This window comes from Trichechus manatus, unplaced genomic scaffold (assembly GCF_000243295.1).
Source record: "Trichechus manatus latirostris isolate Lorelei unplaced genomic scaffold, TriManLat1.0 scaffold00016, whole genome shotgun sequence".
In the NCBI taxonomy this organism is placed as follows: domain Eukaryota; kingdom Metazoa; phylum Chordata; class Mammalia; order Sirenia; family Trichechidae; genus Trichechus; species Trichechus manatus.
Window position 1 is genome coordinate 8,885,715 of NW_004443952.1, and position 72,089 is coordinate 8,957,803.

The 72,089-nt window shown below is 38.1% G+C and overlaps 2 protein-coding genes across 3 annotated transcripts in view; one reads left to right on the top strand and one right to left on the bottom strand.

The window, feature by feature from the left end:
* The first annotated feature begins 3,563 nt into the window (after positions 1-3,563).
* On the top strand, positions 3,564-35,619 carry INIP (INTS3 and NABP interacting protein). The gene is made up of 5 exons (XM_004372349.2): positions 3,564-3,713; positions 5,035-5,117; positions 28,362-28,464; positions 30,565-30,655; positions 31,847-35,619. The coding sequence occupies exons 2-5, from the start codon at positions 5,093-5,095 to the stop codon at positions 31,940-31,942; spliced, it is 315 nt and encodes a 104-aa protein (XP_004372406.1). The 5' UTR covers positions 3,564-3,713; positions 5,035-5,092; the 3' UTR covers positions 31,943-35,619.
* A 14,199-nt stretch (positions 35,620-49,818) lies between these two features.
* The window catches only part of KIAA1958 (KIAA1958 ortholog), a 163,668-nt gene continuing 141,397 nt past the window's right edge, over positions 49,819-72,089 (bottom strand). The window contains exon 4 of one of the 2 annotated variants that reach the window (XM_004372157.2): positions 49,819-51,159. In XM_004372157.2, the coding sequence (XP_004372214.1) occupies positions 50,353-51,159 (807 nt within the window). In that variant the 3' untranslated portion in view covers positions 49,819-50,352. The remainder of the gene's footprint in view (positions 51,160-72,089) is intronic. The other variant, XM_023727379.1, reaches the window with a different exon arrangement.

Here is a 72,089-nt window from a genome sequence, read left to right on the forward strand (position 1 = left end):
GAAAGTAAGCTGCAATGTCATGAGCTACTCTATGGACATGCCTGCATAGGGAACTGAAACTTCCTACAATTGGCCACATGAGCAAGCTTGTAAACAGATCCTTCTACCAAGTCAAGCTTTCAGATGTTCATCCACCATTTTAACTGCAACCTTATGAAAGATCTAAGCCAGAACCACTCATCTGTGCTGCCTGATTCCTGCCCCTCAGAAACTGTAAGATAATAAATGTTTATTGTTTTAAGCTGCTTAATTTTGTGGTAATTGTTTACATAGCAATAGATAACTCATACAGTAGTTGTCTCAAACTTTTACACATTTGATTTTAAAGGCTGTCTAGCCTAATGCATTCCCCATCAATATTTCATTGCAGAATATCAAAGAAGTTGAAAGTGGCTTCAGTTGGAATTTTGGGACTATTCTCAATTCTGTATTTGAAACTGAAGGTCTAAAATCATGATGGCTTCTAAACGAATAATTTATTTTATAAGGATCAGCATAAAGGTAGTTCCTATGAGGCGGAGGTTAAAGATGACCCAAATGTCTAACTTTTTCAAGCTGCTGTACCACTCCATCATCTCTAACATCAAGTACTTCCTTTCCCCTCAGTACTCTCCCTCCTGTTCCCTAATTCGCTGCAACATCTCACAGAACTCATGAACCATATAAACGAAATAGCTCACGCAGTTATGGAGGCTGGCAAGTCCTAAATTAGTGGATCAGGTGTAGACTTCTCTCCCTGGCCCTCAGTCTCTGCCCAAAGGCCCTCAGCTTTCTCACTCAGTGGGCTGGGAATCCCACTGCGCTGTCTCTGCTTTAGGTCTCTCCTTTGGTGGTGGTGGGCTCTCCTCTCTGCTCTGGAATTGGCTCTCTTTTAAGGCAAAACTGACGAATCCCCTCGATGGGCCACAATTCTTATTTGCATAGCCCCACCCAATCACCTGGGTGGGAGTCACAAGACCATGGCTAGAAAGGCCACACACAAAAGTAATTAATCGCACTGCAGCTTCAGATTAAGCAATTCACAGCCTGTTACCCTGGATTTCCTTAGTAGTTACCAGAGCCACAGGATTAACATGCAGTCCTTTTGTCTAGGACTTTCCCCTAGTAGATATGTAGGATTATGGATTTCTCTGCTGACCTAGTGACTAGTACCGAGATGTCCAGTAACACACAGATTTTTCACTGCTTACAATAATACTAGGAGCCCCTGGGTGGCACAAATGGTTAAGTGCTCTACTACTAGCTGAAAAGTTGGGCATTCAAACTCACCTAGAGGTGCCTCAGAAAACAGGCCTAGTGATCAGCTTCTGAAAGGTGACAGCCTTGAAAACACTATGGAGCAGTTCTACTCTGCTCACATAGGGTCGCCATGAGTCAGAATCAACTCGACGATGACTAAATAACAACAACAACATAATACTAATGATAGCCAATGTTTACTGAGTATTTTTTTTGTGTCAAGGAGCCCTAGTGGAGCAAGGGTTAAGCACTCAGCTGCTAAGAGAAAGGTTGGCCGTTCAAACCCAACCAGCAGCTCCACAGGAGAAGGACCTGGCCGTTCAAACCCAACCAGCAGCTCCACAGGAGAAGGACCTGGCGATCTGCTTCCATAAAAATAAGAGCCAAGAAAACCCCACTGGGCAGTCCTACTCTGTCACATGTGGTTGCTATGAGTAGGAATTGACTCGACAGCACCCAGAAACAATAACTATGTGCCAAGTGCTGTTCTAAGTAGTTTACATATATTTACTAGTTTATTTTTATTCCCATTTTATAGATGACAGAACTGAGGCACAAAAAGTTTAAACAATTTGCTCAAGGTCTGACAATCATTAAGTGTCAGAAGCTGGGATCTGAACCTAAGTAATCTGGCCGACTTTTAACCACTGTTAAAATTCTTGTGAGGCCGAAGTTCCAAAAACTGTAGAGGTTAAAACAAGAGGTTTTAGCCTATCCTAGAAAGGCCAACTAATGTCCACCAAGTGGAGGGCAAAAGTCTCAGTGGCAAGTTAAATGTATCTTTCTCCTGATAAAGTTCTCCCAACCCTGGAGGCTGAATTTGCCAGGAAATTACAAAACGTTGTTGTGGGGTTAAAACTCCCCCTGCCCCCTATGAGCTTTGTTCAGAATGTCCATTTGTGACTTGTTTCTCTATTGCCTAGCCAGGCAACATAACACAAAAAAACTCTCCTAAAAGTTCTGTCAGCCTTTTTAGTTTTTGTCATCTTTTCAGTCACACCAGGACTCCAAAAGTCCTCTTAACTGAAAAGGGGTTCCGGCCTTCTGACAAGATGCTCATGTGTTACACTTTATATCTGGATTAAAGTAGTCAGCAAGAGCTGGCCTCAGAGGAATTGCTTCCTCCAGAGCAGAGACAGTGTGAGATTTAAAAATACAGGCGTTAGCATCTGGCAGACCTTCTTCCTTTGAGTCTCAGCTGCTACTTGACACAGAGGAAGTAACTCGACATTTCCGAGTCTTTCATAGGGAATGACAGGACCTGAGCTGATGCCCAGGAAGGGCCTAGAATGTAGAAGGTACTCAATAAACGCTCGGTGGTGTTATTTCAGTTATGGATCCATGCACAACAAAATTATGCACCACAAACACTTACTATTGAGCAAACATCAATTATTAAAAACCTGTGTTCACATTCTGGCAAAGATGCATAACACGGGTTAAGGACCACAGATAGGTGACACACACTAAAGTAAGCTTACCTTTTAAGGTAAATGTGTAGAGTGCTGGCATCAGCCATAAGGTGACCCCACTAGTAGCGTCTTGGTGTTCTGAGATGTGGTACACCCTTTTTTTAAATACAGATTATTGCACAGTAGTAACAAACTTCTACATATTTAGTGCTTTTTCTTAAATATAATTATGTAAACTACAGAACAAAAATATCCCTGGTGTGTGTGTGTACACGCGCAACCTAAGTCGAGAGGCATCCGCACCGTCGCAATATCGGACAGGTTTGGTGGCTTTCCCTAGCCAGCCTCCCTGACAAAAGAACAATTCGTGGTGGTAGGGACCCATCCTCTCCCCCATCCAGCCACCCCGCACCCCGCGCGCGCAGTGGTTGGAACCCACCAGCCGCTCTGCGGGATAAAGATGTGGCAGTCTGGTTCCGTAAAGATACTCAGCCTTGGAAACACTATGGGGCAATTCTACTCTGTTTTATAGGGTCTCTATGAGTCAGAAGCGAGGGCATTAGGCTTTTTTTTTTTTCTCTTTTAGGGACCTATCTAGTCTCCTGTAGCGTCGCTATGAGTCTTAAACCACTCGATAGCTACTAGTTTATCTAGTCTCCGCTCCGCCCCGGCCTAGTAGAGTCAGCACAGTACGCCTCTGCGCCCCGCCCCAGGTCCCGCTTTCAAGATGCCCCGCCTACCCCCGAGCCCCGCCCCAAACAGAGCGGCCTGCATTTCCCGTGAGCCTCTCCGTCTGCCATTCTTCGGAGGGGAAGTGTAATCTGTCCGCACTGAAGCGGCAGTTAAAATACAAATCGCCTTGGCCTGCGGCCGTTGAGTCCGGATCGGAGGCGGGATTTCCGCGCCCTCGGGCGTCACGTCAGTCGGGAGGCGGAAGCGCAGCGTGAGCGGGAGGGATGTAGTGCAGTCCTGTGGGTCTCGCTTGCGGGTCTCTAAGTAGTTGAGCTTCTCTGAAAGCAGCGATCCGACAGCAAGGCCGTCCCAGGCGCCTTAGCATCCCCGGTAAGTAGGACAGTCTGTCCGGCCGCGTCGCCAGGCGTTGGAGGTGTGTGGCCGGGTTGATACGTCCCTGCCGTCTCTTTCCGCAGAGCAGCGGTCTCTCAGCTGGCCTGGCCTCCAGACGCTTCTCACCCCGCCTCCCCTTCTTCGTATGGGCTGCAGTCCCGGCCGAGCCTTCGCCTTCTGCCCGCCCTCCACGCCCTCTGGCAGAGACCCTTTTGAAACGCCGCGCCAGTCCAGCCCTGTCACATACTCGCTTAACGTGCCCCATCATAAGGTGGCCCTGTTGTTCCTCTTGTTTAGCCGGGTCTCGCTAGCCTTGTGCTCTAGCCGCAGGAGACACAACGATTCATTTATTCAAAACAAGCACCTCTTTTCCAGCCCTTGTACCTTTGCCTGGGTTCCCCTGAAGGCAGCCTTAATCTCTCCAATAGAATCAGCTCCTTTCTGCTTTCAGAGCATGTTTTTTAAATTATATTTTTAGTATGGCTGCTTGAAAAAGACTTTATTTTCCCACTGGATTATATGTTCCTTGAAGGCAGGGATAGCGTCTTGGTCTTTTGATCTCACCAAGGCGTATTACAAAGGCACAGAAACCGACAGCCCGAAGTATACATTCTAGTTTTGTGACTTTGGGTACGGTGTCCCATCTATAAAATATAATAAGTGAAATAACTAATTTCAAGCATCTTACACAGTGTATGGTGCATAACCAAATCAAACCCCTTACTGTCGAGTCGATTCCGACTCATAGCGACCCTATAGAACAGAGTAGAACTGCCCCATAGGGTTTCCAAGGAGCGGTTGGTGGATTCTCTGTGACCTATGGTCAGCAGCCCATCTTTTGATTAGCATCTGAGCTCTTAACCACTACCCACCAGGGCTCCTTATGGTGCATAGTACATACATAATAGTATATGTTTTTAAATGAATGAAGAGGCACCATCCATGTGTGATTTTTCTTCATAGCACTGTGATCCTATTGATGCTATGAATTGGTTGATACATTTGGTAGTACTTCATAAATACAACCTAATGATGTATATTAATGATGGAGGAGTGCTGAATGTTGATATCAACATCTGCAAGAATAAACATGCTCTGTTTAATTACATTCTTAATGCTGTATTTAATTAAATGCTTGAAAAGTGCTTGCAGAGTTTAATTTTGTGATTTGTCTGTGTGCCTTTTCAAATGTACATCTTTCTGAAAAGATTAAGAAACTGCAAACGTTTCAATGTAGGGAGGCTAGCTGTTCCTAACAACTTTTAGTTTGCTAGTAAAGTATGGTGCATTTTATTTGTGTGTACACATATTTTTACAGCTGATTGTAAAGTGTTGACCAGTTGCTACTGAACATATCTGAAGCAGAAAATAGGAAGATGGCAGCAAATGCTTCAGGACAAGGTAATGCATGTGGGAATTTCTTTTATGTCTAGGATTTTTTTCCATCATACATTTAAACGTATTTGAATAAGAGAAAGTTTAGCACAGGGCAATTACTGTAGCCAGAATAAAAAATGTGTAGCAGAGTAACACCGCACTCTGAGTCAGGTCCAACATTATATCATGTCTTAGTCTCCTAGCACTACCATAACAAAATTCACATGTGAGTGGCTTTAAAGAACAGAAATTTGTTGTCTCACAGTTCGAGAGGCTAGACGTTCAAATCAGAATGTTGGCTGCATTGATTCCTTCTGAGGGCTTTTAGAGAGGAACTGGTCCATGTCTTTCTCCTGGTTTCTGATGGCTGCTGGCAGTCCTTGTTGTTCCTTTGTTGCTTGTAGCTGTATCTTCACATGGTGTCTTTCCCCTGTGTTTGACTCTTGTCTCCCTTTCTATTCAGAATTAATTCGGACTCACCCTCCTCAGGTATGACCTCATTAACTGATGACAAAAGAAAATTTCTATTTTCAAACAAGGTCACCTTCACAGGTACAGGGCTTAGGACTTCAACATATCTTTCTGGGAGAACAATTCAATCCATAAAATATCAGATATACAACATCCTCAATAGTTATTAATCTTATGTTTTAATCTGTGCTCAGATTATTCACTTTGTAAACCTTAGGTCCTCCTTTGACACCTGTGTTCTCTCGATATTTTACTTGATATCAAAAACACTTAGTTAAAAAGTTACACGGTTATCAGGCAATATATGTGGTTTTATCTTCATGTGATCTAAAAACTTTCATACATATTTCACCTGTGTTAAGAGCTCTAAAGCAAATCAGGTTAGACACATTCTCTCTTTATAAAAGTAAAATTTAATCTCTAGAAAGTATTAAATCCCACTTTGTATGTAATTTTCTCATTAAAGACTTGAAGCAAGCCTCTATTTCCATATCAAGTTTAACTCCTATTTTAACCATATGTATGCTTGATTCATCAACATATTTTTATTACTTATCTCTGCTCTAAAGAAGTTTGTTTCCTTACTAGTCTGTTATAATAATGCTCATTCCCACTTGCATGTATTTGATCATCACGTATATCTTCCTTTTATCTGAAATGCTTTACTTTCTATTTTTCAAGACCCTCTTCAAATACCAGTTCCTTCATGAAACGTTTTCTTACTCTTTGTGCTTATGATTCCCTTCTCCAAATGTTTATAGTAATTTAAATCTGTGCTATACAGTTTAACATTTACAAATTATTATCTTGAAATTTTTGTTATTTTTTTCATCCTTTTATCACCCAACTCAAATATCTCTACCTTTGTGAAATGAGGCTAACTTAATATTCCTTCATATTACATATATTTTTAAAATTTTTTTCAAAATTATCTTGACTATTCTTTTAGATTGACATGTTCAGATAAAGATTTAGATCTTTTATATTGAGTTATTTATTAGTAATTCTTCTATCCTTTCTATCTATCTTAAAGAAAATAAACTACTAGATTTGAAGGATGAAGGAGAAACAGATATAAAGTTAAATTTGTTCCTGGTACCTTTAATGTGATTTTTAAACTTTGTGTAAAAATGGTGCGGCATGGGGCGTCTGACCACCTCTAACTTCACAGGGGGAAGGAGAATCAAGATCAGCAGCCCAAGACTGATTCTTGAGGCAGAGAGGTTAGACAAATCTTCTCTCTCCGATCTTTATACCAATTCTGACACCAACCATCCCACCCCTTGACAATCAGAACTGTGCAGAAGAGACTCAGGCAGCTGGGAAGCTTAGTGGACCACCCCCTTTCTACCCTAGCACAAATGATAGATCCTAAAAAATACTCTAGTAAATATAGGATATTCCTGTTTTTTGTTGTTTTGTAAGTGAAGATAGCTTGTTGTAAAGGCATGTAACGAAGGATGCTGAGTTATGGAGACAAGGGCAAAGAACACAAAGATGGGGAGAACATCTCTATATGTCCATTCTGAGCCTCGAGCAAGAAGGTGGGGGATGAGTAGACATCATGCATAGTATTGTATTTCTGTAGTATTCTTCACTGGCTTGCTGTGTTCAGCCTCTGTAATTTCGCGACTCAAGACATTAAAGTGCGGGGAAAATTTGCAAATGAACCAATAAGCCTTCCTTATATGATAACATTCCCCTATTCTTGAATGGCATATGAGGTAAGTCACCTTATAGAAGGGTGTATTTTAGAAGAACAGATCATACTTTTCAAAAAGTGTATAGAGACAATTTAGGCAGATTGTTAATAAGCTAATTAAAATTTGTTAACATCTCTTGTAGCGTGCCAAGGGTTAACAATAAAACACTAATTGCTCTTTGCTTTGAAACAAATGTGGTATTTATTGACTGTAGTAATATCATACTGAAGCAGTGGTTGAGTACTGATGGGTTTGGAAATAAATGGTGCATGCTAAATGCCAACCCGAGGAGTAGCAAGCATGCTTTTAATATGCTTTTAGATTGTACAACTGCAGGAATTAGCTTTTCCTTGGCAGTCATTAAATAAATGAAAACACTGCTGATTCTGTTTTTTTTTCTCCTAACCTTTATTATGGAAACTTGAAAAAATATGAAAATAAACAGAATAGTGTACTGTATTTTTATACAAATAACGCATGCCTTCTATGTTTGTCTTCCAACCGCACCCTTCCCCATGAGGTATTTTCATAAACTCTATGCTAATTTTTTATAGCAACACTTTAAAAAAAAATTAGCTTAGCAGCACTTAAGAAAATACCTCACAGAGGGGAGAGAACAGTGGGAAAATAAACGTAGAAGACGTGTGTTATTTGCGTAAAAATGCAGTAATGAACTTTGATGTACCTTTCACTAAACTGCAATGGTTATTAACATTCTGCCATTTTTGTTTCTTCTATACTTTCACCTACTCCTCCCCACTCGATAATGATTTTTTTTTTTAGAACTTCGTATAAATGGAATCATTAAGTGTGTCACTTGTTTGTGTTCAGCTTCTTTCACTCACTATAATGCCTTTTAAGATTTATCATCCATGTTGTGACATGTATCAGTGGTGTATTCTTTTTTACTGTGGAGTTGTATTCCATTGTATGACTTTACCACAGTTTGTTTATTCATTCTCCTGTTTGTAGATTTTGAGACTGTCTCTAGTTTTGGTTGTTGCAAATAAAGCTGCTATGAACATTTGTTTAAAAGTCTTGTTGTAGACATATTTTTTATTTCTCTTTGTAGGTATGTAGCACCTGAGTGTGTGGTTAACTTTATGAGAAACTGCCACACCTTTTTCCATAGTAGATGTACTATTTTACATTCCCTCCAGCAATGTGTGAGAGTTCTAGTTGTTCCGCATTTAGTGTTATCAGTCTTTTTAATTTTAGCTGTTCTAGTGGGTGTGAAGTGACATCTCACTGTAGTATTAACTTGCATTTCTCTGATGACTAATGCTGAGCACTTTTTTATGTAAGTTAATGGCCATTGTAAATTTTCCTTTGTGAAGTGTTTGTCCAAGTCTTTTGCTAATGTAAAAAAAATTGGGTCATCTTTAATATTGAGCTGTGAGAGTTCTAAAAAGAGTCTGGATCCAAGTCCTTTGTCAGATAAATGTTTTGCAAATATTTTCTCCCAGTCGCCTTGTCTTTTCATTTTCTTAATGGTGTTGTTATCCTGTGTGTAATATGTAATTTTTCTCTGGCTCCTTTCAAGATTTTCTTTGTCTTTGTATTTTAGCAGTTTCACTGTGATATGCCTAGGCGTGGTTTTCTTGCTTGGGGTTTGTTTGATCTTTTTGGATCTGTAAGTTGATGCCTTTCACCAGATTTGGAAAGTTTTTGTCTTATTATTCCTCAAATATTTTTTGACCCCATCCTTCCTTTTCTTCTGGGACTGCAGTTACACATATATTAGGTCACTCGTTATTGGCCTTCATGTCTCTAAGGCTTTGTTCAGTTTTGTCAATATTTTTTAGCCTTGTTCTTCAGATTGGATAATTTCTAATGCTCTAACTTCAAGTTTATTGACTCTTCTGCTGTCTCTAATATACTGTTAATTCTATCCAGTGAGTGTTTTATTTCAGTTATTGTACTTTCTTTTTTTTAGCTCTAGGGTTTCCATATGGTTCTTTTCTGTAGTTCTATTTCTCTGCTGAAATGCCCCATTTATTTATTCATTATGTGTCTATTTTCCTTAAGTACTTGAACATATTTATAATAACTGATTTAAGTCCTTGTCAGCTAATTGCATCATCTAGGTCATCTTGGGATCTGTATCTGTTGACTGCCATTTTTGTTGAGTATGGTTCACATTTTCCTTTTTCTTAATATGCTTAGTAAATTGTTTTTAATTGGATGCTGGACATTGTGAGTAATACTTTGTAGAGACACTGGATTCTGTTGTATTTCTCTGAAGTTTGATTTTTGTTCTAGCAGACAGCTTGTTGTCATCAAGTGACATCGAGTTGATTCCAACTCACAGTGCCCAGCGTACAACAGAACGAAATACTGCCCAGTCCTGCACCATCCTCACAATCATGGCTATATTTGAGCCCATTGTTGCAGCCACTGTGTCAATCCATCTCATTGAGGGTCCTCCTCTTTGCTGACCCTCTACTTTACCAAGCGTGAAGTCCTTCTTCAGGGACTGTTCTCTCCTGATAACATGTCCAAAGTACATGAGACGAAGTCTCTCCATCCTCGCTTCCAAGGAGCAGTCTGGCTGTACTTCCAAGACAGATTTGTTTGTTTTTCTGGTAGTCCATGGTATATTCAGTATTCTTTGCCAACACCATAATTCAAAGGCATCAATTCTTCTTCGGTCGTCCTTCTTCATTGTCCAGCTTTCGCATGCATACAGGACGATTGAAAATACCATGGCTTGAGTGAGGCGCACCTTAGTCCTCAAAGTGACATATTTATTTATTTTTAACCCTTTAAAGAGGTCTACTGCAGTATATTTGCCCAATGCAATTCGTCGTTTGATTTCTTGACTGCTTTTTCAAGAGCATTGATTATGGATCCAAGTAAAAGGAAATCCTTGACAACTTCAACTTTTTGAGCAGACACCTTGGCTCAATTCAAATTCCAAACTCTTGTCTTCCTTGTGTTGGGCAGCTACTGAAATCTCTGCTTAGTTTTTCACCTTTCTAACTGCTGCTTTTTTTCTGGGGTTCCTCCCCCTCCCCCCACTCCCGTATGTGTGGTTTAGCAGTGAGTGAAAACGTTGGATGGATTTTATATGCATGCTTAGGGCTTTACTTCCTCTGCCTTTCCCTCTTAGGTTTCTGCCCTAATTTTCTGGCTGCTCTGATAGCCTTGAGCTCTGTCCTTTCAAGTCAGTAAAGTAAAGATATCCAAAATGTTTGTAGATTTGGGAGTGCTTCAGGCAAAAGGCACAAATTCCCAAATCTTACCAGTTACAATTTCTGCCTTATTTTGGTCAATCTCCAGTGTCTTCAAGTAATACATTTTTAATATTTTGTACAGATTTTATAATTATATTTGTAGCATGGTTAGTCCAAGCAAACTTTCCACTAGTACTTGAAATTAGATGCCTGCTGATTCTGTTTTAGTATGCTAGTTGTACTTAGGACTAGTTATATGAGTTTTATCGTAGTATAGTATTGTGAAAAACTACCTATGGTGACAGCTTTACCGGCTTTAACCAGCTAATAGTGTTCTGTTCTCCACTCAGTTATTCACGTGTGATTTGTGCGCTCTGTGGACCCATCTTAGGTCAGCATTCCTCTTATGGTCTTTGACCTCTTCTTTTCCTCACTGGGTTGTAAAGGCTCATAATTAAAATAATATAATTTGAGGCAAAATGAAAACTAAGAGAAGACTACCTTGGAAAGAAAATATGATGCTAAAATCATACAACGTAGACTAAGTAAAAAAAAATTTTAAATTATCCCTCTATTTTAGTAGCACAAATAGTTAACATTTACAATTTGCTGGTTATTTTTTTTGTAGTTGCAGCAAAAAACAGTCATTTTTAATGTTGCCTTTGATTGATTCATAATCAAATCTACTTTGAAACATCCCCTATGAAACATCCCCTAGTATAAACAGAAGTGAATTTAGATTAGTCCTTTGGCTTTTGTTGCTATTTTTCAGTGGTTTTGTTGGTGTCATGGAGCTGCTGCTATTATGCACCAGCAGAGGGAGTTCAAAGAGCCCTGGTGACGTAGTAGTTAAAGTGCTTGGCTGGTAACAAAAGGTCAGCTGTTCAAACCCACCAGCTGCTGCATGGGAGAAGGATGTGGCAGTCTGCTTCTGTAACAGATTTACAGCCGTGGAAACCTTATGGGGCAGTTTTATTCTGTCCAGTAGGGTTGGTGTGAGTCGGAATTGACTTGACAGCAGTGAGTTTTTTGGTTCAGAGGGAGTTCATATCATGTTCTGTAGGCTCCCAGAAAATCAGTGAAATTTTTAAATTCTTATTTATTTGGATCTGTTGCATTGTACTCTATATTAAATTATTTCTAGACTGTTTGTATATATAAACCAAAAAAAAAAAAAAAACAAACCCATTGCCATCGAGTCAATTCTGACTCATAGAGCTATTTAATATGGAGGTTGAATGCCAAGTGCTTTAATTACCTTAAATTAATAACTGAAAGAACCATGAGTTTAAAAAATCTTGATCTATATATTGTAATTCATCATTGTCTCTGGTGTAGGGGACAAAATCCAATTGTGTTAACTAAGCTGTCTTTCAGATCTAACAGTCTTTTATACTATGGTAGTAATCAAGACTGCTACATTTCATAAGCCCTTGGCAGACTGTCACTGAAATCTGATATTCTTCATAGCATCCAGTGTAGTATGGAGCATTTGGTAGGTTCTCAATAGCTATTTGATTGAAAAGAAATAACATTTTGAGAATTTCAGTATGTAGAGGCAAATTATCAAACTGGAATTTGGCCAAGGTACCGTTCTTGTGTGATGTAGCCCAGAATCTTTCATTACTGGTAAATATCAAGGTTCTGTGATCATGTGGCACAAGTTGGATTGGTCCAGCCTGACTTCACATACACAGAGACATGGTGAAATACTGCCTAAGGAGCACATGGTGAAATACTGCCTAAGGAGCATGAATTATTTTCTCTAATTCTTTTATTTTCTAGTTCTCTCAAAATGTTTGTAGTAATAGCAAAGAGGTGCAGATTAAGTTGTGGGAACTCTTGATTTTGGGCCACTCTGGATGCGCTCATCTGTGATTTTAGGGTGCTTTTCAGGAAGTGGATGGAATAGCACCTGGGAGGAGTCTTGCTTGACCTCAGACTCAAGTCTTGACCTAAACCAATTTACCCTTCAGGCTTGTACTAAGGTATGAAAAAAAAGAAACCAAACCCATTGCCATTGAGTCGATTGCAACTCATAGCGACCCTATAAGTCAGAGTAGAACTGCCCCATAGGGTTTCCAAGGCTATAAATCTTTACAGAAGCAGATTGCCACATCTCCTCCCGAGGAGCAGCTGGTGGGTCCGAACCACTGACTTTTGGTTAGCAGCCGAGCGCTTAACCACTGCATGACCAGGGCTCAAGTACTAAAGTATGCTTCCTCAATTAAGAGTTTCTATTTATAATAAAAATCATTGTAAAAATTCTTGTATTTGTATCTTTTTAAAGATGACAGTGTGCTGCAAAGACAAAATTTGGAGTATGTTTTAAAGCCTGGATTTCTTTTTGTTTGATGTTTAATTGCTAAGGCAAAGTGAGTAAATTAGATTTCTGATGCTAGATTGATCTGTAGGCCCCAGGTTGAAATAGGAATGAAACGGAGTCAAAGCAGAATATGACGTAGAGTAACTTGAGATAGTTTGTGTAGTTAAGAGAGAGCTTGGGATCCCTAGGTCCATTCATACTAGCCTGGGAGGGCTGTAATGTGAGTGTTAACCTAGAAAGCTGCATGCTAATCACTTGCACCCCATCTAATGAAAAAACTAGTTACTGAAACAGAATTGTCAGCACGTGGCTGACAAGAAACTAGTGAGCTTAACAATCTGCCTAATAGGGGGAGAGAGAGAGAATGCTAGATAATAGTAACAATAATGTTGTTGTTAGCTGCTATCAGGTCAGCCCCTGACTAGTGATGACCCCATGCACAGTAGAACAAAATACTGCTTAGTCCTGTACCATCCCCATGATTGGTCACAGATCGGACTGATGTGATCCATAGGGTTTTTATGGGCTGATTTTCAAAGTAGACTGCCAGGCCTTTCTTCCTAGTCCATCTTGGTCTGGGAGCTCCACTGACACCTGTTCAGCATGATAGCAACACTTAAGCCTCCAATGGCAGACAAGTGGTGCCTGTGCATGAGGTACATTGGCCAGGAATCCAATCCAGGTCTACCGCATGGAAGGCTGGAATTCTACCACTGAACCACCAATGTCCAATAACAGTAATAGTTATTTATTAAGCAACTGACACATGGCAGACAGTATGCTAGGTATTTTACTTGTATTTTCTGTATTTTATATAGCCACTCTTGGAAGTTGTTAATTATTATCCCCATTGGTCCTGAGCATGAAGTAATTTTCCCATTATTAAATGATTAGTGATAGTAATGGGATAAGAACATAGATTGATTCCATATCCAAGTCATGTTCATTCTGTTTTTAAATACTGCCCTTCAGCTGGAGGATAAAACATTCTTTTTTTTATTTTATTTTTTTTATTGTACTTCACGTGAAGGTTTACAGAACAAAGTTTCTCATGAAACAGTAGTATACCTATTGTTTTATGACATTGGTTAACAACTCCACGACATGTCAACCCTCTCCCTGCTTGACCTTTTTTATATTTTGGTGAAAATATACATAGCCAAAGATAAACCATTTCAAAAATTTCTACATGCACAGTTCAGTGACATCTATTACGTTCTTCCAGTTGTGCTGCTATTCTCACTTCAGATGAAGGTTTACAGAACAAAATAGTTTCTCATTAAACAGTACACATGTTGCCCTATGACAATGGTCAGCAACCTCACAGCACATCAACATTATCCTTGCTCAACCTTGGGTTCCCTATTACCAGCTTTCCTGCCCTTCTGCCTTCTAGTCCTTGTCTCTGGACTGCTGTGCCTCATTAGTCCCATTTGGTTTTATGGGGCTGTCCACTCCCCAGCTGAACATGAACCTCGGAAGTGACTTCACCACTGAGCTAAAAGGGTGCCTGGGGGCCATACTCCCGGGGTTTCTCCCGTCTCCTTTAGGCCAGTAAATCTGGTCTTTTTTTGTGAGTTAGAATTATGCTCTGCATCCTTCTCCAGCTCTGCTCATAACCCTCTGTTGTGATCCCTGTCAGAGCAGTCAGTGGTGGTAGCCGGGCACCATCTAGCTGTACTGGACTCAGTCTGGTGGAGGCCTTGGTAGCTGTGGTCCATTAGTCCTTCGGACTGATCTTTTCCTTGTGTCCTGTTCTCTTCACTCCCCCTTGCTCCCGAAGGGATGAGACCAGTGGAGTGTCTTAGATGGCTGCTCACAGGCTTTTAAGACCCCAGACACTACTCACCAAGGTAGAATGTAGAACACTGGACAACTTTATAGTATATTGAAAGGCCAGGGCCTGAGGAAAAAAAGAAAGGCATCTAAGAAAAAAACTGGGAACTATAGGGCAAAAGACTTCTTCTTACACATTGTACCTGTCTTATTATCTAGTGCTGCTATAACAGAAATACCACAAGTGGATAGCTTTAACAAACAGAAATGTATTGTCTCACAGCTTAGGAGGCTAGATGTCCAAATTCAGAGTGCCAGCTCTAGGGGAAAGCTTTCTCTGTCAGCTTTGGGGGAAGGTCTTTGTCTCCTTTCAACATCTGTGGGCCCAGCATCCCCTTGGAAATTTACATATGTCTTGGCATCAGTCTTCCCCTGGGTTTAGGAGGTTCTTAGTGCAGGAAACCCAGGTCCAAAGGATGTGCTGCGCTTCTGGCTCTTTCTTGATGGCAGTCAGATCCCTTTCCTCTCTGCTAGGTTCTCCTTTTACCTCCTGTAAGATAAAAGGTGACTGCATGCCACACCCCGGGAAACTCCCCTTAACATTGGATCAGGGCTGTGACCTGAATAAGGTTGCATCCCACCCTAATGCTACCTCATTAACATAACAAACATAACCTAATCCTCTTTAACAAAATGTAATCCTGCTTCATTAATCACAGGCAGAGATTAGGATTTACAACACATAGGACAAATACATCAGGTCACAAAATGGAGGACAACCACACAATACTGGGAATCATGGCCTAGCCAAGCTGATACAATTTTGGGGGGACACAATTCAATCCATGACAGTAACTTTCCTGCATCTGTTATTAAGTAGAAAACCCTTACATTGAAAAAGGCCTATGAATTTAGGAGGAAAATAAAAATGAGTGGGAAGGAAAGGTTGAGTCAAGAAGAAAGTATTTTATCATTTAGTCAGTCCTGGAGAAGAGAAACTTCAATGGATAGGAAAAGTTGTTACAGCGTAAAAGGGGTAAGTCCTTAGGGTCCAGGTGAGAGAGAACTTGAACACAGAGAGCCCACGTAATGAACAGACATCAGGCCTTATTCCTGTCCTTTGATATGTATATTCAGTAAACTCCAAAAGGTGGCTAAAAGTTTAATAATTTTTAATCTTGCAAGATATAGGAAGTGTTTGTCATTAAGTAGATACGGAGAAGACTAATTACTGGTACTAATCAATTCATGTTACCTTTATAATGTTGATACATATTTTTATTCTGCTAAGACTTGGACATCAGGCAGTCACCCCTGGATAAGGTTTAAACATTTGCTACTGAATACATTTCATATAAAGACTGTGATAGGCAGAAAAAATGGCCCCTCAAAGATTTCTATGTCGTAATCCCCAGAACATGTTACCTCACATGGCAGAAAGGACTTTGCACATGTGATAAGGTTAAGGACTTTGAGAGAAGACAAGCTTAGATTACCCAGGTGGGCACAGTCTAGTCACATGAGTCCTTAGCAGTGGCTATGGTCAGAGAGATGTGATGATGGAAAAAGGATGAGAAAGATGTAGTGTTGCTGAGTTTGAAGATGGAAAATGGGAGCCATGAGCCAAGGAATGTAGGCAGCCTCTAGAAGGTGGAAAAGGCAAGGAAGCAGATTATCCCCTGGAGTCTCCAGAAAGTAACGCAGTCCTGCCAACATCTTGATTTTAACCCAGTGAGAGCTGTGTCAGACTTCTAACCTACACAGCTTAAGATAATACATTTGTGTTGTTTTTAAACTGCTAAGTTTGTGGTAGCTTGTTAAACCATCTAACTGTGTGAGTCAGCAATCTAGGAGCCATCCGTGATACCTTCTTCCTCATCCTTGTCTCATATTCAGTCCATCACAAGATCCTGTTGATTTAACTTTCTAGACGGCTCTTGGATCTGTTGATGCCTCTCCATTTTCGCGGCCACTACCAAACTTACGTAATCTCTAGCCCGTTCTACTGTAATAGTCTCCAACTGTTTTCTCTTGTCTAGTCCGGTAATGCAGTGGTTAAGAGCTCAGCTGCTAAGCAAAAGGTTGGCAGCTCGAATCCACCAGCTGCTCCTTGGAAACCCTATGGGGCAGTTCTGCTCTGTCCTGTAGGGTCGCTATGAGTCAGAATCAACTCAGCAACACAGGTTTGGTTTGGTTTAGTCTATTCTCAAGGTGCCCTGGTGATGCAACGGTTAAGTATTTGGCTGCTAATCAGAAGGTTGGTGGTTTGAAACCACCAGTCACTCCACGGGAGAGAAGACTTGACAGTCTGTTCCCATAAAGATGACAGCCTAGGAAACCCTATGGGGCAGTTCTACTTTGTCCTGTAGGGTTGCTGTGAGTCTGGATTGACTCGATGGCAATGTTTTTTTTTTCCCTTTTAACAAGATCACTCTAGCTTCAATGCTCAGAATACTGTTTTTGTTGGGTGCCCCGTAGGGTTTCCAAGGAGCAGCTCGTGGATTTGAACTGCCGACCTTTTGGTTAGCAGCCGAGCTCTTAACCACTGCACCACCAGGGCTTCTTTAAAAGGGAATGGGTTATTTTATTATCCACCACCCCCTATTAACCCAGTTGACTTGCAGAACATGTACATAGACCAAGAGGCAGGTGTTCAGACAGAACAAGGGGACACTGCATGGTTTAAAATCAGGAAAGTTGTGTGTCAGGGTTGTATCCTTTCACCATACTTATTCAGTCTATATGCTGAGCAAATAATCCAAGAATCTGGGCTATATGAAGAAGAACGCGGCATCAGAATTGGAGGAAGGACTCGTTAACAACTTTCAAAATGCAGATGACACAACCTTGCTTGTTGAAAGTGAAGAGGATTTGAAGCACATACTGATGAAGATCGAAGACTACAGTCTTCAGTATGAATTACACCTCAGCATAAAGAAAACAGAAGTCCCCACAACTGGACCAGTAAGCAACATTATGATGAATGGAGAAAAGATCGAAGTTGTTGAGGATTTCATTTTATTTGTATCTACAATCAACGCCCATGGAAGCGGCAGTCAGGAAATCAAACGACATCGCTTTGGGCAAATCTGCTGCAAAAAACCTCTTTAAAGCATTGAAAAGCAAAGATGTCACCTTGAAGACTAAGGTGCACCTGACCCAAGCCATGTTGTTTTCAGTTGCCTCATAAATGCATGCGAAAGCTGGAGAATGAATAAGGAAGACTGAAGAAGAATTGATGCATTTGAGTTATGGTGTTGGCCAAGAATATTGAATATACTATGGACTGCCAGAAGAACAAACAAGTCTGTCTTGGAAGAAGTACAGACAGAATGCCCCTTAGAAGTGAGAATGGCGAGACTTTGTTTCACATACTTTGGACATGTTACCAGGGGAGACTAGTCCCTGACGAAGGATACCATGCTTGGTAAGGTAGAAGGTCAGCGAAAAAGAGGAAGACCCTTAACGAGATGGATTGACACAGTGGCTGCAACAATGAGCTCACACACAGCAACCATTGTGAGGATGGCACAGGACCGGGCAGTGTTTTGTTCTCTTGTACATGGGGTCGCTATGAGTCAGAACTGACTTGATGGCACCTAACAACAACAACATCTTTTAGATTTCAGGTGAAGCATCACTTCCTCTGGAAGCTTTCTCTGACAACCCTCCAGACTAGGTTAAGTTTATTCAACATTCCTGCAAGAGTGATTGTTATAAATGCTTATAGAATGGTATTTCTTTATTCCATATTATTCAACTGAGATTTTAATTATACGTTCATTTGTGATTATTTGATTGATCTCTGGCTTCACTGGACTGTTTGAGATCTAGAATCATATCACGTTTTGGCTCATCATTATGTCCTTAGAACCTAATTTAGTGCTTGTGTGGGATGAGTACATAATAAATATATATTGGTTCAATACATAACTTAAAACATGTTAAGCAAATAGTGCCACAGTGACTTTCCTCTAATACTAAACATAGGTGTAAATACTTTTTAAAAAATCATTGTTATGAAAGCAGTATAATAGCTGTAGAATATTTGGAAGGTAGATTATTCGTAATCCCACTAATCAAACATAGTAAGTAGCATTCTTTAGTTTCAATTTTTTTTTCCCAATAAAAAGAATTCCAGTTAGTCCTTGTTTTAAGTGTGATATAGCTGTTAGGACAAAGTGAATATCAGCTCTTAGGTTTTGAATGCAATTTGATGTAATGCTGGTTATTTGAGAGTGTTTTTATTGACAAAGAAATGTGTGGGAGTTAAATGTTTCTATGAATGAGTACTGAAATGTGAGTGTATATGATTGTGAATAGAGATAGGGTTATAGTTCTAAGTGGAAATTTTTTAGAGCATGCTGCTTTATTCTAAGATCATTTAATTAGGAAAAAAAAAGATTAGGTTATAAAAGGATATTAAGTGATTCCTACTCTACATGAGATCATATATTAAACATCTGTAACACTCTCATGCTTCTGAGAATGAAAAAGGTATGTTAAGTTATTGTAAGAGACCATATTTGTTTTGAAAAAAGCCTCATGTAGTGAGTATAAAATATAAAATAACAGTTAAATGTTATCTGTTAATGCCTTCACTTCTGACACCAGTTGCAAGTTCAGGAGTCACCAAGACCAGCCTCAGATTTGTTAATCTGGTAGAAAGACTCACAGAACTCACTGAAAGCTGTTAACTCATGGGTATGGTTTATTACAGTGGAAGAATAAAGATTAAAGTCAGCCAAGGGAAGAGACGCATGGAGTAGGGTCCACGGGCATTCCACATTGGAGCTTCCAGTTAGTTGTCTTCTCCCAGTGGAACTGTGGATAGCACTAACTTTCCCGGGAAAAACTACCACCTTAAATCACATTGTTAGACTATCTAGTGTGGCCCAAAACCCCCAGGTAAGCAGAGATACTCTTATCAGGCATGATATTCTAAGGGTTTAGGGATCATCTCCCAGGAGCTAAGGACAAGGGCCAGACCTCTCTTTGGGAAAGGTTAATTGTTTACTACACATCTTCCTTTATCTTTGATTACTGGTTCTGCCGTATAGGGGGATTTTAGTCAGAAGGTACTAAAAGCACAGTGCCAAGGACACTAGCTTTTCAAAGGCCTATAAAAATGTTTGAAACATAAATAGTATTTGTTTCAAACTATGAAAAGAAAATTGAAAGTTTGGAATAAATTACTGCCTCAAAAAATGAGACATTGTGATCTCCACAGAATGTTAAGTTTAATTGTCTTAAATTTTTCATTACATTTGAGAACTACATGAAGGTTATGTTTTCAGTTTGGAATAATTCCACAGTATGCTGTATGATTGCCAAGCAATTATAGCCAATTATAAATTAAGCAAGTTGTTTGTAGCCATAATTGGAGATATAAAGAATAAAAACCTTTTAAAAATTTTATAGGGGTAAGAATTTTAATATGGATGTGTTCTCATTTTAAAAGATTGGGTTGTGGTGTGGACACTTCACAAGTAAAAGCACCGAGGGCTTGTAAAAGCCTAGTGCAGTCAAACCTGTGAGAGCCAAAACTCAGCGGCACTGCCTTGTTTTTCCAGGTCTCACAAGTTTTCCGCGTTTGATAGGGTGCAGTCTATCACTTTTCTATCGCTCGTGTTAGTGGAAAATATTTGAGTTTTCCTTCTCTGACAGGTTTCCACTTACACAGGTTCTGGCTTTTGCAGGCTTTACTGTAGTAGCCCTGCGATTATCTACTTAGTGATTCAAGCTATAACCTTGAAGTCAGCCAATCTCTTTCATATCAAGTTTTATTTAATCTGAATTCTTTCTTGAATCAGTCTGTTTCTCCATCCCACTGCCCATCATCATCCCTGACTAACTGGTTTCTCTGCTGCAAGTCTCTTTTACCCTGTAATCCATTCTCTGGTTACTACCAGAAGATGTTCTAAATGATGCATAGAATTAACTGTGCCATGTCCCTTTCTAATACCATTAGTCCCTCCCCATTGCCTATTTGTTAAAACTTAAGTTTTAGCATGTAATACAAGGTCCCTAATTATCCGGCCCCTTCTTACCTTCTCAGCTTCTTTCAAAAATTTTTTACACATGACTTGTGCTGGAGTCATGGATTTATTTGCCAGTCCCCAATCACTCATTCTACTTAATACTGTATTCAGTTCTTTAATGTCTAAGGGGATTTGAGGCATGGAGAAAAATACTCATCACTACTCATAATTTACTTAATACTCAGTTTATTAAACCTACTTATTTAATAAACTAATGTTCTGAAATAAATGTTTGAAACATTTAAAAAGTTTATTTTACAGGCTTATTTAGTTAAATTCTCTTTCTTGTTGTTAGGTGCCATCGAGTCAGTTCCGACCCTAGTACAACATAATGAAATACTGCCCAGTCGTGCACCATCCTCACAGGCATTGCTATGTTTGAGCCCATTATTGCAGCCACTGTGTCAGTCCATCTCATTGAGTCTTCTTTTTCATTGACCCGCTGCTTTACCAAGTGTGATATCCTTCTCCAGGGATTGGTCCCTCCTGGTAACATGTCCAAAGTATGTACGATGAAGTCCTGCCATCCTCGCTTCTAAGGAGCATTCTGGCTCTACTTCTTTCAAGACAAGATTTGTTTGTTCTTCTGGCAGTCAATGGTACATTTGATATTCTTCGCCAACACCATAATTCAAATGCATCAATTCTTCTTCCATCTTCCTTATTCAGTCCAGCTTTCACATGCATATGTGAAATACCATGTCTTGGGGTCAGGCACACTTTAGTCCTCAAGGTGACATCTTTGCTTTTTAACATTTTAAAGAGGTCTTTTGCAGCAGATTTGCCCAATGCAATATGTCGTTTGATTCTTGGCTGCTGCTTCCATGGGAGTTGATTGTGGATCCAAGTAAAATGAAATCCTTGACAACCTCAGTATTGTCTCTGTTTATCATAATGTTGCTTATTGGTGGGGATTTTTGTTTTCTTTATGTTGAGGTGTAATCCGTACTGAAGGCCATATTCTTTGATCTTCATCAGTATGTGCTTTAAGTCCTCTTCACTTTCAGCATGCAAGGTTGTGTCATCTGCATATCTCAGGTTGTTAATGAGTCTTCCTCCAATTCTCATGCCACATTCTTCTCCATGTAGTCTAGCTTCTCGGATTATTTGCTCAGCATACAGATTGAATAAGTATGGTGAAAGGATATAACCCTGACGCACACCTTTCCTGATTTTAAACCACGCAGTATCCCCTTGTTCTGTTCGAACGACTGCTTCTTGGTCTATGAACAGGTTCTATATGAGCACAATTAACTCTTCAGGAATTCCCATTCTTTGCAATGTTATCCATAATTTGTTATGATCCACATGATTGAATGTCCTTGCATAGTCAGCAAAGCACAGGTAAACATCTTTCTCTTTAGTAACATTTAAATTACTTTTATGAATATGATTGTCTGGAATACTTCAAACACTTTACATAGTAATTACAAAACTTACTACACTTAAAATTAAGCCTGTTTTAAAATATTAACCCATGGCTTAATTAATTTATTCACTATCTTTTGTTTTTAATATCTTCTTGGGGTTAGAATAGTCTTCCCAAGGGTTATAGTAATTTTTTCTATACCTTCCCAGGGTTATGGTACTCTTATCACTACTAAAATAAAACAAAATTTCAGATTAATAAAGGTTCAAGGTTGATAGATTTGATTCTTGGTTAAAACACAGACTTGGTTGTGCCTTTAAAGATGACTTACAGCTGTGTTGGTGTGTGTTGGCATGGGTTCCTTCTATAATTAAATTTCACCTGCTAAGTTAATAGGTTTTTTTTTTTTTTTAAAGCTTTTGCCCTTCTCATAGATTTTTAGTATTTTTTTTTTTTTACTTTCCCTAAATTGAAATACTCTTTATTTTTCATGCAGCCAGTGTTCCATGAACCAGTGTTGTTATGATGAATTGACTTCTTCTGGTAGTATTACTGCCAGAATAATAGAACTTCCATCTCCCAGAGGATCAGGCATCAAGTCTGTACAGTTAGCTCTCTTTAGGATATTTGGTTAATTCATCAAGTTAGAGCTCCCGGTTTCTCGTTGGTCACTGTGTGTGATTATGGGTGCTTATCAACTCCTGGATCTCCTTTTAAATAGCTTTTAATGTGTGAAGACCTGTGCTGACCTGATTTTCTTGTTCTTGGTACTTGACCTGTATTTCCTGAGACTATTTGGCTTATCTGCAGCTCCCTGTATCTACCCCTCCCTACTTGTACTGAAACAAAAAAGTACATGGCTATACTTTATAAACAGACATATACTTACTAAGAGAAACAAAACACCTATATGTTAACACTAACCTAATTATTAGTATAATAAGACGTTAAATACCCTATTATTTTCACCCTTTTTTGTATTACAACTATATTTTTAAGTACTTTAACTTGCCCTATTGCATCTCATTATGAATTCATGGCTTAACACAGACTCAGTTTATTCCATTTAGCTATAATTATTATTTTCCTTCAAATGTTCAAATTATGCTTGGCTAACCTCAGATTGGCTCCTTTGTCTTTTTAGCACTTCCTGGACCTCAAAAAAAAAAAAAAAAAAGTCTTGCTTTCTAACAGGATAATCTAGACCCACCTTGATTTTTTTCCCTGCCTTAAGACTTAGAACGAATATTTATCATAGCACTTTGGTTCCTTTTAGTGGAGAATAGTATTGGAGACCAAACTGTTCCATACAGAGTTGATAATAAGGGGGAAGGCATTGTTTGTTGCTGGCCACTGCAGTGACAGAATAGGAAAAGATGTTTCTCTAGTGGTAGTCCAGTTTAACGTTAGCATTACTAAATTTTTTATATATCATCCTTTCTCTTCATTATGAGGTTTTATTCCACTAAATGTCTGTTACATTAACATCTTTGTACATGAAGTTTCTCTACCAGGAATGACTCCTCTCATCCCTTTTGACTACTTTGCAAACTTTTTATCAGTAAAATGATAGGAGGGGATAGAATAAAAATTTTTTAAAATAATATTGTGTTTTTAGTGAAAGTTTTCACAACAAATTAAGTTCCCATTTACAATTACTACACAAATTATTCAGAGACATTGGTTACATTTTTCACAGTGTGTTAACATTCTCATTAATTCCCTCTGGATATTTCACTTCCCAGTAATCTGGTTTCCCTGTCCCCTTACCCCTCCATCTTTGCTTTAGAGTAATTGTTGACCATTTGGTCTCATATAGATGATTTTTTTTAAAGGTGCATGGTACTCACTGGTAATATTCTTTATGAGGCAATCTGGTATTTAGCTAAAAGATGACCTCAGGGTAGTTTCAGTTCAAGGTTTATGGAGTATTTCAGGCGATAGTCTCAGAGAGTCCTCTAGTATCAACTGGTCCAGTAAATCTGGACTTTTTAAGAATTTGAGTTTTGGTCCACATTTTTCTCCCCTTCTATCAGGATCCATCTATTGTGGCCCTGATCAGAACTGTTAGTGTAACCGGGACACCATCTAGTTCTTCTGGTCTCAAGGTAGATGGACTGTGGTTCGTGTAGACAGTCCTGTAGACTAGTTTCTTTACTGAGTCTTTGGTTTCCCTCTTTCTCTTTTTCTTCAGATGAGAAGAGACCAATCATTGTATCTTAGGTGGCTGCTCACAAGGTTTTAAGATCTCAGATGCTACTCACCAAACTAGGATGTAGAACATAAACTTTGTGAACTGTATTATGCCAGTTGACTGAGTTGTCCCGCAAGACTATTGTCCTAAGGCTTCAAACCCAGAAATCCAATCCTGTGAGGTGTTTGGTTATATCTAAGAAGTATCTGTAACTGTGCCCCCTATGTGCTTTATTATATGTATGAACATACATGCATGCACACGCAGATGTGTATACATATACAGATAGCTACATGCATGTATACACACATACCTATACACATATATGCATACATACATATATATGTAACCACATATATGTTTTTTGGTTGTTGTTGCAAAATTATATATGTCCTAGCATTTACCAAAAATGTTCTTTTTGTGTCTGTATGTGTCCTTCTTAGTGACATCTTTTACCTTGGTCATTCTGTGTGCATTTCATCCACATTCAGTGTTAGCTTTCCCATCACGAAAAATAACCAGTGTCTACTATCTAAAGAGTGATTCCCCCTCTCCCCACCCACCCATCCCTGGTAACCACCAGTGAACATTGTTTTCTGCGTGTATATGTATTTTTGTCTTTTTATTAAAGTAGGAGCATACAGTATTTGTCCTTTTGTGATTGACTTATTTCACTTAGCATAATGTCTTCCAGATTCATCCAGATTATGTTTGAGGACTAATCATTATTCTTTATGGTTACATAGTATTCATTATATGTATGTACCAGATTTTGCTTATCCACACTTAGGTTGTTTCCTTTTTTTTGCAGTTGTGAATAGTGCTGCAGTGAACATAGGTGTGAATATGTCTGTCTGTGTCACTTCTATGAGGTCTCTAGGGTATATACCTAGGAGTGGGACTGCTGGATCATAAGGGTCATATTTCTAGTTTTGTGAGGCAGTGCCATACCATTTTCCATAGTGGTTGTACCATTTTACAGTCCCACCAGCAGAGAGTAAGGATTCCAATCTCCTCAACTGCATCTCTCTAATGGCTAAAGATCACAGACATCATCGTGTGTTTGTTCGCCACTTGAATGTCCTCTTTGGTGAAGTGTCTATTCATGTCTTTTGCCCATTTTTTAATTGGGTTGTTTGTCTTTTTGTTGTTGAGTTGTTGAAGTTTTCTATGTATTTTACAGATTAGACCCCAAAGATTCTTCCCAGTCTGTAGATTGTCTTTTTTACTCTTTTGTTAAAGTCTTTTGATGAGCATAAGTGTTCAATTTATGGAACAAAGTTGGAGTCACAGTTACCTATTTTGTCTTCTGCTTCTCTTGCATTTTTAGTTGTATTTGATAATCCATCGTTAAAACTAGGTCCCATAGTTTTGCCCCTATGTTTTCTTCCAAGAACTTTATGATTTTGGCTTTAACATTTATGTCCTTGACCCATTTTGAGTTAGTTTTTGTGTATGGTGTGAGGCATGGGTCTTGTTTCATTTTTCTGCATGTGTTTATCCAGTTTTGCCAGCACCATTTGCCAACAAAACTGTTCCTTCCCCTTGGAATAGACTTTGGTCCTTTGTGGAAAATCAGTTGTCCATAGATGGATGTAGAATAAATTTTATTTAAAGCTTAACCTGGTCCTGAAATGTTAAACAGACAGATACATGAATATTCTTACATATCCTGAAATATTTTTATTGAACTCAAGGTTTTCTTCCATTAAAAAAATGCAAATAATGTCCATTTGTCAAACATGCATGGCTTTTCCTTTTAAATGAGACTGTTCCTTTTTGACAAAGCCAGGAAAGATACGTAAGTACATGATTAGAAAAAGGGGAGGGGGTGTGAATCATATGAAATAGCTGAGGGTTTTTGAGTGGCAGACATTTGGGCAGATTATGAAATCTTCATGTGCTGAAGCTAGAAGTAGCCATTGAAGGTTACTTTAACTCTTTTCATTTAACATGAATTAATTTGTCTGCTTTGGCAACTTTAAGCAAACTATCCTAAGGCAAACAACAACTGTTTTGGAAGGATTTCCATAGACTAGAGTACTGTAATAACTCTGATACTGAGACCCTGGGTGGAAGTTTTCATCGATTCAAACTTTACTATCTCCTACTAATGAAAACTGCCTCATTTCTTCTTACTGAATCCTAAATTGAGATAGAAAATACCCTCTTACTATCCTTTCAGAAATAACCAATTGTATAAGAAGTACATTCTTATACAATCCTTTAAGTCAAAAGGTTCTCCTGAGACATACCAGTCTGCAAGAGTGGGTGAAGCAGGTAAAGATGTATGGGATGTTAAGGCCCCATAGAGCAGCTTCTTTGGAAAACTGAGTAACTAGGAGGTTGGGAATAGGGTAGGGGTAGGGAGATTAAAGTTAGGATTAGAATAGGTGAAGAATTACCTGGAAGGTTCACAGAGCCATCTTCCTCAGAATACCAGTGTATATTAGTGTGAATTATCTAATCCAAACAGAGGGAGTCTGCTATTACTAGAATTTGATAACAAGTTGGTGGCATAAGGATGAGTGAGCAGAGAAGAAAAATGAGAGTTGATAAATCCTAAAAAGGATGTGGCGGACACATTTTTGTCCATAATCCTGACTGTAGCCAGTATATGTGATTCCCGATTTAAGAGGAGACTTAATTTAAAATGCTGTAAATCTCAGCTGCTTCTATTTTAGACCAATCTCAGTGTGAATGCTCTTGTATATCCTGCACCACCCTGACCAATCTGCATCTCTCTCCAGAAGAGAAGGAAATATGCATCCTAGCACACATTTCTCCCTCTTTATAATCAGTATAAAATTCTTAGAATCCTTTATGTGGGTGCCCTCAGGAGTGCTCAGTGGTGAGAATCTGCACTGCTTGAAAAATGTGCCCCCCAGTCTTCATTCTTTCTTCTAGCCAGTAAGCTATCCCATTGATGCTAATCCTCTGAACCTTCTTATTTTCTTTTCTTCTTTTTTTTCCTCATAGTTGTTTTTCAGTTTTTTAATCCTTCCATTTGTTTTCTTCTAGATTAAAAAACCCTGTTGCTGTCGAGTAAATTTTGACTCATAGTGACCCCACAGGACAGAGTAGAACTGTCCCCATAGGGTTTCCAAGGCTGTAATCTTTACGGAAGCAGACTGCCAAATCTTTCTCCCTAGGAGTAGCTGGTGGGTTCAAACCACTGACTTTTTGGTTAGCAGCCGAGCACTTAACTACTGTGCCACCACCAGAGCTCCTTATCTTCTAGATTAGGATCAGAAACTCCTATGCCCACGAGTAACATAAACGAGTAAAGTCTGGTAAGGATTGTAAGAAGCTAGAGATTGCCCAGCCAAAGGGGACAGCTATTTCTTAGTCCTAGCTAATCATTGCCATGGGGCATGCAGATCCCTTGTTGCTAGATCTTAAGATGTTTCAAGAGAGGCTAGAGATCTGGGAATTTTGTGTGCAGTCTAGCAATAGTTACATGTAGGCATCTAATTCAGGATTTTAAAACAGCTGGGTGCTACTCCTGGGCTACCCATTTGCAACCTCTGCTCTAGGTCTTACGCAGGATTGAAGTTCATAATCAAGCCCAGTGGTAAGCATTTGATAAAGGGCACATTTCTTTGTATCCTGCCGGTTATGCTCCTTTTTTACTCAGAATTGCTTTCACGTCAGTTGCGTTTCTTTCACTTGTTCCTTGAAAGAGCGTGTGTCGTTTTGGAATGGAAGCAGTTAAGAAAAAGAAGTATATGTGTATTTTTAATCTGAGTATGTCTTATGCTTCTTCCCCCATGAAAGAAGCATTCATAAAGAGGCCTAAAACTGAGAATTAAGAAAATTTGCCATCCCAAAGATTGTGTAGTCTGGAGATTGGTCCTTTCAGCATTTAGGGCTACAGAATTTCTTTTTTTAAAAAAAAAAAAAAATGCTGTAGCCTATATCTTGGCGATTAAAATTCTTTAGAACTAAGCCTTAAAAGTCCTCAGTCAGTATTATGCTTTGCATATGTAGCCATGTATTATGCCGCTAAAGTTATGCTATGCTGTTATGCTGTTAAAGTTGCTGGGAAATACATAGTAAGGGAACAGTAACTATCTTGGGAGACTACATTTATAGTGAGTTCATTATCATGTTAGAGAATAAAAATTTTGCTTTCTGGGTTATAAGTGGCCTAGGTTTATAAAATAGCTTTAAAATGTTTCTTATTTTTCTCTCTCTCCCTTTCTCTTTTAGGTTTTCAAAATAAAAATAGAGTTGCAATCTTGGCTGAACTGGACAAAGAGAAAAGAAAATTACTTATGCAGAATCAATCTTCAACAAATCATCCTGGAGCTAGGTATTGACTGCTATTTTGGGGGTATTGTTATTAAACATATTCTTCAATAGAATGGATGAAATACTTGTTTTGTGCTAAGCATATAGATTTTGAAGAATAATACAGTGTTTTTATTCAGTTATATAAAAAATTTCTTGGACAAAATAAATTGGTTGGCAGTTGTTTGTTTAATATTGGAATTTTTATGTTGCTTTGTTTCCTAGTTAGAGTAGAAAAAAATAGTCTTAATTAATTAGAAATTAAATATTCTAAATCTAGTTAGTTTTCCCTACATCCTCCTTTTCAAAACAGAAAAGAATTTTATGTGATTTTTGTTACTGAAATCATTGCCAGTGGCCTATATATAGTGTTCTGCAGAGTAGGAAACATTTAGGTAGCTTTAAGATCTTTATTGTGTTCAGTCTCTCTCATCTTAAATATCTTCCCTCAGATTCATTTTCTGTTCAGCCACTATCCTAACGCTCCCCTCTCTTTTTCAGCCTTCCAGCAGACTACCCATCAAGTCTCATTGCTCAGAATTGTGCCACTTTCTCTTGCCTAAGACAGAAACTAGCAGGGAAAGTGGTATACCAGTCAAGGTTTACCCCTGGGTTTGGGGCTGGGGATGAAGCTTGCCCAGCCACTAATAATTGAACTAAGTTTAGGTTCCATTAGCAAGGAAGAAAAGAGATAAACAGTTGTTGAGAAGGTGATCAACACTGTCAGCCTGCACCACTGTGTGATACTTCTGATCATGTCACTCCCCTGCTTAAAACTCTTCGGAGAGCTTCTATTACTTATTAGGTTAAGGTCTACACTTCTTAATTTATTTCACAAGGCTCTTCATATCCTGACACCTGCCTTCCTCTCTAGCCTCGTTTTTTTTTTGCCAGGCCACTTCACCCTTCCTTGACTGTAACCTCCAGTCCTTACTGATGTTGTTAGCTGCCCTCAGGTTGGCCCCCAGCTCATGGCAACCCCATATATACAACGAGATTGGACTATTGTGATCCATAAGGTTTTCATTGGCTGATTTTTGGAAGTATATTGTCAAGCCTTTCTTCCTGGTCTGGAAGGTCTGCTGAAACCTGTTCAGCCTTATAGCAACATGCAAGCCTCTATAGATAGACGAGTGGTGAGTGGCTGTGCTTGAGGTGCATTGGCTGGGAATTGAACCCAGTCCTGCTGAACTCTGATTTCTTCAAACACATCAAGCTCTTTTGCTCCTAGGCTTTTTCACATGCTCTTCCTTCTGCCTAAAACATTTGAGTCTTCAGTTTTCATCTTAAATATAATTTTCATAAAATTTTCCTTGACCTTTATCCTTCTCGCTATATTAGGTATCCTTATTAATTCCCTTATTATAGCATGTATCACATTTCATCATAATTGCATGTTTGTGAGCTTTGTCTTATATGTTCTTTTACCCCTAGTGTTTAGCGCAGAGTCCTCGGGTAACACAAATGGTTAAGTGCTTGACTATTAACCAAAAGGTTGACAGTTCAAACTCTCCCAGAGGTGCCTCAGAAGAAAGGCCTGGTGATCTGTTTCCGAAAGGTCACAGCCTTGAAAACCCTATGGAGCACAGTTCTGTTCTGACACATGGGGTTGCCATTAGTCCAAATCAACTTGACAGCAACTGGTTACTGGTTAGTTAGGGTTTAGCACAGAGCGAAGCATATAGTAGCTTTCCACAATCTGGTAGATGACTGCCTCTCAATTTGTTTCTTTATTCATAGTAGTTCCACCTATGTGGAACATGTTTATGATAACTGAAGTGTACTTATTATATAAACAAACCAAAAAGTATGGTTTTACTGTTTATGAATATCGTATGGCTTGTTTGAACTGTTTTTAAAAATGGTTTTTAATGTGGTTCATGATAGACTGGAATTCCTCAGATCTGTTTGAAACTAGGGGAACCATAAATTATAAAAAGATCATGTGAAACTTGAGTAAATAACATAGGCTTTCTTCATATAAATTAGTGTAGAACATGGGGGAAGGAAAAAAGATTCTGGAACGTCCTTCCTTTTTCATCCTTAAATAGAGTATGCAATGAAAAACATGAAGTAAGGACCTCTGCCTTAAACAGCCAAGTAACTAAGATTTCCATTTTAGCATTGCACTCTCGAGACCCTCTCTTAATAAGGATTTCCGGGATCATGCTGAGCAGCAGCATATTGCAGCCCAGCAGAAGGCAGCTTTACAGGTGAGCAAAGTATAACTGACATTCTCGTCTCATTGTAGAATGCCCGGGTCTTGGAAGCCACCGTAGTTCTTCTTTTGTATTTCAGTGGAGCAATATCAGTAAAAATGTTCCACAAATAATTGCAGTGGTTTTGCTGATGTTCAGTCATGCCCACAGGATTTGAAGGACCAATACAGCAGTAATGAAAGTATCTTTTATGGTGTTGACATGGTCATGATTGATTCTGTGGTGTACCCGCCAAGGGATTGCTTGAGCACAAAAGAGTTTAGGGTATTTGGATGGACAAAATGATCTTAAAAACTGAACCGGCCCACTTAATAGTACTTTTTTTTTTTGTCATGTTATTACATCCTTTGGCAGTCTTACATGGTTTATTTTTTGTTGTTTGAGTTCTTTTTCTTCTTAGTGGTTAGCATGACTGTTGTGCAGGAAATATTTAAAGACTTATTCTTATCATAGGTTTAGGGTTGTGATATTCTATCAGTTTAAAAAAAATTTATTATGCTTCATAGTAGTAATTTTAGTATTACATTGATCTTGGATAATTTTATTAAGATTCCCAGAGGCCTTGAACAAAACATTTTTTTTTTTAAATTGGCATAATTTAATGGCCTTTCTTTTAAATCTCAGAATCTCAGAATTGGATGTGGGGACCTTAAAGATCATCTCACTTTAGACAACCTGAAGACTATCCTCCTTTCTTTAGTGATGGAGGGAAGCTGCTGGTGGTTTTCTGTTATTTACATTCCAACATTCTCTATAGAGTTTTGGTATTTTAATCACTAGTTATCAGCTGCTTCACTCTCCCCTCCTCTCTTCCCTTCCAACTACTGCACCTCTTTCTTAAGCTCCTGCTTTTTTGGCCAAAGCAGAATACTTTGGGACCTTGTTGCTAGTTTTCCAAACCACTCCAAGGAGCAAAACAATTCATGTGTATGACTCATTTATTGACTGAAGAGAGTCACAGGGGAGGTAGTGGGGATGATAAATGAGTACCTGGTGCAACTTGTTAATGTGAATTCTTTATTATTGTCCATCTCCTGTGTATTTAAACGAAATTAGCAGCACAAGAGCTGATTTTTAAATAAATTTGGACTTAAGCACTTAGAAAGAGTAAGTAATTTTAATGCCTTAGTTGAAAAATTGTGACTCTTAATAGCTTAATTGCTTTTTTTTTTCACTCTTTCCCAGCATGCTCATGCACATTCATCCGGATACTTCATAACTCAAGACTCTGCATTTGGGAATCTTATTCTTCCAGTTTTACCTCGCCTTGACCCAGAGTGAAGGGAGTGTTTGTAATGAATGTGACTTTGTAATTTCAAATGCCAAAGCTACTCTCATCCAGTGCTTAAAAACTGTGACTTTCAGAATTTTGGTGAATTTTTATATTTTTTGCTTTTTTAAGAGAAAGGTATATGCAAGCAAAAGCGTAAAGGAGGGTAACCAGGATAATGAGAGCGCTGGAATCTGTATCTGAGGAAATGACTGCTACCTGTGACTGTAGCTCTTTTGTAATGCAGTTTCATTTTAACTGTAAATCAGACTCTGAATTGGATAGTCACATAAACTCAGCACCTGTCCCCTCATGTGGCCCTGAGTATATCATGTCCACAATGGACTGTCAAGAATCATATATAGTACTTAACTTTAAAGAAGTGAGGGTGCTTTTAAAAAAATGTGAACCAACAGGCTTAATTAAGTCACATTCATATTTGCTGTTTATGGATTAATGTCTGTACCTTTTGAATTTATAGTCGAACATATCATCCGGAAACATTCTTTGTGAACTCGTAACTGGTTCCCTTATTCTCAATTTTAAAAGAAACCAAGATAAGACTAAATCACCAGTCTTAAACGTCTTTTATGAATATATGCCACTGTAAGTGATGTGACTAAATGCTATTAAAAACAATTGTAAGAAATGTGATGGTTTTAAAGTTTGTACATGCTCTTATTCAGTGTTGCTACTAAATGGTGCATCTACATGGTCTTATTTGGTTCTAATTAAAAACTTATTATGCAAGTTGGACCCCTTTTTAATTACTTGAAGTAGGAAGGAGTTAGGTTAAGCAAGTTTCTCATCGTGAACCATCTCTAACAGAATCTGGGATGCTTATTTAAATATGCAGATTCTGGACCCTAATCTTGTCCTACAGAATTAGAATCTCTGATTTAAAATAAAGTCTGAAAACCATGGGTTAGAGAATTGTATAACCTATCTTGTCCAAAAGTTTCATAATACATTTATAAAATCAGATTTGTAGACACCTGAAACTTAGAGATCACTTAGCTAAAAATCTACTTTTTTGTTTGGTTCTAATAGGATTGTAATTATATGTTACACTATGTCCCAGATGTAGTATTTTGTGTAATTTTTCATAACTGGTATCTTGGCCTTGAGTCCCCATACTTTCTGGTGGTAGGACAAAATTGAAACTTAAAGCTTCCAGTTTGGTTCAATATTTAGTCAGAGTTCAACTCTTTTCAAATCGTTTCTTCTCCTCCCTCCTTCCCTAGATATTTGCACCAACCACACAGCCCCATCCTACGCAAACTAATTGAAGCAAGGGTGAAAATCCTAGATGTGTGTGCCACTTAGATTCTTTCTCTTGAGAATTTGAACTGATTCCCTGCATTTGAGTGAGGTGTAATGGTCACCCCATTGTCATGGTCACCATTACAGCAAAGGTGCCCTTATTTCTGCTGCTGAGGAGCTCCCCAGGGACCTCTGGCTCCCATCCTTCCTCAGGCCCATCAACTATTCCTTGGGTCTCCTTATGGTGATCTCCATTTTCTTGAATTAATTTTACTAAGTTTCTGTCACCTGTGGTCCTTGGCAGGTGGCCTGGTTCTAAATCTGTGTACTGATGCTAGGTAGATAAAAAATTTGGATTAGTATAGTTTTTACACTATGGAAACCTCTACCTAATGTGTGACTTGTAACCCAGTTAAAGAGATTTTCCCCCCATGGTATCTTTTCCAATCCCTTAGCTTTTTAAATAGATATTGCCTAAATCTTGCAATCCTGGCTAGTCTGCTCTGTTCCCAGAGTGAAGTACACTCCCTTCCCATTCTTTGAGTCACTTAAATTGCATGTGAACTTATTAAAACCCGCTCTGTAATACACTGAGCTTTGGGGGAAAAAAGATGAGTGAGGCAGTCCCTGCCTTTAAGGAGGTCACAGTGGAGTGGAGCCTACTCTGGAACACAAGTAATCATGAAGCAAGCCAGGATGTAGTAGTGGCACGAGAGAGTCATCCTGGAGTAGATAACGTTCTGGATGGGCTTAGAAGTATAAATCACGAGTTTACTTGGCAAGGGAAGGAAGAGCTGCTCCAGGCAAGGTCAAGATTTCACCATCAAAGAGAAATGAGCACTAAAACACTAGGGCTGCAGCAGATAATAGGGCAGCAGTGGACTTAAGTCAGAAGCCCTGAGGTGAAATGTCACCATTGCTTCCCTCAGATTGTATGTGAACTTAGATCACTCACTTAGCCTCTCTTTGCATGTCACTCCATCTATAAAACGGGAATAGCACAGTCTGCTTACTTAACAGATTGTCTAGACCAGTAGTTTTCAAACTATAGGTCTCAATCCGCTAGTGAGTTGAGAAGCCAACTTAATGGTTTAATGGGGGTGACCAGCATATTTTTTTTTTAAATAAAATAGAAAACATCAAATACATTGCAGTAGTAAGATGGTTTTGTTTCATTAATCTGTTTCTGTGTGTGTACTTGTTTTGTTTTGTTTTTTTACTTCTTCACTACTATATTGCATTTAGAATAGTATTTAGCATTTAGTAGGTGTTCAGTAAATACTTGTTTAAAGGAAAGAATATGATACATATGACCTGGGTTGTGTTGTAAAATATTTTTTGGTTTTTTTTACTGTGAGTCATTTGACAAAAAAGTTTGAAAGTCACTGCTAATAATATAGATGACAATGTTTTGTAAAACTTTAAAAGTACTTTGCAAATATGAGACAGTAGTATGACCCTGGAATAAGAACTGAAATGACCCAGTAATTTCAGAGGCAGATTTTTTTTTTCCTGGACAATTTGAGTTGTCTTCCTAAGTTGCCTCAGTTCTTTGATTTACTTTGGCAATAGAAACTTAGCCTTTATATGATTTTTAAGGCTTCTTGAGGCAAGGGATTTGGCAAATATGGTTACATTAAACATAGAGGATCAACAGAAAGAATGAATTCATTCATGCAGTTCAATCACACTACCGGAATCCCATCAGATAGCACAGGTCCTGTTTCAGCAGTATTAAACTCACCCAGTCTTTCTTATTCACTTCTGTTTGTACAATGATTGGTACACAGTAGACATTGACACACTTTTTCTTTGGAATGAGCAAATAGATAATGAACGTGGACTATGAGGAGGAGAACACAGTCTCTGTCTTCAAGACTCATGATCTAGAGCAGCAAGACAAGCACACTAGTAACCAGGGCTTCCGACCGGTTCGAAGCCCTGCTAGTAACTAATACTGGGTGCAACCTGATAAGGAGAGACTTGAGTACACGGATCTCCCAGTTGTGGGAGCACCAGTGAAGGCTGCATCAGAGAACAAGCATCTGAACTTGGCTTTCAAGATGAGAGGATTTCAGCCAGTAAAGCTAGGAGAGCAACATTCAAAGTAAAGGGAAAATCTGCACAAAGCAGGGAGGAAAGCAGGTGTAGGAGCCATTGTGAGCAACCAAACGTCCGTTTTGGCTGGATAATGAATTTGTATGGGGGATAATTAGAATGAGGCTAAAGGTAGGCTGGATTCATATTCTAGAGGGGCTTAGCTCAGTACGCAGCTGGGAACCATTGAACTTTTTTGAGCAGAGGCAGATGTAGAGATAAACCAATTCTGCTCTCATCAGCTTTTGGGAAAGGAACTTGTGAGGCACCAAAACTATATTAATCTCTAGTGAGAATTCAGAGCCCTGGTGGCGCAGTGGTTAAGAGCTATGGCTGCAGACCAAAAGGTCAGCAGTTTGAATCCACCAGCTGCGCCTTGGACAGCCGTTGGGGCAGTTCTACCCTGTCCTGTAGGGTCACTGTGAGTCGGAATCAACTCCACCGCAATGGCTTTTTAGTGAGAATTCAGAGATAAGTGTGTTACATTTACATCCACTCCTCAACTCCAGCCCCACCTATGTTATCTCCCCCATTTAGTTCTTGGACCCTTCTCCCAAATTCCTCTTTCTTCACATCCCTCCTCCATCTAACTTTCTTCTCTTGAATCTTAATGTGCCCCTCCTCTTTCCCCCTTAAGAGTTATTTAGCTCTTCTGTTGAGAGGCTGTGGTTGACTTGCTGAAAATGGACAACGACAAAATGACAATTGGAATTGAGCCAAAAGTATATGTGCTTTCATCCAGTTGTAGAAAGAGCAGGTCTGAATGATAATATCAGTCCGTGGTCCAGAGAGATGTCCTTATTCTCTGTGGCTTTGGCCACACAAACCAGTCAAGTCCGTCAAACAGAAAAAGACCTCACGTGCTGGGCCTTTCCATTTTGCCAGAAGATGTTGATGTTTTCTTAGCCCCTGCTGTCTGCCTTAATGTTAGACAAAAGCAATTTTGAAGAGCTAGTCCTTGGGTTCTTTTGGGACCTCAGGGCCTTTGCATTTGCTCTTTTCTCCTCCTCAACTACTCTTCTTCTTCCTTATACCCATGTAGTTTGTTCCCTCAGCAGCCTCAAGTCTTCACTTAATTGTTGTCTTTTCAATGAAGCCTTGTTAGACCACTCTATTTAAAATTTTATCTACCTTCCGCAGCATGACCTTGCTTAATTTTTCTCTTTGGTACTTAACACCTTCTAACATAGACTGTAATTTACTCTCTTATTTTGATTATTGTCTGCCTTTAACCACTAGAATATAAGTGCCACGAGGGCAGATGTGTTGTTGTTTACACTGATAATACATCTCCCGTGCTTAGGACAGTGCCTGACACATAGCAAATGCTCAAACATTTTAAAGAATAAATGAAATAAATCTGACAGTTCAAAGGGAAAACTGGTCTGTCTAAGATGCTCGGTCCTCAGCAGTGGACCCTCTCCCCAGGGAAATATGCACATGAAAATACACAAAAAACTACGCCTATAATTTTAGGAGGTTCCTGGACTCCTTGAAGCCCAGCCATGAACCCCAAGTTAAAAACTCTTTGATCAAAAGTAATTTAGCCGTTAAATTTGGATGCTTCTCCAATCCAGACCTTTGGAAATCTCAGTGCCACAGATGTTATTTACTATTGGGAGTCTCCCAGGAATTTCGGAGCCTTGCAATATTGTAGCAAGTACAGTGAAGCTGGCAGCACTAGGTCTGTTAAGAAAACATGAGTGTGTGCCAGCTCCTCGTTCACTGCTTCATCCAACAGTGAAAATGCAGGCTCTGAGCAGCCACAAGGTGAGGCATAGACCTCCATCCTGGGAATTGGAGAATTGAGTTCTTCCAGTTTAGTCACTTGGTGATCAAACGCTCACAGATGCAAAGCTGCTCCCTTTGGATAAACTTGGCTTGTGGGAGATGCCTTGCAGCGTGATAGTGATTGGCTTGTAGGTTCTGTTCAAGATTGCTATCCCTGAGGTAGCAGAATCCAGGCAACTCCCAAGGGGAGAGGCTTACTGGGAGCAGCTGTAGAGCATGCCGATGAGAACTGGCCAGGAGAAGGGGGCAGTGGCCGAGGAGGGAATGGAAGGGAGAGAAGGACATCCTAGGCAGAGGGTGCAGGGAGGAGCAGGCACAGTGGCAGGCAGAGGGAGGTGATGGTGTATGAGCCAGATCATGAATGGCTTGTGATCCATGTGGAGGATTTAGAGCTTTATCAGAAAGGCTTTGGAGAGCCACTGAAGGGGAAATTACAGAATAAGGTTTATATTTAGTGAGCTTTTCCTAGGAAGCAGTGGAGGATGGACTGGTGGAGGCAAGACCACTCAGGTTGCTTTTGAGTAATCACTGAGAGAAATGGTATGGGCTGACCAAGTTAGTGGCAGTGAGGAGAATGGGAAGGGAAGAGATCCAAAGAATATTAAGGAAGGTAGAATTATCAGATAATGGACACTGATTATGGAGGACAAAGGAGGGATGGGGAGAGGGAGGAGGGATGGGGAGAGGGAGGAGGGATGGGGAGAGGGAGGAGGGAGGTTCTAGAATAACTTCCCGGTTTCTAGCTTGGGCAACAAGATGGATACAGGTGCCATTTCCTTAGGAAGGAAATACAGGATGGGGACATGGGATTGAGGAGCCTTACTCAACTGGGGTTCCAGTAGAGAAATCAGCCCTAATGCCCTAAGGCCTCCACTGTCTGGAATGAATTACTGTCTCTCTTCATCTACAATGGTAGTAGTTACGTACCATCCTTGGGAGAACTGAGAACTTGAATCATTTTCTTCATTCTGTGGTTCAGATGAAGAACTCCAGTTGAGAAAGGTTTAGATAATGTTGGTCTATTTATGTTAAGTCTGTGGGAGTAGATGAGATTGACCAGAGAAAGTATAAAATTAAAACAGTACAAATGAGAGAGTCGAGATGAGGAGCCTGAGAAGGAATCCAGAGAGGTAGTGGGGAAACCAGGAGGCAGTGGTACCCCACCAAGCTCTCATGAAAACCAAGGAGATGGTAATTTTAAGAAGGGAGGAAGGTGTGGTCAAGCGGTTTCCCGAAGTGTAGTTACTTTGCTGCTGGTGGTGCTAGACATGATATGTATATATGGCCAAACATTTTAAATTTAATAGTTATGTATTTATAGCTGTTTATTTCGAGTACACAGCACTTACGTAGAAACATAAATAATAACCATAGTTCACAGTTACTAGGAGTCCCTAGGTGGCATACACAGTTAAGTGCTCAACTACTAGCTGAAAGGTTGGTGGTTCGAATCCACCCCAGAGGGACCTCAGAAGACAGGCCTAGCAGTCTGCTTCCCAAAGGAAAACCCTATGGAGCAGTTCTACTCTGCACACACGGAGCTGCCATGAGTCAGAACGGACTCCACGGCAACTAACTACAACAATAACAGTTACTATTTTTAAGATAGGGACTATGTACCAGGCACTGTCGTTATATGTATTAATATTCTTATTTAATCCCCACAACAACCTATAAGGCAGTTATTATTGGTATCCTCATTTTAAAGATGAAGAAATTGAGGCACAGAGAGGTCAAATAACTTGCTCAAGTTCATAGAACTAGTGAGAGGCAGAGCTGGAATTTGAACCCAAGTGGTTTGACTCCAGGAGTATTTATGTTTTGCTTTAAAATAAATTCAAGTAAAAAAAAAAATGAAACAATATAAAGAATATTAAATAACAGAACAAGTGGCCTCAGCTATCACAAAAGTTTTGAAGGAGGCACACAAATGACATTTGGGAAAAATGGTCCTGGCTGGATAGTTACACTGAGAAATAATGAGGGAGCAAGAGAAATCCATGATAGTGGACTATGTGCAGGCTACACATGTACTGAGAATACAGGACAAAAGGCAACATCTGGCTCATTCTGTTCCCTGCCTGGAGGGAGGTTAAATAGCATCCTTTTAATTCTGGGCCATTAGCCTAGGGACAGAAAACCATAAAGTACAGCATTGACTATTAACTGTCAAAAATGTATTTGTCATTGGTGGGGATTAGATTCTTTAGTAATGTCCTAAAAGATTCCCTGGGTTCTTTCAATTTGGCCAAACTCTTAAACATTATTACCATAGTTAAGTGTATTAGAAATGTGCTAAATTGCTTCCTTGATTGCATTTTGAACATTTCAACAGCTGCGTACATTGTAAATACTCCAGTAGGAATTTTTATTTCTCATCCTTATTTCCTTGGGATCCCATGAAAAATACAAGAATCTTGTTTATTGCTGAAATATATCTTGTTTAATGTCTTTCATCTCTGTCCCTGGTGTTTTAACAGCAAAAATGATACTGAAAATTCTCCTAAGCAGAGGGAGGAATAAAACAAGGAAACTGAAAAGATGAAAAGGAAATATACTGGGAAGGAAAATGGGAGACACATCTTCTGGAGTTTCAGGTCTTAAACTGAGAGAGGGCAAGGAAAAGGAGGTGGAACAGACTGGAATAAGCGGAAACATAGCGGTCATGAGAAACTCCCTCAGGCCCTGGGCAATAATGTCTGACACAGAAGTGAGAGTGGGCAGGTGCCAGGCTTCCTGAGACCCTGATGCATCCTACCCGATACGCCATCCCCCTTGTTGGTGCTTGCCTGCATGTTCTCTCCTTCTTTCAAGGTTTCAGTAGCACATATTTTCTGTAGCAACTTAAAGAGTGTTTATTGCTAGGCCTAGGAAAAACCCATGTGCTATCTATCCCAGGCCCTCTGACCTCCTGCCTTAGTTTACTGATCTTCACAGTACTTCTAGCGTGATCAAATCACATCTCAATCTGTATGCCATTAACTACAACTCTCTTAAGGCTGCATGGAATCAACCCCCAAGATGTCCACAGATCTATTTTATGCCTTAAAGGGAGAGAACACAATGTGTTTCCAGGCTGCACCATCTGGTAGGTACAAGTGAGGTCATGTTAATAGTAGTAACTCAGATTTCACTGGCTCTTGCCACCACTGCTGCAACCCAGCATTCCCACCTGAAAATCTACCTCGGGTACTATCTGGAGGATCTTATCTCCAGCATTACCCTCCTCTCTCCTCAGGTCTTTCCTTTCAGTTTGTAGATTCTGTGATTCTAGGAGATTGGTGAGGAGGGTTGTGGAATTTCTAGCACCAAGGTTTTGTTTGTTTTTAACTCTTCCTTATGGAAAATTTAAAACATATACAAAAGAATAGAGTATAATGAACCCCCGCTGCCAAGTTTTAACAATTATCAAATACAAGGCCAATTGTATATCATCAAACCTCCACTTACTCTGAATTATTTTGAAGCAAATCCTTAACTATTTTATAATGTATCTTAAAGAGACAACTATTTTTAAAAATAGAACTACAGCAGGAGAATTTAAACTTGGGTTATGTATGTAGACTACTGCATGCATGTATGCATTTTCCTGGGAAATGACCCATAGCTTTCATCAAATTTTTAAGCTGGTCCAGGAGTCTAAAATTTAAAAAATCATTGCTCTAGTAGAATTATGGGAAGAGACCAGTTTGCCTGAGGTCAATACTTCTCAAACATCTCATCTTTTCACCATTACCACCATTATACTCTATCAGAAATATTGTTCAGAAACTTATTTCTTAAGAATGATGTTAGCTGTTGTATATGTAAAGCAGTAAATTTCTACCCTTAAAAGATTTTTAGGATTAAATATACTCTCCAAAAGCCATGAATGGTAATTTAAAGAGCAGAAATACAACATTAATTAAAGGCATGTATACAATGGTCAATATACAACCACTATGGGAGCTTTCTAAACCGGCTCTTAGCCAGTCCAGTGAAGCAACTCCGAGTCAGAGGACCAGAGGGAGAGCCAGTCAGAACAACTATTTCACCGAGAGCATTAACTTAGAAGCGTAGGATATGGGTATGGAACTGCTCATAATGCCATAACATTGCAAAATACAAAAGAAAACATTACTTCCAGGAATGCGATACTAAAATGGAAAATATTAAAAAAAACATACTGCTCATTATGTCTAGCTATTTTAATAAAACAGTCATAAAATATAGATCAATACTTTTTATTTTAAAAAATCTGGATTAAACAGTCAAGCTACATAAACCAAACACACAACAATAACAATTAAAAAAATAAAAACTCAGAACACGTTGCAAACTGTTAACAGACTCTACTAGACATTCTATCAACAGGAGGGCTGGATAGATGAACAAGAAGATCTCTTCAACACTGACATTCTGACAGAAAATAGATTTCACTCATGTGTTCCCATTAGTGCGCTCCCATGGGCACATGGGCAGGCAACACTGGAGGAAGACAGGGAAAGTTGGAAAGGGTACAATAGTCACTCAAGTTACTGACCACGTCCTACGTTCCCAAAAAGTCAGTGGTTCAAACACACCAGCCACTCTGCGGGAGAAAGATGTGGCAGTCCGCTTCCGTAAAGATTACAGCCTTGGAAACCCTATGGGCCAGTTCTTCTCTGTCCCATAGGGTCACTAAGACTCAAAATCAACTCGACAGCAATGGGTTTTTTTGGGTTTTATCAGACACAGCTAAGCAAGAGGAGACCCTGGGAAGGGCTATACTTGGATAGAGTCTCTCCATCTGGAAGAGATTTGCTCTGCTTCCGAATGAAAAACTACGCAAATGCAAAGCAACCCATTAACTATTCTATCGCTAAATTTAAAGCAAACATGCTGGTGTTGTTGAAAATTTAATTTAGGGTTTAAATTGCCAAGACAACCTGGGGCACAGATTTTTTACACTGCCAGGAAGAACTCAGCATTCAGGCCTATGATATTCTGCATTCTTATATGTTTTCAAGTCTTTCCAGTGCAAGCAAAGGAAAACCCAACAACCCAGCTTTAGCTCTGACACTGACACTGTAGACTCCAGAAGTAATTCATTTTTTTAAACTGCTTTTACTCCCTTAATCTCTGAATTTAAGCATATTTTTAGAAAACTTGAAGTACAGCTAAGGAAGGCAATTCACTGCCTAAGGCCAGGTTCCTGTTGTTGAAACTGAACTTTTCTTGCATTTGCATCCTAAAACAAATTTTCTTTTTTTCCTGATCTGTTTTTAAAACACAGACATATCTACTGTAATTTTCTAATTTTGTGCCTGTGGTGAGTTCTGTGTTTGAGGAGAGTGGAGAAGCACATGGAATGGAGTCTAACAAAATAAAGGCAGGACCCCTGGCCTTCTCATGCTTGGAAGCAACAGGACTCTTTCAGGATAGAGTATTTTAAATGGTAATGGGGAAAACTGAGAGCAATTTAAATTTTATTTGTAAAAGATGTGTCTGAATTTTCTATTTATACTATAATGATCATGTCTTATTCCAGTAAAATAAATGAAGGAACATGATGCTGTGGTGTGGCAATTATATTTAAGTACATCGTCTTGTACTGGTTTAGCCCATTCATGACAGGGCTTTGGGCGTTTTTTAGATATGTGGCTTCTAGACATATTATTTACTTAAAAGCATACACATCCTTCTTCTAGTGGCTAATGATCTGATGTTTAATATCCCAAAGTCCCTTGAAATTATGATGTTAAGCAAAAGTTATTTTTTTAAACCAAGCTTTGTAGGTTGTGGTACAACTTTATTATTTTTATAAAAATAATACAGAGATGGTATATTCTTGAATGCTTGTTATAGCTAAAAATATATTTCTGAATATTAACATATAAAAGAACATGTATAAAATCCTGAAGTTACAATTTTTCCCCTCAAAATTCCCTATAGTTTCCTGACATTTGGTGCTATAGAGGAGAAGTATGAAGCCAGAATGCTCTTTTGTTTGTTACTTTCTGACTGGATACTTGCAGGATTTTTCTTTCTCTGTTCTTGGTAGTTTAACATTTTTGCTCGGAGATGCTTAGGTATGGGTCTTTTTCACATTTTGTGCCTAGAATTCAGTGAGTCAGTCTACATACACAGATTTTCATTCTGTTCAGGAGAGATTATATTTTTATAGTCTGATAATTATTTTGCCTCAGTTATAGTCTATCATGAGAGCAAATGTTGGTAATGTTAATCAATATTCTCTGTCTTCCAAATTCATTATCTTTCCCCATCATTTTCATCTCTTGTTCCTTTTGAAAGAACATTAGGGAGAAGACCTCAAGTTTATTCTTCACATTATTGATCTGATTTTTTAAAAAGCATCAATATTGTTCTTTTTTGCTTCTAATGTGGATTTAAAATCTGCTCTTATACAGTATTTTTACATTCCTTGAAATCCTTCTAATTTATCTTCTTTCCCATTTTATCCTACTGCCTTTTTTTTCCTAGCCTGTTCCCATCTTAAGATAATTTACTATTGTTGCACAGAAGCAATGTCTTGTGTTCTTTCAATTATGTCGAAGAGACCCCAACATTTTCTTCTGTTTCCTGCGGTAGATCACTTTCATTTTCAAGAGTTTTCTAAAACTTCCTTTTCTTTGATTCAGTCACATTTTTTAAGTGCTCCATTTCACTTTTTTCTCTATAAAAACCAAAACCAAACCCGTTGCTGTCAAGTCAATTCCAACTCATAGTGACCCAATAGGACAGAGTAGAACTGCCCCATAGAGTTTCCAGGTAGTGGCTGATGGATTTGAACTGCTGACCTTTTGGTTAGCAGCCGAGCTCTTAACCACTATGTCACCAGGGCTCCTTTTTCTCTATAGTCATCTTTAAATGTCATGCTTTCTTCCCAGACCCTGTATTTGCCCTTGATTATGCTATCTGCTCATTTGAGTGTTTGTCAAATCCCTTTCCAGATATACAGGTCAATGGTACAGTGATGTACATATTTGCAAGCCTAATTTCTAGTTTACCAATTTTCTATTTCAATGGCATTTTTTCCTTCCTACTGCCTGGTTTTCTGGATCTCTGAACCAACACCATACACGAAAATTTACAATATTTTTTTGTTCTGCTACCTGGTTATTTATTGTTTCTGCTCTCACCTAAAGGACTTTTTTTTTCCCTCAGAATGCACTATGCCTCTAATAGTCCCTCTTTGCTTTCTGCCCATGTTTTAGCCCTAGGATTTGGAGTCTTGGACTAAATGTAGAAGGAGGTGGGGTGAGAAGGAGGAAAGGGTGGGATATAGGAAGGACCTTCTCGCTTCATGGTGCAGCTATATGTTAGTATGTATATGCTATACATTATTGTTTTTTTAAGTCTCAAAACAAAAAATAAACATTCCCTGATAAAGGAAAGAAGAATGGAAAACAAATGACTAAAGAAGCATATTTCAAATGACTAAAGAAGCATATTTTGCTATGAGAGTGTGTTAGCCTAAAGATTATTAAAAAATCCTGTCACCAAAATTAAAAAGCAAAAGTAAAAATCTAAGCATATAATTTTAACATAGGTTAGGATGTATTTTACATTTTAATCAATGATTCCAATGTCAAAACAGGTGTGGTTTATAAACAAATTGACTTTTGTTAGAAGAAATTGGCATGACAATCTGTTCTTTAAGGTAAATAATAGGCAATATGAATTATTTATTGGATAAAGACAGGTGGTTCTCAGTAGGCAGAAAATGTTCTACTCTTTCATAGAAAACCACCAGGCTTTCCAGGAACTATTAAATTATATCAAGTCACCAATCGGTAAAAGAGTACACATAAGGTGTGACACAGTATGGCTCAAGAAATGGAAAAATTTCCCAAACAAATAGAAACCATTTTTAATTTTAAAGAAGTTCTGTGATAAATGGGCAACGATGGGCCTGAAGGAGGCAGTTTGGTCCAATGGACTGAGCACTGGATTTGGAGTCAGAAGACCTGGGTTCAAACTTAAATTCTCCACATTACTAGCTGGGTGAGACTATTGGAAGTTTACATAACTTCTCTGAGCCTTGGTTTCTCAGTAAGTAAAATGGGGATAATTAGACCTACCTTGCAGAGCTGTTGTGAGAATGAAATGAGACTATGAGGCAACTTCGAGAAAGCACTTAACATAGTTAGTCAAATCTGAACCTTCAGAAACTTTTATTTGAACAAAGCAGTAGATGTGACAATAACCACAGTTAAATGCAAGTTAATCAAATCAGTTATATTGACCATAAAATATTTAGTATCCCATTCTCATCTCAACAGGGGAGGGATGTATCTATTTGCTATTAGTAGTAATGGAAGCAATATGCATCTATATATAATCCAGTGTTTGATTTTTTGTTTTTATTTTCGGTCCTAATATTTCTTGGAATGATTAACTTCTACATGAGCTGCATTAGATGAATAATAAAGCACTTTAATTGAGTATAACAAACTGATTCTGATCAACATCTAGACATGGGGAGCTTCTCTGGATTTCTTGGACTGTAAAGAACTATAAGTACTCGAAATAATAATAATAATAGGTGATTTTTTCCCAAAGGATGGGTGGCCTCCCTTGAAAGAGTTTTGAAAAATTTTGTGAGGTCAGAATACAGTAGGAATTTTCAGAGATAAATTATTATCCCACATGGCCTCTTCTTCTCTCAGAAAGAGAGCTCAGCCCCAGGTCACTACGAATCCCTCCCCAGACACATGCTTTAACTGAGGTGATTAATTTATACAGGAAAATACAACAAAGATCTTTACCTAAGAACACTGCCTAAACAATGGAATGTCTTTCCTTTGGTAGAGAGATTAAAAATTCATTCCAAAAGCAGAAGCATTTGAAGATATATACAAATTTGAAACTTTTAATGTATTCTTCTGATCAAGGCTGTCTGTTAATGGCTTCTAAATATGTATGAGCCTTAACTTAGTCTGTAAATTGTAGTTCACGTAGACCAAATGGGGGTAACTCTTCTTTGAAGTCTTCATTGTTTCTATTCATTGATGCCTAAAGGTAACTGGTGACTGGATTAAAAATTTTTAGCAATCCAAATTTCAATGAAAGCAACAAAGTGATGCATGTTTGATAAGATTTAAAAATTCTGTTTCTGAAAACTTATTTTTAGTAGCAACAACGTGGCCAGTGTTAGGCTAAACTGAGAAAATAACATTCTGCCTGCCAGAGACAGAAAAATAATCTTAGAAATTGTGGAACCTGAATATCCAAGAAAAATCTTATTCCTAAAGAGACATCCCAGTATAGTAAGAAGCACTAAACCAGGAGTTTAGGAATTTTGAATTCTAGCTTTGCCGCTTCCTAGCTCTATGATCTTGAGGAATCACAGAAGTTTAACATTGTTCACTTTGGAGATGATCCATTCAAACGATTCCACTTTATAGCTGAGGAAAGTGAGACAAGAATTTGCCCAAGTGTGTAGTGAAGGAACTCCTAGTCTAGTAATCTTTCTACTACAACAAGAGGCTTCAGCTTCTAAAGGAGGATCATCTTGTTCAGATTCTTCTAACGATCATGTCTATGAACATGCTGACAGAGTGGAGTAGTGCTTTATGGTTTTAATAAGGTAAGGTTCCACTGAAATAAAAATAAAAGTAACAAAATGCCACACTTTTGCAAACACCATTTATCAGGGCAGACCAATTCAGCATAAAACTCAAGTAAAGCTGGAAAATGCCACAAGAATAAGAAGATGATTTCTTACACAACTTTGGTTAGGAACTTCCATAATATTCCTCTGCAAATACACTGAACAATGGAAAAGATTTCTCATAAAGCCTCTGAAGGCTTCTCTGTTATTCCTTCACTTATTTTTGCTAATATCTGAGGTATCAGGGCTTGGTTGTGTTGGAGGTAGAATTTGTGGGTGTAGATGTGTTAACCAGGAAACCCCTCTTCAAATTTAACAGTTTAAGGGAGAGAGAATCTCCACAATGGAAGAAATAGATGGTACAATGTACATTAGCTGGATAATAATCATGAATAATATTACCAAAAGTTACAAGGAAAATAGCTAACATTTATTGCATGCTGTCCATGTGTCCATACTGTGCTGAACTCTTCATAGTCAATCGAATAGTATCCTGTAAGTTGATGCCCTATCATATCTGTGGGAATAAACTTGCAACGCAGAGCCTGCCACATTCTGGGGAGGGGAGTACCCAGAAAGCAGGGCTCACAATGGAGCAGTTGCAGAAGGTGCTGACGGTGGGAGCTTACCCCAAGGACTCCATAGATCCTCTCTAACACCCACAGCACCACCGTTCCTAAGTCGTAGAGCCCAGAGGCAACTTGGGCCCAGGTGAGCTTGCAAATTGATATTCATTCCCACTTTTGAGCCCAGAAAACTAAAGGTAAGTGGAGGAAACACTCTTAATCTCCCCTGTCTCTTCTCCTTGATTCTCCTTTCTCTTGGTTTAGGCCAAGAGCAGAAAATCATGGAGTCGCCAGTGGATATGGTTTAGAGCTGGCATGAAAGAACAACTGCCTTAGCTGAATACCAACTAGAACTCTATCCCCCCATTGTCTCCTGTAAGATCCTCTGAGGAAGGCCATGGCCATGTACACAGAAGGATGCTTTGCCATTTTAGCAGGTTTACCACGTTTTACCACATATATTTAATATGTGTGTGTGTACACACATACATATATACACACAAATACATAATGGAGAGAGTACATAGTACAATTTATGGCACAGAATAGCACTTGATAAATGGTTCTCTTCCTCACTCTATTCCCCAAGGAGGCATGTAATTAATGAATGGCATTTAGGATGCTGAGATACAATTCTTTCATTCCTTCAGATTTCACTGAAGATTCACTCTCCTGATTGTTTATTATCTCGGCATAATCATTCACTTTAGAACTCTGGGGACTTATAGTACATCGAATAGGTGATAAGCAATGAGTTTGAGGCAGAGATGGTTATTCAGCTGATGAAAAGTCAGTATCAACGGAAAGATTACACCCTCTGGATCAGTTACTGCTACTTTTGGAGATGTTAAAATCTGAAACTATTCCAGTAATTCCAAATGGCAATTTCTTCTTGAAAATGTTCATTGAATCCACTTACAATAGAGTTTTTATTTAATTAGGTAGCAGGCTCTGCCCAATAGCTCACATAGATTATATTTGTTTCAGTACAGAGCTGACAAGAAAAATGACCGTCTGGTTTCCACAAACAAAATATCCTTTGGGTGTTTCGCAAACTAAAGGAAACTACCTAATGATTAGTGTCTGTCTCTTTTTAATCAAAACCCCAAAATCACTGCAGGAAACCAGAACAGAACAGTATGCGGTTATCAAGTCACACACCGATAATTAAATATTATGTGTTATTTATATATACCAAAATTAATCTATACTCAGGGATGATCAACTAGTAAACAAAATTATAAATGTGCAGTAGCTAAAAATGGAACAACATTAAACCTTAAGGCAGCATTGGCTGTGTCTTCTCTGGCAAAGCAAGTGTTACATATTTAAATGACCAGTAATGATTTTTAAAAACAATTAAAATAAATACTGATTTTTTTTTTTTTTTTTTTTAAGAAATACGACTGATTTTAGAACTCCTGCAAGATGAATTGGTATTGGAATTTTAATTTGGGATTAGACAGCATACACAGGAATGTAATGGTACAAAGTTACAGCAATCTTTCCTCAAATATAAAATACAGATACCTAGAAAGTATTGCTGTTAATCCGCACTCTTTGGGCTCCTTGTTCACTTACTGTTGCAGTCAGAACAGTTAAAATTAGAAAATTCTGCTGACATGTAAATAGCACGTGCTCAGGTTGAATGTTACCTGAGTGCAACTGTTTCAAACTGCATTAATAAGCTGTCATCAGGCTCTGATTTTATACTTCTGTCCTTATGCTAGGTTTGCTTACCTGGTAGGTTGCCTAAATCATTGTGTTCCAAGCATTGGTGCCAACCTAAAATGATGACATCTGTAGTGGCCAAAAAGTCATACTTGGACAAAAATATTTCAAAGCTCTTTAATAAACACATTTTAGGATTTGATTTCTTTGCAGCTTGTTTTGTTGGATTCTCCTGGTTAAGTCTGAAGATTACCTTTAGTTGCTTTACAGATCCAGTGCTATGTGCTGACAGAATAATTGTATGACACAAAGAACAGATTTTTAACAAACTAAAAAAAGTTCAAATGAAAATAGCTTCCATGTGGTACTGAGAAAGAAAACGTAGGCACTTCTGCTTCAGGTTTTCACATTTTGATTACAGATTGCTTTTCCAAGCCCCTTTCACTACCGGAAATTCCCTCCTGGTAAAAACCACCTACAGTATTTTTACGAAAATAATGCAAGCCTTTTATGTTTGTTTGCCAACTGCTCCCCACCCCTCCACCCCTCGCTGTGAGGTATTTTCATAAGCACTGCTATGCCAATTTTTTTAAACATGTTGCTGTATAAAAAAATCGGCATAGTGTGCTTACGAAAATGCCTGTGCGGGGGAGGGCGGGGCTGGCAAACAAATATAGAAGGTGCGCGTTATTTGCATAAAAATACAGTAGTTTACTGGAAACCTTGTTCTTACACACACCACTTCAGTGCATTAATCTTCTTTCATAAAATTGTCTCCGTTGACAGCAGAAATTGAGTTTCTCTCAGGGCTGAGAGCAATGCCAGCAGCCTCTGCCTCCCTAACTGCATGACTGAGTGCAGCTCCAGGACCTTCTATCACAGAAGGCTGCTTGCTTTGCAGAACCAAGTTATCCATCAACGAAATACAGAGGAGTGTCAAGTGCAATTTTTCTCCTGGAAATATTAACATGTCTACCTCTCTTTTCTACTTCCCTATTCTGAAGGTAATTCAACAAAGTGTATATTCTCCATAACATTCTAAAGCTACTAGGCTACTGGGATTTTTTTTTTTTTTAAACGACTACTTAGCCAGTTTTCATTTTTTTCTGAGAAAACTTGTGCTAAAAAGGCACTAGATAAAATGAATTTCCTTACTATTGTTTGTAGCAATATACATTGTGTCAGACTTTATAATTTAACAAAGGTGAATGACAACTGGAGAAAACATCCTAATTATTCACACTCATTTACTTTCATTTAGAAAACAAATCCAAAGTCCAAGGAACAGCAGGCCACACTGATGGAGACCACCTGACCATGAAGTTAGTCATTCCCTGCCTCCTTGGTGCTCTGGGTTGCTGCTGACCCTGGCCTTGGCCTCCTGAGTGGGCTCTCACTTATCAGGTGAGCAGGGCAGTGGCCTGGACCCAGGGAAGACTCACTGGCTGCAGCTGTGGGATCCAAGCCTCCTGGAGACCTGAGTAAATGAGACGAAGGTGAAGTTCTCACAGTTTTCCAGCTTGACCTTCTTGGCTAAATTTGGGACGATTCCCCGCAAAGACCGCAGACCCATTCTCTGCTCCTCATACCACACACTGCCCACGTCTGTGGCCTCCTTCCTGGCAGTAAGGTAGAAGGGGGACTTGGCCTCCATTTGGGTGGGTGGCCGGTGGATATACATGTACTTATAGAGGAGACAGTAAGGACACTGTTTGTGTCCCCTGGAATGCTCATGGTAGATTTTCCCATGACACACTCTTGTGGAATTGCTCCGACTCTCCCGCTTTACGCTGTCCGTCCGGGCAAAGTAGGGCTGGTTTTGGGGGTCTTTGAGCAGCTCGATGTCACCATACATTAGGTCTGCATGCTCCTGCAGTGTCCGCATATTTAGGTATTGGCTGTTGTATTTGACCACAGTGGACAAGAGCGTGATGGGGCTGTCATCCCCTAGACAGCCTGCCTGCCACATCTCCTCCTCATCTGAAAGGGAGAAGTAGACGATGTTGCGAGAACGGGCACCTGACATCCCTGCCTTACTCAGAACCCACAGCTTCTCCTTGAGTTTCTTGGTGGAAGAACTGAAGGTGCTGCTGGTGATGGAAAAGCCCACACCTGCATTCTTCAAGATGCGGTCTAGGCCTCGGCGAATGGCATGGAGCGAGGTGGCCAGGAAGTCTGAACCATCACTCTTCTTAACGGTGACATAAAAGTTCTCAAGCAGCTCATTCAACTTCACTGCAGGGATCTCAAATGAGACAAACACTGAGGTTATACATTTGAGGACACCCAGCCAGACCCCTCCTTCCTTCTCCTAATGCTCACCAGGGGCTGTATTGTGGACCAGATCTTTTGTGGTCTCTAGAGGGTTGACCCCTTAGCGTGATAGAGTGGAAAAAACAGTGTACTTTAAGCTGGGAGATCTAGGTTCCATATTTGGCTCCACTTAATCTCTTTAAACCTCAGTGTTTCAATCTGCAAAATGGGACACAATAATCACTACTTTCTCAAAGGATTGTTTTAATGCTTAAATAGTTGATGTGAAAAGGCTTATAAACAGTAATGAGCAAACACACATATATGTATGTGTGGAAAAGAAAAAAATATATAAAAATTATTATTACCATTGGCCTTTGTAACTTTTACTATTCCTCTCTTCTCTTTTTTTTAGCATATCATTTCCCTCCCTCCAACAAAATTCAACTATCCTCTCTGCAGAATTCTTGAACTAAACTTATCAAACTCTGACTCACTTTCGCATTAATTTCCTTGAAATCTGCACGAACTATTTGGTAGTGCTGTTACAAAATACGGTGCTGTAGGGGAAGATGGCTGATATATCCACTTTGCATAGCTAGTTAATGTTGCTTGATTTTTTATTTGAATTTATCTGGAAAGGACCTGAAATATCTCTGGCTACCAGGTTTTAATATCAATATTAGTTTAAAGGATATGAAAAATTAATCATTATAATGATGATTAGAGAGACCTCCTTTATTTGGGTGTAGTGGAAGGAGAAGGAAGGTTGGCTGGTAAGAAAGCTTTATTTTCAAGATGAAGCTAGAAAGAGAAAATCAGACTTTGTTCATAGTCTATTCAGGCTGAAAACACATTCTAGGACAAAAATAGTCTCAATAAAAACTGTTCATGAAATAGAAACTGTACAGCTAATGTTCATTCTTCTAATAATCTTCGGGTCAAAGAGAAAATAAAAAATGAATTATAGATTAAAAATGAGCCAAACTATGTGAGGGAAAACTTTTAGAAATGGATAGTGGTGATGGCTGCACAACATGGTAATGTAATTAATGCCACTAACTTAAACATTTAAGAATGGTTAAAAGGGCAAATTTTTTGTTATATATATTTTACCACAATAAAATTTTTAAAATGAGCCAAACTGAAAATATCACATATTAAAATGTATAAGACATTGCTAAAAAAAAAAAAAACAAAAAAAACTTGGATAACATCTCAGTCTTGAATGACTTTGTTAGGAAACTTTATTGAAAATAAGCAAACTGATAATTCAACTGAAAATCTAGAAAAAGTAAACCAAATTTAAAAAATAAAGAGTGAATCAATAAATCTAAAAACATAAAATTAATGTACTAGAAAAATATAAATTGGAATATATAAAAAATAAATATATGTAATCTTGGAAAAGACCTAGAAAGTTAGCAAACTTCTAGCAGGTCTGAAAGAAAGAGACAGAGGAGCAAAGGAATTAATACATTTAAGCATTAGAAATAAGAAAGGTTATACCTACAGAAAATACAGAGTAAAGAATATGAAAAATGCTATATACTTTATGCATATTAATATAAAAATCTAGATAACCTGAATAATTTCCTAGCAAAATATAAATTATCAAAGTTGATTCAATAAGAGGCAAAAGATCTGACTAGCCCCATACAAGAAAAGTAGTGAAATGATTGTCAAAGGTCTATTACTCCTAAAGAGATGACTTTATGGGTGCTTTCTAATAAACATTAAAGGACTTGAATTTTCTTTTGCATTTAAACACTTTTGTTGTTACTGTTGGGTGTCTGGTAGATTCCAACTCTTAGTGACCCTATCTGACACAGTAGAATTGCCCCATAGGGTTTTCTTGACTATAATCTTTATGGAAGCAGATCGCCAAGTCTTTCTCCCACAGAGCCACTGGGTGGGTTCGAACTGCCAGCCTTTGGGTTAGCAGCCAAGTGCTTAACTATTTTGCACCAGGGCTCCTTTTAAACACTTTTAGGGCATAGGAAAAAGACACAACATTTCTTCATTAATTTATAACCAGAATCTGATCAATATTATACCAGAAAACAAAGTAAATGAATATAAATGTGAACTCCCCTAAGTAAAAGACAGGCAGTCTTCATTTTGCATGGTACCATGCTAAATGAAACACGTACACATTAGAAAAGTGCAAAGTGAGGATGTGGCTTTGATACACACTAATTTCAGTTAACATGGTACCATGTAAAACAAAGTCAAATTCAGGACTGCAGTAAAACATTACTAAATCAAAACAAGGAGGGATTTTTGCAGAATGTAAGGATGATTCAATCTTAAGAAATATTTTAATATAATTGATTTATTCACACATTAAGGAGAAAAAATATAAATCTTGATAAATACTGAAAAATCATTTGAAAAAAATTTCATATCCATTTCAATTTTTTTTAAAACTCTCATTAAATTTAGCTTGGAAAAAAAAGTTCTCTTACTATGAAGAAGAGTATTTCAGAGACAAGAACCATAAAAATTATACCCACGATCAAAATATTAGAATCCTTCTTATAAAGTCAGGAATAAGATGAGCATGCTGAATATCACTGCTATCATATAATACAGTTCTATTGTTCTGGAGGTTCTAGCCAATCAAAAAATATATATACTTATATGTATATAGGAAAGGAAAAAGACAAAATATAATTTTCCTCTGATAATATGATTGTTGGTCTTGAAAATCCAAGAGATTCACCTGAAAAGCTATCAGGAAGAGTAGGGTAGCTGTATACAAAATATAAAAAGCAACAGTTTTCTTATATACCAGCAATAACCAGTTAAATTAACTTCCCAGTAACCATTACACCCCAAATGAGCTGGTTTCAGATTTTTATGTTGTCACTTCCAACTCTCTATTTTCAGATGTTAACCTCTCTGTGCATTAGTTGGGACTCATCTGTTTGCAAGAGACAGACATAACTTGAACAATGCTAGGCAAAAAGGGATATCAGAACAAGAGGACTCCAAGGCCATCAGGACACTTTCCTTCCTCATCTCTCTTCTCTGTGCAGACCAATAGAAAAAATTTAAAGGATGAATCTGATTGGTCCATTCCTGATTCAAACAATGAACCAAAATGTGGTCCACTGTATGAATATTTTAACTTCTGCAGTAACTATGTGGATTGAAGGAGAGGAACGGTTCCTAGATAAGGGGTGCTGAGAAGAAAATCTTATTTATTACCTTAGTACTTAAAAATAAATAAATAAATAAAACCACCTCTGATAGCCTCTGTTGGCCTTTGGATAAATTCCAAGCACTTCACCTCATTTTCAAGTCTTCACAATCAGCTTCCACTCTGTGGTAGATGGTTTACAAAGATAGCCATAACAATTCCTTCCATCCCTGTACACACACCTCTTTGCAATATGACTTTGATGCTCCTATCAAAAAGTGGAATCTGTTTTCCCATACTTTGAATCTGGGCTGGTCATGTGACTTATTTTGACCAACAGAATGCAGAAGAAATGACAATGTACGAATTCCGAGCCTAGGCCTCAAGGGGCCTTACAGGTTCTGCTTTTGTCTTCTTAGTACCTGGTGTTGCCATGTGAGGAAACTCAAGCTTAGCCTGTTGGAGCATGGGAACATGAGGAGCAGAGATGACCTGTCTATCATCTAACATCCAGATGTCTGCATCACATGAGTACCACAAGTAAGACCAGTAAACAAACCACTTAGAGGATGCTGTAAAGATGGTGGCATGAGCACATCTAGGATCTCAATCCTACCCACATGAACACCAAAAAAGCAACCCTGAAGAGGTAGGCAAAGGATGGCATCAAGAAGCCACCAACTGAGAGAGACGGGAGTAGTCAGATGCTTCCGGTGGATCCTCTTACAACAAAGACCCGAAAAAACAAGTGAATCAATTATATATGACAATCTAGGAGGCCTGAACATCTAAGGCAAAGTTGAGGAACTGGACTGAGTGGCGGGAGAGGAAGAGACGGTTCGGAAGCAGCAAGGAGTTGCCAGACCTGACGTGGGGAGAGCCTGAGCCCTTCAGGCCTGATCAGCTCATGGGTGAGCAGTAAGGCATGCAAGCAGCAGTGCTTGGGAGGTGCGATTTCCGCACTGGGAGAGACCCAGCACCAAAGAGTCTACTCGCCCACCCAGAACCAGTGAGAAGCAGCCCTAGATCGGCGAAAGATAAGTACTTGTGTACGGCCTACCACGTGGATCAAAAACACCCCCCTTAGGGAAAAACCTCTCTCACATTTACCTCCCTGCTCCCTGCTCTGCACTGGGTCCCGGACCGCCATCAGCAATTACCGAGTCCCCTGGGCTGCAAGTAGGATCCATCACACGCCCTGAGCCATTCTCCCGTCCTTGGAGAGTGAACAAATTAACAAATGGGAAAAAATAAACTGCTGGCTCCCCTAAGCCAGGAACCCAGGGTAGGCACAGCTTCTTTGCCTAGGCACAGGCATAAGAGATCCATGGACTTTGAGAGCCTTTCTCCCTGCAAAGGCTTGTGTGGGCCCATTTCAACAGTGTAGGCCCTCATTATCGCAGTACAACAGGGTATATACCAGAAGTCTAACTTGAACTGTTTCAGCTGTGAAGTGGCAGGTTCGTGACATTTGACACTGCTCTGCCCATTAAGCAGGGTCTTCACCTAGCCACATCAGGGGCCTGAGGACTGGTGGCTCTGCTCACGCCACCTAGCCACCTGTGAAAGAGGCCCAAGAATAAGAGGTGCCCCCCAGTCTTTACGGCCAACAGCACTGGGTGCTCACAGTCTGGCTTCAAAACCCACCCACCTACACACTCTAGGGAACAGGGACACTCCTTCCTCCTGGACACCAGGAGGCGGAAGTCAGCCCCCTGCCTTGCTCAGAGTGTGTCCCCCTGCTGCAACCAGATGTCTGTGCCTATGCCAATCACCCATGCCTGTCTAGGACTGTAGATGAGAGCCTACACCACACACTTGGTGGCTATCTACCTGGGCACCTGAGCTGAATCCATACAGAAGGAGTGGGCAGACTCCTGAGCTTACATACCTAGTAACAGATCTAACAACCTGGTGACAGGACATTAGAGCTTCAAAGCTTCCAATAATCAAACTAGCTCATACAAGCAGCCTATTTGGGCATATCAAAACAAAACAAGAAGCTAGGACACAGTGAAAAAACATAAAATAAATAAATATAATAACTTATTGATGGCTTGGAGACAACAGTCAATATTAAATCACATAAAGAGGCAATCCATGATGGCTTCAGCAAGCTCCCAAAATAAAGAATCTAAAAATTTTCCAGAGGAGGAAAATTTCTTGGAATTACCAGAGGCAGAATACAAAAGATTAATATACAGAACTCTTCAAGAAATTAGGAAGGAAATTAATCAAAACGCAGAACACGCAATAGAGGAAATTTTAAAAAGATTAGAGTATAATGACAAATTTAACAGGCTGCAAGAATCCATAGAGAGACAGCAATCAGAAATCCAGAAGATTAAAATTTCAGAATTAGACAACAGAAAGTCATAGGAGCAGAATTGAGGCAATGGAAGTCAGAATTAGTGAGACTGAAGATAAAGTACTTGACACCCACTTATCTGAGGAAAAATTAGATAAAAGGATTAAAAAAATGAATAAACCTTAAGAATTATGTGGGACTCTATCAAAAGGAATAACCTATGAGTGATTGGAGTACCAGAATGGGGATGTGGGATAACAGAAAATACAGAGAATTGTTGAAGATTTGTTGGCAGAAAACTTCTCTGATATCGTGAAAGATGACAAGATATCTAACTAAGATGCTGATTGAACCCCACATAAGGTAGATCCCAAAAGAAAGTCACCAAGACATATTATAATCAAACTTGCCAAAACCAAAGATAAAGAGAGAATTTTAAGAGCGACTAGGGATAAACGAAAAGTCATCTACAAAGGAGAGTCACTAAGAATAAACTTGGACTACTCAGCGGAAACTATGCAGGCAAGAAGGCAATGGGATGACATACATAAAGCCTTAAAGGAAAAAACTGCCAGCCAAGAATTATATATCCAGCCAACTGTCTCAATATGATAGCAAAATTAGGGCATTTCCAGATAAACAGAAGTTTAGGGAATTTGCAAAAACCAAACCAAAATTACAAGAAATACTACAGGGAGTCCTCCACTTAGGAAGTCAGTAACATCAGGTAACAACCCAAGACTAGAACACAGGACAGAACAACCAGATATCAACCCAGGTAGGGAAATGACAAAAGTAAATCAAAGTTAAAACACTGAAAATAGGGAAACAGATGTCAATATGTAAAAGATGACAACATGAAAACAAAAAAGAGGGACTTAAAAAATGTAGACATAGATTTTGCATATAGAGAGGAAGTCAAGGTGATATAAAGAAAAGACTGGTATAAACTTAGAAAAATAGGGGTAAATATTAAGGTAAACACAGAGGAAACTAACAATCCTACAAGTCAAAATAAAAAACTGGAAAAATATAAAGCCTCAGCAAACACAAAATCAACAACAATGAAAAAGATTAAAATAAAATACATAAAGAAGGAGCCACCAACTGAAAAAAGATAAGGACAAATTTCAAACAGTGGGAAAATCTCTTCTTCCGTTGTTCCCACATTTCCCCCTCTTGGTGTGGCAGACAGACAGCTGCAGCAAAGCTGAAGCCACAGCCACAGCTGACCCATGGCTCTCTTGTGCTCTAAGAAGGGCCCTGATCTCTGAGTCCAAAGTAAAAAAGACAGGTATTCCTGGTGGACTGTTCAGGGTGTGTCATGGATTGAATTGTATCCCCCCAAAATATCTGTCAACTTTGCTAGGCCATGATTCCCAGTATTGTGTGATTGTCCACCATTTTGTCATCTGATGTGATTTTCCTGTGTGTAATAAATCCTACCTCTATGATGAGGCAGGATTACAGGCAGTTATGTTAAAGAGGTAGGATTTAATCTACAAGATTAGGTTGTGTCAATCTCTTTTGAGATATAAAAGAGAGAAGTGAGCAGAGAGACAGGGGGCCCTCATACCACCAAGAAACAAGAGCCAGGAGAATAGTGCATCCTTTGGATCCAGGGTCCCTGTGCTGAGAAGCTCTTAAACCAGGGAAGATTGATGACAAGGACCTTCCCCCAGAGCTGACAGAGAGAGAAAGCCTTCCCCTAGAGCTGGCACCCTAAATTCAGACTTCTAGCCTCTTAGACTGTGAAAGAATAAATTTCTCTTTGTTAAAGCCATCCACTTGTGGTATTTCTACTATAGCAGCACTAGATAACTAAGACAAGGTGTATGTTCTGACAGTATGGGTGCTGCCTGAAGGACTGGAACCTCTATCTGGCCTGAACTGGAGCCCTCACAGAGTGGGGGAGGGAGGAGCAAGCAAAGACTGAAGGCTGTGCCCACCTAGGGACACATTGGGTTTTCTGATTTGTCTAGAAGCCACTGAAGGACTAAAATCTGAGTTTGGCCTGATGTAGAGATCCCACAGGGTAGGGGAGGGAGTGGTGAGCAAAGTTTGAAGACTGCACCTGCCTAAGAGTTTCTTGCAGATATTAGTGCTTTTGAAAGTACCATGTATATGGGAAGTTGGGAAAGCTAACAACTGTAATAGTCTAATGTCCCTAGTGGAGTCCCTAGGTGATGCAGATGGTTAAGTACTCAACTAATAGCTGAAAAGTTGGTCACTCAAACCTACCCAGAGGTGTCTCAGAAGACAGGACTGGCAATCTGCTTTTGAAAGGTGACAGCCTTGAAAACCCTATGGAGCAGTTCTACTCTGCACACATGGGGTTGCCATAAGTCAGAATCAACTTGATGGCAACTAACAACAAAAACAATCATGTCCCGGCAGTAACAAAATATCACAAGGCACACAAAGAAACTGAAAATTATGGCCCATTCAAAAGAACAAGATAGAGAAATCACCTTTATGGAAACATGGATAATGAACAAATTTCAAAACATACTACAAGGCTACAGTAATCAAAACAGCCTGGTATTGGTATAATGATAGACACATAGAACAACAGCATAGAACTGACAGTCCAGAAATAAACCATACATGTATGGCCAATTGATTTTTGACAAAGGTACTAAGTCCATTCAATGGAGGAAGAAAAGTCTCTTCAACAAACGGTTCTGTGACAACTGGATCTCCACATGCAGAAGAGTAAAACTAGACCCATACCTTACATCATACATGAAAATTAACTCAAAATGGATCACAGACCTAAATGTAAGAACTAAAACTATACAACTCTTAGAAGAAAACATAGGGGTAATGCTTTGGGATGTAGTTTTTTTTTGGCAGTAGATTCTTAGATGTGCCATAAAAAATATAAGCAACAAAAGATAAATTAGAGTTCATCAAAATTAAAACTTGTGTGCATCAACAGAATTTATCAACAAAGTGAAGAGACAACCTACAGATTGGGAGAAAATTTTTGGGAACCATTTATCTGATAAGAGTTTAATGTACAAAATATAAAGAACTCCTACAACTTAACAACAAAAAGACAATCTAATTTTAAAAAAGTAGGCAAATAGACCTGTCACCAAAGAAGATATACAGATAGCCAAAAAGCACATGAAAAGATGCTCAATGTTATTAGCCATTAGGGAAATGCAAATCAAATCCACAATGAGATAACACTTTACCTCTTACTGTGATAAGAAAAACATGAAAACAACAAGTGTTGGTGAGGATGTGGAGAAATTGGAATGCTCATCCATTGCTGGTGGGATTGTAAAATGATGCAGCCACTGTGGGAAACAATTTGACAGTTCCTCAAAGAGTTAAACACAGAATTACCATGTGACCCAGAAATTTCACTCCTAGGTATATATCCAAAAGAGCTGAAGCAGGAACATAAAAAGATGCTTATACACCAATGTTCACTGCAGCACTATTCACAATAGCCAAAAGATGGAAACAATCTAAATGTCTATCAACAGATGAATGGATAAACAAAATGTGATATATATATATATTCATATATATATATATATATGAATATTACCTGTGAAAAGAAATGAACTCCTGATACATGTGTTACAACATGGATGAACCTTGAAAACATATGCTAAGTAAGATAAGTCAATCATAAAAGGACAAATATATGATCCTACTTATATGAAATATCTAGAATAGGCTAATGTATAGAGATTAAAGTTCATTACTGGTTTCAGGGGTGGAAGGGAGAAAGGGGGAGTCACTGCTTAATGCGAACTGAGTTTCTATTAAGGGTAGTGGAAAAACTTGGAAATGGATAGTGGTGATGTTTGTACAATATGATGAATCTAATTGTCACTGAATTGTACATGTAAAAAAGATTGAAATGGCCAATGTCTTGTTATATATATTTTTGTCACCCAAAAGAAAAGAAAAGAACCATCCAGGTGAACTTAGCTCAAAATGCTAACCCACTGAATCATGAACAAATAAAATGAACGTTGCTTTAAGCCACTAAGTTTTGGATGGTTTGTTATACAGCAATAGATAACTGATACATACCCTATTTCTCTAGCCTGATCTTCTGTTCTTTTTTTTCCTGTTTTCCAGTCTCATTGAACTTTTTGACATTCCTAGAAACCACAGGAGCCCCAGTGGCTCAGTGGTTAAGAGCCGCAGTGAGCCACGGCTGCTAACCAAAAGAAACCACAAGGCCCTTTCTTGCTTCCAAGTCTTTGCATATGCTACTTCCTCTGGCTAGAATGCTTTTTACCTCCAGCCTTCTCCATCTGAACAATCTCTATTCATTCTTCCACATCCAGTTCAAATTCTGCTTCCTATATAAAGGCTTCTCCAGTTTCCCTAAGCAAAGCTACTCTCTCATCTGGGATCCAACGGCATTTAATTTAAACTTTATTACCACCTTTTCCATATTGCACAGCCTCTTATCTATTCATCTAATCTGTCTCTCTGAGTGTACTGAAAGCGCCCTGAAGGCAAGAACTACATGAGATGGTAGATTCATGACTGGTCTTCACACATACTAGAAAGCACGAAATACATATAATTGGTATTTAGTGAATTGACAAATGTGGGTTAAATTAACTAATTACCACAGAAGTCAGGCAAACCAAGGTGGTTTACAATGCAGAACATTTTTCTTGATTTCCACAGAATACCACAAGGTTCAAAGCAAAATCACACCAAAAAGCAACTCCTGGAGAAATATCAAATCACAAAAATTTGTTGTTTGCCTGAAAGAGACTGTTCAGTCTGGCCTTGGCTGCCTTCTTAGGTTTCTCAGCTGAGTTTTGGTTAGGGATTATTCCTCTAGATTACCAAGATCCTCAATCTGTTAAAAAGCATTGTGAAGAGCCATTTTCCTTCATTGACCATGCTGAACTGATTTACTATATCCAATTTCCAAAATCCATCATGGATTACAAACTCAGCGTCCTTGATATAAAAATATCAAAGCATGGTCATAGGACTGATGATTCTTGTTGAGAAAGGACAGAATAAAGAAAAAAACTGACTCATCTGGCAAATTCCACAGTTCTGGAACTATACAGTAATCCTTGACACTTGAAAGAGACAGATTATAAGGCAAGTAAAATCAAAAGTTACTTTTTGGGGAATTCCTAAAACTCCTCTTTGTGATAATCTTGTGGGGGTGGTGGTGAAGAAAGTAGAGAAATGCCTATGAACTTCAAGTACCCTTATAGGAAAACAAAATGAATCTTGAACTAACCATTTCTGATAATAAAAATTATTCATTTTTACATTACCAAATTTTACTTTATTAAAAAAGATACATATTGAACTTTAAGATGCTCCATTTTCTAAAGGGCAATCCTAAAGAATAAATAAGTCACTTAGGTAGCAACCTTGGGGGAGATGGATCAATGAAAAGTAGGCCATTCTTCAGATGATAATCTGTAGGAAAAAATACTACGTGGACCACACCCTGGTCACAGAGACCAGCAGTGCACAATTCTGCTTATTCAGAAGGCATTTTGAAGTCTGATTTAATTCCTTGCTTTTTCTCTTAAACAAGTACCTAAATTTGAGGCGCAGCAGCTGCCAAACTATGGTCAAGGGTTGTACACTATCTTGTATGCTGCCAGCTCTATTTTTATAGATACATCTACACTGAAAATGTGTTGAGACCAAGAGAGTGAAGTTAAAGAAGACGGGCACTATGCCACAATTCCTTCTTATTAAATACTGGCTAATTCTCTAAAATGTTGGCCTCTTTCTTCAGAGTATATAATTAAAATTATTTAGTATTAGTAGCCCAATGCGAGTGGATTACAGAAGATTGATATATATCTTTTCTCTTGCTGTTATTCCTCTAGAGAGCACAGGTACCAATTAAGAAAATATTAGTACTAAAAGTGGGGTTAAGGCACACTCCATTGGACAGCTGAGAAGTTTTCACCATCTGGGATGTTGACATTATCTAAATTGTGGATGGTGCAGAGAAATAGGGCTTTTTTCATTGATTCGTGCATGGAAACTTGCAGGTTCCCAGCAACTGACAATTGTCTTCATAATGATTTCCCAGAGTCTGGAAGACAGGCCATCTTGCCTAGAAACAGTTAAGGTTAGTGGGGATGGAGTAATGGTGATGGGGGTGGGTGGGAATAGGTAAATTTTTTGACAACCTTAAGCAAAAAGCCACAGAAACAGGAGGGCTTAGAGATACCACAAGAAGTATGAAATACTAAAGGCAATGGGGTTAGAGATCTCCCTTTGTTCTAAGAAGGCTGAACTTGCTTGAGCCTTTCACAGCAAGATTGCTGTGAGGATTAAATGAGAGAGAATCAAAGTGTTTAACATAGTACCTGGAACACAGTAGGACCTTAATAAATGACAGTTGTTAACACTATTACTATAGAAACAAACTCTGGAGATAAAGAAGGTACTCCAGGCCTCCTAATGAGTTATGAGCAGGTTCAGTCTTATAACCTTGGAGACCACAGTGGGGAATGCCCATTCAACCACTGCTTATTATGATTGTTCAGACTGATAACTGGATACTGCCAAGTGAAAGATACCCCTTGGTTTTCTGCCCTCTAATGGACAACTGGAAACCCTGGTGGCATAGCGGTTAAGAGCTGCTAACCGAAAGGTCGGCCGTTCAAATCTGCCTGGCGTGCCTTGGAAACCCTATGGGGGAGTTCTACTCTGTCCTATAGGGTCGCTGTGAGTCAGAATCAACTCAGTGGAAATCAGTTTGGTTTTTGGTTTAATGGACAACCATGAACCAGCTGGCTTTCCTGTTTCCATACAAGGTGAAGAGAGTTTTTGGAGAAAAGTAAGGATGCAAGATCAGAGTTCTTGCTTTCTTGACCATCCACTTGGCCCTCAGAATTGCTAAACAACCCATTTTTAAAACTATCATTTACTGTTTACGCATTATTTGATACATTTTAAAAAAAAATATGCAATTTATTTATGTTATGCAACATAATAACAAAATCAACATCTATGAATCCACCGTAAGAACTAAACTATTGCTAATACTACTTCATATACTTACATATTCCTTCCGTATTCAACTCTTCTGCTCTCCAACCTCCAGTGAGGAAACTACTATCTTGGATTTTGTTTTATTATTCCTTAATTATTCCCCCATAGCTGTTTCCTTTTTGCCCCATTTGCTCTATCATTTACATGCTTTCTCTTTGTCCCTCTCTGTTTTTTTTTTTTTTACTTTGATTGTAAGTTGTAGACACATCACTTTACCAATGAACATTTCAGTGTATATTTCCTATGAAAAAAGGACATTCTCTTAAATAACTACAGTAGTTATAAGCGTAAGTTTAACACTAATAAAATAACATTATCTAAACCATAGTCCATATTCAAATTTCATCAATTATTCCAATGTCATATATATTCTCTAGGATGCAAATTGCTTTTTTCACTTAACATTATGTTTCCATGATTTAGCCTTGTTGTGGGTGCCTGTAGTAATTATTTTTACTGTTGTATAATATTCCATTGTTTGATTATACATATTCAGTTATCTATTCCCCTGATCATGGACATTTGGATTGTATCCAGTTTTTTGCTATTATGAATAATGCTACTTATACACCTCTCCGTGCTCATGTGAAAGATTTTCTCTGGGGTTAATCCCTGGAAGTGGAATAGCTGGTTCTTGCATATGCTTATGTTCAACTTTATAAGATAGTTTCAAATTGTATTACAAATAGTTGCATTAATATAGAGTCCTACTAGGAGTGATTAATATTTGTGTTGCTTCATATCCTCACCAAAACAGGTTTCTTTTTTTTTTCTTAACAATTTGTATTACATGGTATCTCACTGTAGTTTTAATTTGCATTTGTCTGCTTACTAATGATTTGGGGCATTTTTTCATGTGTATTTTCCACAAAGATTTCCTTGTTTTTGTTAAATACTTGATAGTGTCTTTTACTGGTTCTTTTCCTATTTGATTGGTTTTGGTTATACCGTTTATACTCCCACTACCAAGGCGTAAGGCTTCTGGTTGTTCTATATCGTTACCAAAATTTGATTTTGTCAGTCTTTTTAATTTTAGCCATTCTAGTGGCTATCTAGTAGTATCTCATTGTGGTTTTCAGTTTGCATTTCTCTTTTGACTAAATCCAAAGTTTTATTCGTGAACAACTGAAAGCACAGAATTGTTACCAATTGAGGTAGAGAAGATGCACAGATCAGAAGATCAGAAGTTCCATTTCAGTTGTGGTTTGAGATGTCTATTAGCCACCTAATGGAGAGGACAAGTGTGCACTTGGATGTATGAGTCTCGAATTCAAGAAAGAAGTCTGACAGGAGATATAAATTTGGAGGTTAGTGGCATAGAGACGGTTTTTAATGCCATGGGACTGAATAGATTGCCAAAGGAATAAATACAAAGAAAAGAATCAAGGTCTGACTGAGTCTTGGTGCACAACAACATTAAAAGGCCAGGAGAGGAGGAAGAACAAGCAAAGGAGAACCTCAAATAAGAAGACAATCAAAAGAGTGAAGAAAAACATATTAAGGAGGAAAGAGTGGCAAACCGTTAAATTCTGCTGACATGTCAGGTAAAACGAGGACTGAGAACTAACTCACTAGATTTAATAACATGGATAATTTAAGGCTTTGGTTGCTATTGTGGAGCCCTGGTGGCACAGTGGTTAAGAATTTGGCTGCTAACCGAAAGGTTAGCAATCTGAATCCACCAGCTTCTCCTTAGAAACCCTATGGGGCTGTTCTACTTTGTCCTATAGGGTCGACTATGAGTTGGAATCGACTCGACAGCAATGGGTTTGGTTTTTTTTTTTTTTGGTTGCTATTGTAAACGGTAGCCTTAAAAATATTTTTCTCTTTGTTACTAATCTATTGATATGCAATTGATATTTATATATTCAAGTTACATATCTTGCTGAATTCTTTTCATTGTTTCTAGTAATTTGCTCGTGGATTCCATTGGGTTTGCTATATAGACAATCATACCATCTGAGAATAATGTAAATTTTCCATTTTATTTTCCAATATTTATACATTTTATGACTTTTTCTTATTTTACTATGCTAGTTAGGACTTCTAGTACAATATTCAATAGAAGCAGTGATGACAGTTTTCCTTGTCTCATCCCTGATTTTAAAAGGAATGCTTCAAAAATTTGACCATCAAGAGTGCTATTTTTGTAGATAGCCTTTACCTGTTTAACTTTAAAAAGGCTTCTGTTTAAAAGCCTTTAAAAAAAATTATAAATGGTTGTTCAATTCTATCAAATGTCATCGTTGGATTTGTTGAGATAATCATATTATTTTCCTCCTTTGAATGCTCAATGTGATGAGTGAAATTTATAGAATTTCTAATGTTTATCATCTTTGCATTCCACAAATATAATTTGTTCACTATGAATTTTTTCTAATATATCACTTGATTTGATTTACTAATATTTTGTTTAGAATTCCTTTCTTATACACTTAATGAGTATTTCCGGTATCAGATTAAGCTAGTGTCATCTAATACATGGACAGCATTTCATACTTTTTCTGAAAGATTCTGAATAAAACTGAAATGATCTGTACTTCGAAAATTGGTTGAACTCACCTCTAAGTATTTTCTTTGTGGAAAGATGTCAAACTATGAACTCAATTTCTATAACAGTTATAAAACTATTAAGACTTTCTATTAATTCATGAGTCAATTTCAGAATGTAACTTTCTAGAAATTTGTTACCTTGGTCTAAGTTTTAAAATTTATTGATACAGTAGTCTCTTATATATTTAATTGCTGCTGTATTTCTACTGAAGTTCCCTTTTCATTCCTAATATTATTTATTTTTCATTCTCTTTTTTTTCCTTGATCCGTCTATCCATAGATTTGTCAGTTTACTAATCTTTAAAAAGAAAGATTTTTTTAATGATCTCACTATATCATTGTGCTCTACTTCATTCACTGCTTTCATAATCTCCCTTTTTTCTGGTTTATTCTGTTGTTATTCTAATGTCTTAAGTTGGATACTTAGTTCATAGATTTTCAGCTTTTCTTCTTTTGTAAGGTCAGCATTTAAGGCTTTAAAAAATCACTTGGAAATATTGCTCTTGCTGCATCCCACACGTTTTGATGTTTACATTAACATTCATGTAAAAATATTTTTTAAATTCCAATATAGTATTTTCTTTGATGTTTCAGTTATTTAAAAGCATGTTTTTAAATATATGGAAATCAAAGGCTCTTTTGGTCACTAACTTCTAATTTAATTCCACAGTGGTTGAAGAATGGTGTATATATGTAATATAAATTCTGGGATATTTAAGAGACTTGCTTTATTGGCCTTAGTAGATCATCACTTTTTGTAAATGTTTCACACATATTTCAGAAAAATATATGGGTACCTGTGTACCTTGTTCTACATATGTTCATTAAATTAAAACTGAATTTTAGTGTTCACATTAAAAAAAAACACAACTTTTTGCATCCTCTACTTTCAGCTCTCTGATGTATCTTAGTTATAGTACTTATAAAGAGCTTACAGACGAATGATTTTTTTTTTTGCCAGTCTGACAATCTCAGTCTTAACTGTAAAGTTTAATTTATCTGTATTTATTATGATTCTTGATATTAAGACTTATTTCTATTATTTTACTTTTTGATTTCTATATGCCCAACTCATATGCTTTTTGAAAAAAACTATTGTCTTTAAAAAAAAAATTGAGCTTTGTTTCATCTTTCCTATTCTATACTTTCCCCCTCTGCTAGTTTGAGAGTTACTCTATTTCTATTATTTTAATGGCATTCCTCACATTTTACAATGCATACTTAAAATCTGAAGCTAACATCTTAACCCCCCCTCCAAACAATACTTATAACACTAACTCTGATTACCCTCTCCTGACTTACATGCTAATTTATTCTTTTTGCTCCTATTATAAACGTAATTGTTTTCTTAATTTTATTTTTGGTTTCTCATTACTACTGTATAGAAACAGAATTGCTTTTTGTATATTGACCATGTATCCTGCAACCTTGCTAAATTCATTTACTAGTTCTAATAGCTTTTTAGTGAATTTCTAAGGATTTTCTACATACAAGATCATGTCATCTGCTAAAAGAGATCGTTTTACTTACTCCTTTCCAATCTGGATGCCTTTTCTTTGATTTTGCTGCCTAATGCCTTGATTAGAACCTTTAGGAACATGTTGAATAGAAGTGGCAAGAACACACATCCTTGTCCAGTTCTTGATCTTAGAGGAAAAACATTCAGTCTTCAACCATTAAATATGATGTTAGCTGTGGGGTTTTTTTAGATGACCCTTATCAGGTTGAGAAAGTTCACTTCTATTCCTAGTTTGGTGAGTGTTTTTTTTTTTAATCATGAAGGAGTGTTGGATTTTCTCAAATGCTTTTTCTGCATCTATTGAGATGATCATGTGGTTTTTGTCTTTATTGATATGGTGTATTACATTAATCTTTGGATATTAAAACAACCTTACATTCCTGGGATAAATCCCACCTGCTCATGGTATATAATCATTTTTATATGTACTAGATTTGAAGCCATCTGGGCCTAGGCTTTTCTTTGTGGGTAGTTTTTTTTTTTTTTTTTTTTTTTTTAATACAAATTCAGTCTCTGTCTACTGGAATTAGTTTAATCAGATTTTCTATTTCTTTTTGAGTCAGTATTGGTAGTTTGTGTCTTTCTAGAAATTTGTTCATTTCATCTAATTTATTGGCACACAATTGTTCATAGTATTTCCTTATAATCCTATTTCTGTAAGGTTGCTAATTATGTCCCTTCTTCTATCTGGTTTTAGGAATTTGAGTCTTCTTTATCCTCTATATCTTCACCTTTCTTCTAAACTGCCATAACTTTGCTATCTGTACTATATTTTGGGTAGTTTCTTCAAATCTTTCTTCAAATTACTAATTCTCTTCTTATCTAGGTCTAACCCAATGTATTTTTTTATTTTAACAGTTATATTTTTCATTTCTTGAAGTTCTTTTTGTTTTATATTCATTGATTTTAGATTTTTCTTCTTTTATAATATAAGCATTTAAAGCTATAAAATTTTCTCTAAGCATTACTTTAGCTGCAGCCCACAAATTTTGATAAGTTGTGTTTTTATTTTCAATCAGTTCAAAATATTTGATAACTTTCCTTGTGATTTCTTCCTTGGTTCATAGGTTACTTAGTAATTGTGTTAATTTCCAAGTATTTAGGAATTTTCTATGTATCTATCTGTAATCGATTTATAATTTAATTCTATTGTGGACAGAGAACATACTCTGCATGATTTCAGTCTTCTTAAATTAATTGAGACTTGTTTTATGGCCCAGCATATGGTCTGCCTTGGTAAATATTTCATGTGCAGTTGGAAAGAACGTATATTCTAAAGTGTTGTACAAATGTTAATTAGGTCAAGTTGGATAGTGTTGTTTAAGTCTTCCTTATCCCTGTTGATTTTCTGTCTGCTTGTTCTCTAAATTACCAAGAGAGAAGTGTTGAAATTTCCAGTTATAATTGTGGATTTGCTATTTTTCCTTTCAGTTTTGTGATTTTTGCTTCATGTACTTTTATTATTAAGCTCCATTATTGAGTGTATACACACTTTTAAGACTTTTATGTCTTCTTGATGAATTGGTCCCTTTATTCATTATAAAGTTTCCCTCTTTATTCCTGTTAAAAGTTCTTCTGCAGAAGTCGACTTTGTCTGATATTAATAGCCACTAGAGGTTTCTTATGATTAATGTTTGATATCTTTTTCTCATCCTTTTACTTCAACCTTTCTGAGTCTTTATTTTTAAAGTCAGATTCTCGTAGACAGCATATAGTTGGGTCTTGCTTTTCATCCAGTTTGACAATCTCTCTCTTTTAATCGGAATGTTTAGACCATCTCCATTTAATGTAATTATCAAGATGACTAGGTTTAAATCTACCATCTTGCTATTTGTTTTCTATTTGTCCTATTGGTTCTTTGTTCCCTTTTTCCTCTTTCTCTTTTCCTGCTTCTTTTGGATTAAGCATTTTTTACAGTTTCACTTATCTCCACTAGAGGGTTATCGGCTCTATTGGCTGATTTTGTATTTCTAGTGGTTTCTGTAAGATTTACAATGTACATCTTTAACTTATCACAGTCTATCTTCAAATATACTATTTCACACATAATGCTATAACCTCATTACACTACACTGCCATTCCTCCTCCTGGGCTTTGTGTTTTTGTTGTCATACATTTTTTTCTCCATATATAATATAAACCCTACAATATATTGTTTTAAACAGTCAATTATCTTTTAAAGAATTTGAAAATGAGAGAAATATCTTTTATATTTATCCATATAATTACCATCTTCAGCACTTTTCAATTCTTTGTAAGATCTAAGTTTTTATCTGGTATATTTTACTTCTGCCTGAGGAGCATCCTTTGACATGAGTGTCGGGTAGGTCTTTTGGTAATCAATTCTCTCAGCTTTTGTTTGTCCAAAAAGACCTTTGCGTCATATTCATTTTTATTTCCTTTGAGTATAAAATTCTAGATTGCCAGCTCCCCCCCACCTTTCAGCTCTTTAAAGATGTCATCCTATTATCTTCTGGCTTCTCTATTTCTTCTGAGGAGTTCTTTATTCCCTTTATCCTTGTTTTCTGCCCTTTTTTGCATCAATTGAATATTTATAATTTTGTTTTATCTGCTTTATTCGTGTATAAGCTAGATGTCTTTGTTTTGTTATTTTAGTGGTTGATTTAGGGTTTACAGTCTACATATTTAACTTATCACAATCTATCTTCAAGTGATACTATACCACTTCATGTTTAGTATAAGAATCTTACAATAGTATAGTTTCATTTCTCCCCTCCCAACCTTTGTGCTACTATGTCACACATTTTGCTCTGACATAGGTTATAAACTCCATAATGCAAGGCTATAGTTTTTACTTACAAAGTCAATTACCTTTGAAAGAGAATTAAATAAGAAAAAACATATATGTTTATCCATGTAGCTATCATTTCTAGTGTTTTGCATTCCTTCATTAAGATCCATATTTCCATGTGATACCATTTTCCTTCTGCCTGAAAGACTTCCTTTAACATTTCTCATAGTGCAAATATGCTGCTGATGAATTCTTTCAGCTTTTGAATGTCTGAAAAAAAGTCTTTACTTCATTTCTAAGAGACATTTTCACTGGATATAGAATTCTAGGGTGACAGTTTTTTGTTTATTTTTTCTTCAGTACTTTAAAAATGTGTTGCACTGTCTTTTTATTTGCATTGTTGATAAGGAGAAATCTGCTGTCATCCTCTTTGTTTTTCTGTATATATACCATATCTTTTTTTCTCTGACTTCTTTTACGTTTTCTCTTTAGTACTAATTTTGAGCAATTTAATTACGAGTGTTGGAGTAGTTTTATTCATTTCTTGTGTGAGCTTTGGAAAAATTTTGCCCATTATTCTTCAAATATTTTTTCTTTCCCCTCTCTTTTCTCCTTCAGGGATTCCAATTACATGTATATCAAGGTGCTTGGAATTGTCGCACAGCTCATGGGTGCTCTGATTATTATCTATTTTAATTTTCATCTCTGTGTTTCATTTTGGATAGTTACTGTTGTTATATCTTCAGGTTCACATATTTTCTTCTCTAATGCGTAATACGCCTATCCAATGTATTTTTCATCTTACGCATTGCAGTTTTATCTCCAGAAGTTCAATTTGAGTCTTCTGTTGTTGGTTGGTTTTGTTTTTCTGATGGTGGTAAAACATGTATAATATAAAATTTGCTGTTTTAACAATTTTTGAGTGTACAGTAGCACTGATTACATCAAAATGTTGTGCAACCCTCACCACTATTTACAAAACATTTTTATCATCCCAAATAGAATCTCTGTATCCATTAAGCAATAATTCCCCATTCTCCCCTCCCATCAGCTCCTGTTGTTAGGTTGTTAGGTGCTGTCAAATCGATTCTGACTCACAGCAATCCTATGTACAACAGAATGAAACACTGCCCGGTCCTGCGCCATCCTCACAATCCTTGTTATGCTTGAGCCCATTGTTGCAGCCATTGTGTCAATCCATCTAGTTAAGGGTCTTCCTCTTTTTTGCTGACCGTCCACTTTACCAAGTATGATGCTCTTTTCTACAGACTGATCCCTCCTGATAACATGTCCAAAGTATGTGAGACGTAGTCTCGCCATCCTTGCTTCTAAGAAGTATTTTGGTTGTACTTCTTTCAAGACGGATTTGTTCATTCTTTTGGCAGTCCATGGTATAGTCAATGTTCTTCGCCAACACCACAATTCAAAGGCGTCAATTCTTCTTCGATCTTCCTTACTCGTCGTCCAGCTATCACATGCATATGAGGTGACTGAAAACACCATGGCTTGAGCCAGGCGCACCTTAGTCTTTGCTTTTCAATACTTTAAAGAGGTCTTTTGCAGCAGATTTGCCTAATGTGTCTTTTGATTTCTTGACTGCTGCTTCCATGGGT

Excerpts from the sequence above, each read along its gene's own strand:
- INIP (XM_004372349.2), top strand. The coding sequence starts at position 5,093 with ATGGCAGCAAATGCTTCAGGACAAG. Across the intron at positions 5,118-28,361 it reads AGCAAATGCTTCAGGACAAG|GTTTTCAAAATAAAAATAGA; the intron begins GTAATGCATGTG and ends TTTCTCTTTTAG. Across the intron at positions 28,465-30,564 it reads ACAAATCATCCTGGAGCTAG|CATTGCACTCTCGAGACCCT; the intron begins GTATTGACTGCT and ends TTTCCATTTTAG.